The 70,661-nt window shown below is 52.8% G+C and overlaps 2 protein-coding genes across 2 annotated transcripts in view; both read left to right on the top strand.

Annotated features, from left to right (window-relative positions):
- LOC306655559 (kinesin-like protein KIFC1) overlaps positions 1-338 on the top strand; it is a 2,140-nt gene extending 1,802 nt beyond the window's left edge. The window contains exon 1 of the mRNA XM_079130136.1: positions 1-338. This exon is cut by the window's left edge and continues 1,802 nt beyond it. Within this exon, the coding sequence (XP_078986262.1) occupies positions 1-203 (203 nt within the window). The 3' untranslated portion in view covers positions 204-338.
- A 23,853-nt stretch (positions 339-24,191) lies between these two features.
- Positions 24,192-61,499, top strand: LOC306654299 (uncharacterized protein C14orf132). The gene is made up of 2 exons (XM_079127696.1): positions 24,192-24,459; positions 59,784-61,499. The coding sequence occupies exons 1-2, from the start codon at positions 24,433-24,435 to the stop codon at positions 60,006-60,008; spliced, it is 252 nt and encodes an 83-aa protein (XP_078983822.1). The 5' UTR covers positions 24,192-24,432; the 3' UTR covers positions 60,009-61,499.
- Positions 61,500-70,661: the final 9,162 nt, after the last annotated feature.

Below are 70,661 nucleotides of genomic sequence, written 5' to 3'. Positions count from 1 at the left end.
GCAACAAGGAGTCTCATGTGCCTTACCGGAATAGCAAGCTCACGTACCTGCTACAGAACTCTCTGGGCGGCAGCGCTAAGATGCTCATGTTTGTGAACATTTCCCCTCTAGAAGAGAATGTCTCCGAGTCCCTCAACTCTCTACGCTTTGCCTCCAAGGTGAACCAGTGTGTTATTGGTACTGCCCAGGCCAACAAGAAATGAAGATGGATCCAGATCCTATTTGTGTGTGTGCACGTGTATATGTTTTTGCGTGTTGGGAGTGGGGAATACCTTATTGGGTGGAGGGCACTATGTATCCCAGCTTATCAAATAAAGAACAGTTGTTGCTTTTTAAATAAAGGTTTTATTAGCAGTTGGAAAAAAAAAAAAAAAGACTCATCATCCACTTATCAGTGAGATCATTCCTCTTTTGGATTTTTGAGATTGGCTTATCTCACTTAACATGATATTCTCCAATTTCATCCATTTGCCTGCAAATGCCATAATTTTATTATTCTTTATAGCTGAGTAATATTCCATTGTATATATATACATCATGAATGGAGTGGTTTTAAGAATGACAGAGTTTGCAAATTTCCCTTTTGCAACCATGAGAATATCTGAATCAGGCGAGAATCATGGCGGGATGTTAGCACCACTGTGAAGGTTGGGTGAGGATGGTTGTCCAAGGTGTCTCCTCACCATTGTTTATCAATTCAGCTCTGCAGTGGAGAAGTTGTGGGGGTGGGGATACCCCTTAACCAGGTGATCGAGGTTGACATCATCAGCAGTGGGATAGGCTGGCCACCTGTGCTCCTAACTCAACACAGTGAGAAGCACACAGTGCCACTGCTGGACTCTCCTGCCCAAAATGCAGACCTTATGCCCAGCAGTGTGGGAGCACCAGTCAACTCAGTCAAGAGACAGTCCACAAACCACAGTGCCCAGGTCAAGAATGACAAAGATGAAATAATGAACCTTTAGACTAAAGGGGACTAAGGAGCAATGAGAATTGAATGCAATGCCTAATTCCCAAAGTAGGATCATGAATTCAAGTAAAAATGACCCTAAGTGATATTATAGGACAACTCATGAAATTTGAATAATTTCTATAGAATAGCTATTAATAGTATATTAATATTAAATTGTCTGATTTTGATAATTATTTTGTAAAAGGAATATCATTTTTTCAGCATCCACTTACCAGAGAAAACATTTGGGCTTTGTTTTTTTTGGGATTGGCTTATTTCACTTAGCATGATATTCTCTGACTTCATCCCTTTACCTGTAAATGCCATAATTTTATTCTTCTTTATGTCTGAGTAATATTCCATTGCGTAGATACAACACAGTTTCTTTAGTCATTCATTTATTGAAGGGCATCTAGGTTGGTTCCACAATCTAGCTATTGTGGATGATGATACATAACAGGGGCGGGGGGTGGGGTAAGGGAAGAATGGAGACATGTTGGATTGTGCAGAAGGAAATGAGGGGAGGGGAAAGGGAGGGGGAAAGGAAAGATGGTGGAAAGAGACAAACATTATCACCCTAGGTGCACGTACAATTACACCAATGGTGTGACTCTACATCTTGTACAACCAGAGAAATGAAAAGTTGTACTCCATTTGTGTACAATGAATCAAAATGCATTCAGCTGTCATGTATACTAAACAGAACTAACAATTAAAAAAAAAGAAAAAGACGGATATGCTTTTTCACTGTTGTTGTTGTTGATGTTTGTTTTTTGTGGTGCTGCACATTGAACCCAGGGGTGCTCTACCACTGAACTACATCCACAGCCCTTTTTATTTTTCATTCTTTTTTATTTTGAAACAGGATCTCAGTTGCTGAGGCTGACTTTGAACTTGTGATCCTCCTACCTCAGTCTCCTGAGTTCCTGGGCTTACAAGTGTGCATCACCAGACCTGGCAATATCCTTGTTCTTAAAAATATGCAATAACTATAGGTAGAGATGCATGATAGCTGCACTCTTCCTTCCAAATGGTTCACAAAAATAGTAATTTGAATATGTTTATATGAAAAGAATGATAAAATGCAGCAAAATGTTAGTAATTGATGAATCTGGATCAAGAGCTTCTGGAAATTTCTTACACAATTTATGCAAATTTTTGGTGTTGGAAATAGTATCAAAATAAAGAACCACCCAATAAAATCCAAAGATAATTATCCTCACACATACATACCCCATCTGTAAGGGGAAAAGCTAAATTTAGTCAAATGGTACAGAATTCCACACCTCAGTAACTAAGTAGGTCTATGCGTCTGTGGGGTTTACGTAGCTCTGAAAACGGCAGCTGTTGCTGGTGTTTTTACAAGTCATTTTCAGGGAAAAAGAAGAGACACAAATCTTAACCAAGATTCCCTGGGCTCTTCCAGTCCAATAACCCGGAATCAACTCAAGTTCTCATAAATCAAGACTCAACTGCGAATGGCAGAAACGCAACTGGAAATTGCTTAGCCAAAGAGATTTACTGGCTAACTCAGCTGCAAGACCCGGGGCCTCAGGGCATGTTCTCAGAGCTCTGTCTCCCTCAGCCTTCAGCTCAGGTTCCTTCTGCTTTCAGGCAAACTCTCTCTTCAGAAGTGAGAGGCTCCCGGCAGCTCCGACTCGCCTTTTACTAGCTTCATGGCCTCGAGGGAAAGAGAACGGGGTGGCTAATCTTGATGGTCAACTTGATTGGATTGAGACTCCTGGGAAGTTATTAAAGCACACTTCTGGTGTGCCTGTGAGTTACTAAAGCACACTTGTGGGTGTGTCCAGATGGAACAAAAGGCAGAGAAGGAAGAGGCCCGCCAGGCACAGAAGCTCCAGCCTTCTTAAGTGGGCCTTTGGGGGACCCCATAGAGAATCAGGGCAGAGGCCTGAGGACTCTGGAGGAAGGCCCTGCCATCTTCTGCAGATAACCACCCACCCTTTGAGAGACAGCTGTTGACCTGCTACTGGTCTTAGCAGAAACCCAATGCTTGACCACACCACCAGGTTACCACGTGGTCCGAGCTGCCCATGACAAGGGGGCACTGCCTGACCCACCGGGCCATTGAGTTGGCCGTGCACAGCAGCACCCCACCATCAAGTGGGCATGGTGCCTATGTGACTAGCCCAAGCAGGACCTGAAGGCACAAGTAGGGCCCATGAAGAAGTGGCCCAAATGACCACGGTTTCCTCTCCTGCCACCCGCTGACCCCCGCTGTGTGCCCATGGCCTCATGGAGAGCAGCCCGTGACCAGCTGACAGAGGAAGGGAAGGCGAGGGCCTGGTTCACAGATGGCTGTGCATACCCAAAAGTGCTGCGGGCACCACCCCAAAGTGGACAGCCGCAGCATGACAGCCCTCTCTGGGACATCCCCGAAGGACGGTGGTGAAGGGAAACCTTCGCAGAGGGCAGACCCCGAGGAAGTGCCGCCAGTCGTATGCTTTGCCTGTGAAGGTAAAAGGCCAGTCGTGAGACTCCTGCTGACTCTTGAGCTGCAGTCAATGATTTGGCAGATGATCAGGGACTTGGAATGATCATGACCAGCAAATTGGTGACCAGGACATTTGGGGAAGACCTCTCTGAATAGGCAAATATTTGTGTCCCATGTAAATGTTCACCAAAAAGTGACCTCAGAAGAGTGGAATTTTAACCATGGAGTGGACACGATGACCCATTCTTTGAACACCAGCCAGCCTCTTTCCAGTCACCCGTCACGCCCAATGGGCTCATAAACCATGTGACCAAGGTGGCAGGGACGGAGGTTGTGCCTGTGCTTGGCAGCTCGAACTGCCACTCACCAAGGCTGGCCTGGCTACCCTGATAAGTACCCAAGCTGCCAGCATCAGAGGCCAATACCGAGACCATCTGAGCAGCGACTTGGTGGCAGCTGGTTACATGGGGAACTTCATGACAGACGGGGCAGTGTTGTTCTTACTGGAACAGACACATACTGGAGACACAGATGGGGAAAGCTTCTGCCAAAACCGTCTCCCCTGGAGTAAGAGAATGCCTTCTCCTCTAGCACAGGGTTCCACCCAGCACGGCTTCCGACTAAGGGACGCGCGTCATGGCCAAAGAAGTGTGGCGACGTGTCAAGCTCCCGGGATTCACTGGTTTCACCATTTTCTCCACCATCTTGAAGCAGCTGGTTGGACAGAATGATGGAAAGGCCTTTTGAAGGTACAGTGGCAGTGCAGCAAGGTGGCGACACCTTGCAGGGCTGGCCCAAGGTTCTCCAGAGGCTGCGTGTTCTCTGAATCAGCAGCTCCATGAGGTCCTGTTCTCCCACAGGCAGGGTTCGCAGGTCCAGGAATCCAGAGTTGGAAACCACAGTGGAACCACTCACCGTTACCCACGGGGACCCACTGGCAAATTTTCTGCTCCCTGTTCCCGTGACCCTAGGGTCTGAGAGTTTAGAAGCCTTTGTTCCAGAGGGGGCTGCTTCTACAGGAGCACACGCTGATTCCACCCAGCTGGAAGTTAAGACTTCCCCGGCCACTTGGGGTTCCTTAGTCCTCTGTCAACAGGTAAGATGGGAGGTAGGATGCTGGCAGGGGTGACGGATGCAGATCACCAAGGGGGACTGGACTGTCACTCCACAGTGGCAGTGAGGAAGAGTATGCTGGAGCGCAGGAGATCCCCTGGGGCATCTCTTGGTACTACCATACCCTGTTTCCATGGTCATTGAGAAAGTACAACCACCAGTCCAGGCAGGACAACAAATGACCCAGACCCTTCAGGAATGAACGAGTAGGTTACCCCTCCAGGGGAAGAACCAAGACCTGAGGAGGTATACAGAGTGGGTAGCAGAAGAAGGTGGTCATCAACGCCAACTTCGACCACATGACTAGTTACAGAAAGGAGACAGTAACGGTCATGAATATTTCTTTCCTCTTTGGTTAAGAATATGATTGTGTGTGTATACATGAATATTAATGCAAGTATCTTTACTTTCTTCTCTTATTCCTCTGTCATGTAACATGATATTTACTGATTTCATATGAATACATAGTGTTGTTAAATCCACATTGTGGTATTTAAGTTCTGGGATATTGGGGCTGGGGATATGGCTCAGTTGGTAGAGTGCTAGCCTTGCATGCACTAGGCCCTGGGTTCAATGCCCAGCACTATCACAAATATATATATATATATATATATATATATATATATAATGGTATATATAATGGTTCTGGGATATCTGGAGAAGAGTAAGCATCGCTCAGAAACCTTTCCCTCCTCTTCTGGAGAAGGAAGTAGAGCATCCTGGGTTGTGAGCAGGATAATCTACCATGTCAGGTGGAATGAGGACCAATGGCTTAGGAGATGTATTTGGTTGTTAAGTCAACATGGAGTGGATCCGGATGGTTAATCTTGACCATCACCTTGACTGGATCGACAGATGCCTAGGAAATTAGTAATGCACACTTCCGGCTCTGTGGGGGGGGGGGTGCAGAGATGATTATGCAAAGATGATTGGCATGTAGGTCAGCAAACTGAGGGGGGAGACCTGCCCTGACTGGTGCCATCCAATAAGCCCGGGCCTGGACAGAACCAAAGGCGGAAAGAGGAAGCCCGTCAGCACGCACAGCACGCACAGCACGCATGAGCTCGGTTCCTCCAGCAGGCGCATCTGTTGCTGCTACCCTTGCCCTGGACATCGACGGCAGATTCCTCAGCCTTTCAACGTGGGCTCCACCACCCACTGTGCAGGGGGCTTCCAGGCCTCAGCCTCAGGGCTGCATCACGGGTCCTTCTTGTTCTGAGGCTCCAGCCTCCAGTCTGCACACAGCCGCTGTGGATCTCTCCAGCCTCTGACCATCTCACCCCATCTAATAAATTCCCAGTATGATTCCACACGCATCCTACTGGTTGAGTTCTGCTAGAGAATGCTGACCAGTACAGGTGACCTCTCTTCCTGGGAGCTCCAGAGGAAGCATTGATCGACCCCCGTTGGTACCATAGGTCTACCCCAATGGACTGCGAGAAACAACCATTGACCGTCCAGCTGTGCGCCATGGAGTAACATCTGCGGCCAAGACGTTGGGAGGTGGCAGAGCTGTGGGCATGGCCTAAGCACTCCCTGTGGCCATTGGGAAGGTCTCGACCTACCACTGCCCAGGGAGGAGCAGCGTTCTGACAGCAGAGGAGGCCAGGAGGGGTGTCGGGTAGGCAAAAACAGGTGACGCTGCATCCTACCTTCTGATTACCAACCTCCACATACCACAGTCTTCCATGCCCACGAAGAACCTGCGGCTAACAAGGCAGAAAAATCCAACACTGCCCTTTCCTCCCCGAAACAGACACCCCCTAAACTCCTGACCAGATCCAGATCTAGATCCGGATCCACCATCACGGGGTGGATTTCATTAATCTCAATCAGATCCACATGTCATTTCTGGAGGTCCAACAAGATATGTCTGAAAGATAAATTAACTCCTACCTGGCACAACTCTCCTACAATGAAGACGATAGAAAAATGGTTTTAAAAATCCCTTGAAGAAGGAGAAGCAACCCAAGACTGCCACCTCACATGGGTCCACTTACACATAACGGCAGTAGCTAAGTTCCTTAGTCGGCCACGGGGCCACCTCTGCTTCGGTTCTCTGGGAAGATCCCCCATCTGCTGACCTTCCCTGCAGGGTCTTGAAGGATGATCCTGTTAGCCAGCTTTTTTTCACTGTAAAAAACACCTGAGGCAATCAACTTACAGGAAGGAAAGATACATTCTGGCTCATGGTTTTGGAGGTGTCAGCTCCTGACCAAGTGGCCCCACCGCTTCTGGGCTTGCAGGCAGGCAGTGCATGGCAGAGGTGCATGGCAGAGAGAAGATGCCCCCTGGTGGCCAGAAAGCCCAGGCACAGAGAGCAAGGGAGACGGAGCAAGAGGCCTGGACCCCCATGTCCTAGCGCCTCCCATGGGCCTCCCCTTAGAGCTTGCACCGTCTCCCATAGCACCACCCAGGGGACAAGCTTGAGCACGTTCCGGGGGCATTCCAGACCCAGACCAGCGGTCCCTGAGGAGCTGCGAGTCTTTGGCCACCCGCTTCCCATTGGCTCCAGGACAGAGCAACACGGGCTTTTGGTTTTTCAAGGAGGCGATTTCTGCAGAAGTTCGACAACTTGAAAACCCATTACGTTTCTGGTCTATTTGTTTCAGGACAACCGCTTGGACCAGGATCCAAAGCTAGAACTCTCCTTGACGTGTAGCCCTTGCAGCCAGGCCGTGGCCAGAGTCCAGGGTTAGAGTAGAACCTGGGCTCTCCTCTCTCTGGCCACCCAAATTGTCCTTCAACCACGTGGCCTGTGTTTTGGCCAGGTAACCTGTGAACACCTGGGAGGCGAGCATCCCTGTCTGTCCTATGCCCAGGCCAAACGCTAGTGGTGACTCTTCGTATGGGCAGCTCTCAGGCTATGGATGGTTCGTGCAGGACCCAAAGGTGATACACGAGGGGGGCCCTGGGGGAGGTCTGGTGAATGCTGCTCCTTTCCAGGGTCCCTGCTGCTGCGCCCTGTTCCTGTCCCTAACAGCTTGACTCAGGGGCATAGCTGCCATTATCAAGAGGATTATCTGACTCACTGTCAACTTGGATGATTAACCACAGCAGAAAAAGCCTCATTTAGGAAAGCCATATGTTACTCTCTCATCATTGGATGGGCCAGATTCCACAGGTTTCTTTTAAGAATTCATTGAAGTCAACAAGAAGCAACTTAGGTGTCCTTCAACAGATGAATGGATGAGGAAAATGTGAGATACACACACACACACACACACACACACACACATATAATGGAATATTACTCAGCTTTAAAGAAGAATGAAATTATGGCACTTGATAGTAAATGGGTGGAGTTGAAGAATATTATCCTAAGTGAAATAAGTCAATCCCCAAAACCCATAGGCCGAATGTTTTCTCTGCTATGTGGAAGCTAATTCACAATAAGAGGTGGAGGGTGGGGTGCTAGTGAAGAATAGAGTTACTTTATATTAGGTAGAGGGGAGTGAAGGGAGGGGAAAGGGTATGGGGAAGGAATGATAGTAGAGTGAAATAGACAGTATTACCTCATGTTCATGTATGACTGCATGACCAATGTATTGTAAGGCCCCCAAAAAGGAAACCCCAACTCTGTCCCATGGATCCACGGCAACCCCAATCAACCGCAGGAGGCGTCACTTGATGCAAACCGCAAGAGGTGTTTATTCCAGCGCGCTGGGACCCAACTTGAGGAGTCGAGTCCCTAGCAGAAAATCTTGTAGGTTTATAAAGGCAGAAACCACACATCAGGAGGGGTCGCACATGAAAGGGAAAAGGGGGACAAAGCTGCCGGGAAATTTCAAAGGGGGTCTGGGTTTGCTGACAACATGTTTCACAATGTTTTACAACAGGGCGTAGATTCTGGTCAATAGTTTCTGGTAATCCTACTGTTTGAGCACTATCTGGCTATCTGGCTCAATTTACCCTTTTACTCCCTGTTTGGGGCTGATTCCTGGAACAGCTTTAAGGGCTTTGTTCCCGTCACTGGGAGGGAGACCTTAGGGAGTTGAGATAAAACAGACAGCTTAAAAAAATGTCCATTCTTTCAGTATGATCTATCAAAATGTATAAATGCATCCTATTGTCATGGACCACTAATTAGAACAAATTTTTACTTAAAATTAATTTTAAAAACCATAAAAAATAGAAGCAGGCTGCAAGCTTCAGTGTTCTTTTTCCTGCTGGGTCTCTCAAAGCCTAACACACATAGGCACCCAGCGCCAGTGTCAGGACACCAGACAATCTCTGACTTGCCCCCTCATGACAGGGAAGGTCAAATTCCCAGCAGCACTGCCCCACACCTGGTCCCATTCAGCTGACCCCTCCTTTGAGGTCCTGTCACTTGCAACACCCCACTCCTTCTACCAACTTTCACAGTGAGTCAGATCTTCTGGTTGCAGGAGATTAAACTCTAATCCATTTTCTCTGGTGACTGAAAAGGGGTACAACACCTTCAGGCAGCACAGGATCCAGGTGCTCAAATGATGCCTGGAACTTTCTCTCATCATCTCTCAGATCTGCTTCCCCATGGTCTGGCTGACAGGAAGATGGCTACTCACAGCTCCCAGATTACCTTCTACCAGCTTAGCAACTTCGCAGAAAGCCAGCTTCTCTTGTCGGTCAAACTTCTAGGGATACCTCTCATTCAGCCAGCTTGAGACTGTGTCCACCCTGAATCAAATTCCCAGGGTGGCAGGAGATGGGGTCAGCGCCAGCTGAGCCCCATGACAGTTGGGTGCTGTCACCAGAGGAGGGAGAACGGATGCTGGACAGTGGTACCAACAGCTCACAACCACCGCAAGTTTCCAGACCTGAAAGCAATCGTATCTGCAGAGCAGGAAGAAGGAGGGAGTGAACGATTCTGGAACTCCTACGGTGGCTTTCATCTGCTGACTTTTTCAACATAATTTTTTGAGTAACTCTGCTATAAATAACAGCTTCTGCTCATAGCACCTGTTATTTATGGGGCTTCACTCTATTAATCCATTCAATGCTCAGCGACTCTTCGAGGTAAGTATGACTGGCATCTTCTTTGCTAGGAAACCAAAGCACAGGGCAGAGGCCAATCATCCAGATCGCAGGGCATCAACCACAGAAGTGGCATCTGTAGGGACAACGCTGATACCACCGTTTACCGGTGACGAGTTCTGCTCCTTCTAATGTTGATGTTTGAACACTAGAGAAGCACGCCAAGGCAAGCAGATTAAGCAGGTTTTATTTAAAAGTAGTAATAATACAGACTTCTCCCAGGAGGAAGAAGGGGGCCATGGCTGATGTTCTAAAGTCCCAAGAAGTGAGCGCACGCTACATCTTTTATAGGTTAAGGTCTCTTGTTCTCCAGTTCTCTCCCCCCTTATCTCTCTCTCCTTCCTGCCGACGTGACTAGGCCTGGTTTTGCATTAACTGAGAAGCCATGGGCAGGGGGAGGGCCAAGGTGATTCAGGCAGGCAAGGGCCCCGGGGCATTAATTAGCAGCTCCTTGCTTGCAGCCCTTGATAAAGGCAGGTAAATGTGGTGATCAATGGGCTCCGGAGATCCTTGACATTCCATTCTCCCAGGGCAGTCTCCAACTTCCAGAGGCAGATGGCTTCATGGCTTCATTTCCTCCATTTGACCCGATCCCCTATTTCTACGCTAACTACCTATCCTTCCTTAATTCTGGCTTCAACGTGACAAAGTGTCACAACCTGGGTGGCTTAAACTGCAGAAATTTTCTCTTTATGGTTCTGGAGGCTCAGAGTCCAACACTAAGGACTCGGCAAGGCCATGGTCCCCCAGGACCCTGCACAGGACCCTCTCCTTCTCCTCCCAGGCCTTGCTGGCGGCTCCCCATCAGGCCTGTCTTGTAGGTGCTTCTCTCCATCAGGTGTCTGTGTCTCTTCTCTTCCTACAAGGACACCACTCATGTTGGATTCGGGCCCACCCTGGTGGTCCTATTCTAACTAGATTACACCTGCGAGATCCTCCTTCTGGGGAAGGTCGCCGTCACAGGTACTGGGGGTTTAGATTTAGACATATCTTTAGGGGAACGTGATGGCCTCCAAACAGGCCTGGCCCAAAGTCCCTGCTCACCTCCAGCCCCAGGTCTCTTCCATGGTGCTGGCGGCTGAGGTCTGCACAGTGAGCGTGGGTCTCTGTGAGGCAGGCGCAGGCTCTGGAGGAGACCATGTCTTCGCCAAGCCCAGATGGGTGAGGAGGAGGCAGAGGCTGGGAGGGGCAGGGTGCTGCAGGCAGAGCACAGCTCTTTGGAAAAGTTAAATTAGTTCAAAGAGGAGACTAAGAGGGAAGAGCCAAAGAGGAAGCTGAAGGGGCTGGAGGGGTGGGGGAGACAGAACCAGGAGAGGGAGAACCGTGCTCACAAGTGCACGTAGTGACATCAGGCGTGGCATCAGAGAGCTCCCGAGGGGCTCTGAGGAGGTGAAAATTTTAATCAAACCCTCACTGTCCTGTGCGGTTGGTGGCATTAGCTTTGTTTTTACACAACAGAGAAAAAAGTTGAGGCCTCCAGAGACTTCCATCGGTAAAGAATTCGGGCCAGACTGTCACATGGAAGGTCCCCAAGGGCTGCATCATACTCCAGGGAGCCACTGGATACACGGCAATAGCCGTGGGCAGATCTCGGGACCGGGTACTGGGTTTAAGTCCTGCCCTTGCTCTCACTAGTTGTGTGACTTCAAGGGAGCTGCTTCCCCTCTCTGAATGGAGACTGCCTGGGACGTGGGAGATGAGGGGCCGCCTAGCGACCACCAGATCAGATCTGTATCACCGTCATCATTGATTGTGAGATGAGGTAATGTACCTGTCCCAGGCAGCAGGGCTGGGGGGAGAAGTGTCTTCCAACGGCCTCCCGTGTCACCACCGGCCACCCTTCCCAGGAGAGCCACTTGTTCCTTGCCATCTCCTCCAGTGCAATCAGTGCTTTAATTAAAATGACTCCATCAGACTCTTCGGAGAGACGGAGCCAGCAAAGGAGGTAAAGCAGCAGCTGCCTCCTGGGGACAGAAGGCTGGGCCTCTGGAAGCAGGCAAGTGTGGGCAGGAGGGCAGGCAGCTGGGCTGGGAGGAGGGACACTTCCCTGTGTGGGCAGCTGAGGTTAGCCTTCCCCATCCCAGGTCTAGCCTAGGACTCTAGTGGGGAGCTTCCCCAGGGGGCGAGTGACTCTCTGTCTGTCAACCTGGGAAGTGGGGACTGCCCAAGTCTGACCCCTCACTGGAGCCCAGAGTCTGTCCCACTCCCCTTCCCACTCACCTGCCTCGCCCTGCCGTAACTGGAGACCGCGGGAGCCTGCCCAGAGCCCCCCGCCGACCACATCGCAGCCGGGCAAGTGACCTGAACTGTCTACACCAGCCACCTTCAAGGGAAACAGAATACTCACCATGTACACAGGGTAGAATGTTCTAGAAGCCACGTTAAAGCATAAAAAGAAACAGGTGAAGTTGCGTTTGACAGCAGATTTGTTTTAGCCTAATGCATCTAAAACGTTGTCATTTCAATGTGTAATCAATATTTAAAAATCATAAAGTTTTTACACTAATCTCCAACACCTGTGGACATTTTATATTTTTTATCTCCAGACTACCATATTTCAAGCATTCAAGAGCCACGTGTCACCAGTGGCCACCTTACTGGACAGACGGTCTGTACCGTGTGGCCTTGTTTCCATTTGTCAGCTTGGTACCTGGCCCAGTGCCTGGCACTCGGGGGCTCAGTGCCTGTTCTAGAGGGCAGGAGCGGCTGTGGGCGTGGTTCTCTCTGGGTGCGGCCACGCCCCGAGTCCTGCCGCCAGTTCCCCGTTCTTTCCCACGCGGCAGGAGCCCTGCACCAATGAGGGGACAGCGACGCCGACAGGCGAACTCCTGTGCACCGCATCGGCTCCTGGGGAGTATCAGCTCTGACGCGCATGCGTGGGCGAGGAACGCCGGCGAGGCCCACGGGGGATGCTGTGCCTCCTACGGCCTCCTAATCCTGGCGTCCACTCACTCACCCCGGCACGTGCACATGACCTCCTCCCGTGTTCATTCATGAGCCTTTCCCAGAACGCGCAGGCATCTGGTGGGTGTCGCCATGAGCAATGAGGACCGCCCGCGCCTCACTCTGCAGCCTCTAGTGGACCTGTTCCAGCAGGACGTTCATCAAAGCTGGAGAAACACCAGCCGAACAGCGACCCCTCCCTCCGCGCATGCACTTCAACGAGCCTTCCCTCTAGAGAGGGAATACCCAACGGTGCACCCGGGGCAGCACCGGCCCTCGTACCGTCATCTCCTCCGCTCCTCCGCTTTAAACATGGGGACACTTGGCTCACAAAGGTTGGTAGCTTGCCTGACGCATCCGCCAGCCAGGGGCAAAGCTAAGTGCAAACCCAGGTCTTCATTCTCCCCAAAAGGGCAGCTGTGGGTCATAAGACAGCCCCTTGTCACCACGAGGGAACCTGTACAGCACTGGCCACCCCTTCTGGACACAGCCCCTAGCGCACACTAGGTGCTCAGAAAGCTATACTGAATGAATGGATTATTTGTGAATTAAAGAATAAATGGGTGAATGAATGAGTTAATTCTTCCTTGTTTGATAATTATTAGTGTTTTTGCACTGGTCTGACTAAAATACAGTCAGTTCCTATGAGCAGGAACAGATGGTACAGAATACATACGAACTTTGGACACATTTGGGTCTGGATTCAAATCCTAACACTGCCCAGTGTTTACTGAGCAACCTGAGTCAGGTCAACCTCTCTGAGCCTGTGTATTGAGGTTAGAGGCAACCTATGCAAGATGAGTAGGTGCCCAGTAAATAACTGTCAAACAGAATTGAATTGAATTGCAATTTCAGACCAGAGCCCTAGGGAGCCCTTGGGAAGGCTTAATTTGGGTTGGGAGAAAGATGAGCAGGCAGGGGAATCACCTGGGAAACTTGTAAGATCCAGGCTGCTGGATCTGGTTCGGGAGGACTGTGCATTTTAATGAGGTGCCCTGCTGGTCCAAATACCAGCAGCCCCAGAGTCGCTTTTTCCCAAGGCCCTGGGGTGGGGGTGGGAGTGGACAGGACCGGAACCTTCCTGAGTGAGCAGACAAAGGCTGGAGTGTGAGCCAGGCCTCCAGGGACAGCAGGATTTCCTGTGCACTTAGCTGTACCACTGCCTCATTTTTTCCAGCCCATTAAAAAGGGACAGGTCCTAGGCCACGCCCACCCCCTGGACTGCACTGAATAATTTATCAAATCACTCAGCAGAGAAACTCATGAATTCTTAAACACATTTAGGGTTTTCCAGGAAGGACAGGAATCCACCCCAAGGTCTCTGTGGCCCCTGCCTCCTTCATCTGGGTCCCAGATGGGGATGGATGACAAGACCCCTGCTGTGACCTTCAGCACAAGAATCTTTTAAGGAACACAGTGCTCTTTATTTCCAGATCCCCAGTTCTCTGCACCATGAATTATGTATACAGGACTTGGCATAATCCCAGTCTGGGACTGTCTCTGAGGCCCATAGACATGTCCCAGTCGGTCCCCATTCCCAGGTCACACTGTCAGGACCAGGAGCATGGAGGGGCCTCTGGCTTTTGCACTCACCAGGCCTCAGACGGTGACGTCGCCTGGCTGGGGAGGTCAGGTCTCCAAGCACAGAGCTGGCGCCTTTCTCAGGCACATCTGCATGTGGGGGAGCAGGGGTGAGGCCAGGCCCGACGCGGGCATCACACACACACAGAGTGCTGCCTCACAGGAGGCCGGCACGGAACCCCGAGATTCACCGCTCTGAGAGCCAGCAGTGAGCACTACACCGTCTGGGGAGATGTGACTTCATCCTGCGTAGGTCACAGGCCAAAATCACAGTCCCAAGAAATGGCCTTGGGGAAAGAGCCACCACCTCCAGGCCCACAGCAGATTGCCTCTTCCAACCAGTGAAAAATTTAAAAATGGAGAAATGCTATGGGAAAAAAAATTAAGTAAGTGCTATGATAGGGATAGTTAAGTGAGAGTGATCAGGGAGGGCCTCCTGGAAGAGGTGCCTTTTGAACTGAAACATGAGCCTCTGGAAGAAAGATCCATAGCAAGAGTTTCAAGCAGAGAAATAGCAAAGACCAATCTCCTGAGAAAACAGAATTCACCTGGTGTATTCTGGGACAGAAAGAGGCCTCATGTGGCCAGAGTTCAGGGAACCATGGGGTTAGAGGGTTGAGAAGAGGGGTAAGGGAGAGAGAGGATCAAAGGATGATTTCTGGGTCTTTGCTAATTCCCTCTAAGACCCTTAAGGGGAATTAACAAAGGCACCTGCATCTGGGCAGATGGCCTCTCACTGGCCATAGGAGGGGGCATGGCTGAATGATAAACCCCATTCACCTCCCTGCCAGGCACCCTTGTGCAGTGTGCAACCTGCAGAATCCTCCATGGAGAACCCGGGTAGTGTCATTACATGCTTGATCTGGAGCAGGTGGAAGAGAGGACTCATAGCTCAGTGCTGACCAGGTTAAATCTGAGAGACCAGTGGTCACCCATGAATGTCTGCCGAACCAACAGCAGGAGAGAGCTGTGGGTGTCCCTAACTGGTTATTTTACCTACCTGGGCAAGATCACTCTGGCAGGGCACAGGGAAGAGAGTGATCTTTCTACTGTGCATATCTGCCTGGGAGGTGCTGACCAGTCAATGGGTGACCAGCAGGGCACCGGGAATCACAATTAAGGAGGCCCTCGCTGTCAAGGTCCTGCAAAAGCAAGATTGGAATCTAAGAGTGAGGACCACCTTAAATTTCATGTCTCCTTCAATCTAGCCCGTCTTGAGTAATTCAAAGGATGGTCATTACAACAAAGGATTCAGGTTCAAGTGGACTTCCTTTAAGAAGAGAGGGGGAGGGGAAAGGAGGGGAGTGCAGGCAAGGAAAAGAAAGGAACCTCAACCTTTAATTCATGCCATATCTAAAGACAAAAATACATCACGGCCTTAGCATAAAAACTATGCATAAAATTTCAGGAGAATAAAAGTGAAAATCTTCATGACTTCAAGGCAGACAAAAAAGACAAAAAAAAAATCAGTTGGATTTTATCAAAACAAAGAACTTCTCTTTGAAAAACACCATTAAGAAAAAGAAAAAACAAAAACAAAAAATGACAACAGACTGAAATAGATTGGTGTTGGCAAGAAAGTGGAGAAAAAGGAACCTGTGCAGTGGGTGGAACGTAGACTGGGCAGCCATTGTGGAAACCAGCATGGAGGCTGCTAAAGAAATTAAAGACAGAGCGACCACTGGCCTGTCAATCACTCCTTCGGATGCACATACAGGAAGCGAAGTCCCCGCGTTCACAGCCTCATTGTTCCTAACAGCCCAGATGTGGACACAAGTGACCAGCGACTGAAGAAGAGCACGTGGCATGTGCATAACATACAGCAAAAGAATATTTATCATTCAGCCTTAAAAAGAAGGTGATCCTGCCACATGCAACACAGAGAAGGCACACAGAAGAGGTGAAGGGGTGACATGGGAGACGGAGGCCAAGGGTACGCTGTGGCAGGATTGTGGGATGACTAAGTCTAGAGAGCCCACCACAGTACAAGGGCTGCAGTGGATAATACCATGTTGCTCCCTGGGAATCTGCCAAGAGAACAGATTTGAGTATTCTTACCACAAAAAAAGAGAAAAGAAAGAAAGAAAGATAACCATCTGAGATAACGGGCATGTTCGTTGACTGATGATAGTAAACATTTCACTACATGCATGTATATCAAGTTAAATAGGTCAAAATATCATGGACACCTTAAACTAACTAAACAAATGAATATATTAAATTTAAAAAAGAAATAAAAAATGTTACAGACTGAAAAAAATATTTACAATATATACGTTCTGACATAGGACCTGTATCCAAAATACAAAGAACAAATACAAAATGAAGAAATCTTGCAATTCAATAATAAAAAGACAAGCAATTCAATATTTTTTAAATGGGCCAAAGATCTGAACAGACCACTCACAAAAGAAAATGAACAAATGGCCAATAAACATGTAAGTCAATGCCCAACATCTTCTGTCATCAGGGAAGGATAAATTTAAACTGTAATGGCTTTGGGGTTTATATTTTGTCCCTGGTGAGGGAAATCTCTGCCTGCTTCCTGTTTCCATGTCCTGAACTGCTTTCCCCTGCCATGCCCTTCTGCATGAGGTTCTGGCCCACTTTGACCCACAGCTATGGAGTCAGCCATCTATGAGCTGAGACCTCTGAAATCAGGAACCAAAATAGACTTTTCCTCTTCTACAAAAAAATAAGTAAATAAATAAATAAAAAACAAAAAGTAACAAAATACTACTTCATACCCTCTAGAATGGCTAAATTAAAAGCAATGAGAACACCAAGTGCTGGCAAGGAGTGAGGTGACTAGAATTCTCACACACTGGTGGGGCTAATGCAAAATGTGCACGCTCTGGAAAAGAAGCCAGCAGTTCCTAGTAGACACACAGCTAAGAGAGCAAGATGTCTGTACAGAGACCTGCACACAAACCATGGGAGGTTTTGCCATAACAGTGAAAGGCTTATCATCAACACGAAGACCTGCCAACAGGAGAATGGACCCATACACAGACCCATCCATTCATCACAGTCTTCCCGCTCCATAGTAAGGACAGAGCTATCGAGATATACAGCATCATGACCTCAAAAACTTCCTGCTGAATGAAAGAAATCAGACGAGAGAGCATTCCGTATGATTCCATCTACAGAAAAATCTAGAAAAGACAAATCTCATCTGTACTGACAGAAGCCTGACCATGGTTGTCTGAGGCTGGGGACTGACTGTGTGTGCCAGGAGGGGATAGTAGGGGTGATGGAAACGCTCTTCGTCTGGGCTATGGTGCTGGTTATGAAGACTCCCCAGCCTGCATATGCAGAAGGGTACGTTGTGTGAAGGAGACATGGAGAGACTGACTTCAAAGCTACCTCAAGATGCCACCAGGCCGGCAGCCATTCACTCCCTCTGGCCGCCCCTACCCCTCTGCGGGGGGAACAGATGGGAAGGCGCCTCCTTCCTTCAAAGCCTTTGTGATTAAACAGTTGTTTACCACGAGGGCACAGCCAGCAAGAGCACCGGCTCATCGCTAGCGGGCGCATACCTGCCCCTTCTGGAAGAGAGGAAAGAACGTGTCCCCGGGAGAGGACTTGATGTAGGAGGTGAGCTCACCGTGCTGTCAGGGGAGTTGGGGTTTATAAAGTAGGAGCAGAACAAGCAGCATCTTGCCTCTGTTGAGCTCCTCTTTTCCTCCAGAGCTGGGTCCTGGGGGAGGTCTGGGTTCCCAGTGGACAGGGCCAGCCTGCCAGAGGGTACTACAGAAGTACTTCACCCGAGGGCTCCTTCTAGAAAAGGCGCCTCTCAGGGGACTCCTCGTGGGGAGCCAGGCGGGTGTGGGAGCAGACGCTGCCTTCAGCTGGGCCACCTGAGCAGGGGTCCATCTTCACTGCTGCCGGCAGCCCCACCTCCCAGGCCTCTTGAGGAGCAGGTGAAACACGATGTCTGCTCTAAGGTAGGGACAGAAGTCCCAGGCGGCGCAGGAGGACGAAGCATGGAAATAAAGGGCAAAAGACAGGGAGGAAGAAATAGGAGATCCTTGCATGCAAATGGCATGGTTGTCTGTGTAGAAAGTCCCAAGAAATCTGCAAAAACTTTAAAATAAAAACTGCAAGGACTAATAAGTTCTGAGTCACAGGATAAAAAATAAATGTACACAATTGGTGATGGATGCCAAAACTAAAAATGCAACATTGCTAAGGTCAGTGTCCCTGCAAAAGTCGTCTGTTGGAATTTAAACCCTCAGGTGACGGTATCAAGAGGTAATGAGAATTAGGTCATGAACAGGATTCACACCTTTATCAAAGAAGCTTCACACATCTCTGTTCCCTCCAGGACATCTGGGAAGCTGAGCATGCCCTCATCAGACAGTGAATCTGCCAGCGACACCTGCAACTTGAGCTTCCAGTCTCCAGAACTGTGAGGCATACATTTCTCTGTTAATAAATTGCACAGTTTGTGGCATTTTGTTATAGCAATAGAAACAGACTAAGACAAATACCATTTATAATCAAAAGAAGAAAGAAAGACAGGAAGAGAGAGAAAGGAAGGGAGGGAGAAAGAGAAAGAAAGGAGCCAAGGAAGAGGGAAGGAGAATACTTAGGTATATATTTAATAAAATACATCTGGAATGTGTATGCTGAAAACTACACACTGATAAAAAAAAAGAAAAAAACTAACTAAATGGAGACACACGTCGTTGTTGATACATTGGAAGATGTAACCTAACACGGACGTGATCTCCCCCCGCCCGCCCCGTTTGATACATATTATGTAGCATAATTCCATCCCAGCAAGATTTTGTTTCATAGGCATAGACAACAATATTCTCAACTTCATACGGAAAGGCCACAGAAGTGGAATAAAGTAATTTTGGAAAGCAAGGAGAATGTACAAAGAAGCCAACCTCCTGATTTTAAGCCTGCCCTACAGCCACAACAACCAAGGCTATGGATTGACAGGGGTAGACACAAAGACGGACTAACAGAGTGGAGAACCCAGGAACAGACCCTGGCAAACAAGCCCAGTGGGTTTTTAATAAAGGCGTAAGAGCAGTTCAGTGGAGGACAGGGACTTTTTAACACAGGGTGCCGGAGTGAGATGGTATCCATAGTGAAGTGTGACCCTCGCCTGAGTCCACGTACAAACATTAACTCCAAAGTGGCGTGACCCTAAATCTTTCAGGAGAAAGTCCTCACAATAAAGGACCAGTCAATGAATACTCAGACTTGACACCACAAAACTACCATCAAAACAGAAAAAAACTAATAAAGTTGACGTCATCAAAATTTAAAATGTTGACTGTTTAAGATAAAGCTAAAAACTAGGAGAAAATATCTTCAAACCATAGACGGGATGGAAAAGTAGTTTCTAATAAACAAATCTCAAGAGTAGACCAATGGTATAATTAGGAAAGGGTAAAAGACACTGGCAGGCGTTTTATCAGAAAGGATATACAGGTGGCAGATAAGCACTCGGGAAGGTGATCAACGTCATCAGCCCTCGGGAGACACCGGTGAGACCTCAGTGAGCTATCACTACATGCCACCAGAATGGCAGACATAAAAATAAAGACCACGCCTGTGTTAGTCAGGTTCTTCAGAGAAACGGAACTAACAGGACGTATATAGATACATAGGCTTTCTTATGGGAATTGGCTCACACAATAAGCAGGGCTGGAAAGACCCATAATCAGCCACCTTCCCTGGAGGCCCAGGGAAGAGACGGTTCTTCAAATTCCAAAGGCCTGAGAACCAGGGAGCCAATGGTGCAGAAGATGAAAGATGTCCCAGATGAGGCAGGGAGGCTGGGGACAAGAGGCCAAGTCCTACTTCCTCTGCCTCCAGGTTCCACTCAAGCCCTCAGTGATGCCCCCTGTCAAACGGGGGAGCACAGTCTCTACTGAGTCCAACCACTCCAATACTAATCTCATCCAGAAACACCCCCAGACACCCAGGAAGAACGTTTAATTTGGGAACCTGACAAGATGACATAGACAACTAGCCACCACAACATCAAGCATTGGCAAGACTGTGGAGACCACTCGGATGAGTGTCAGATTTACCGCCACTGTGGGAAGCAGTTGCGGGATGAAATTACCAAATTATGCTACGTACATATATGAATAGACCACAATAAATGTCACTTTTATGTATATCTATAAAGCACCAATTGAAAAACAATAAATAAACAGACCAGGAGAATTGTAGAAGAGGAACAGGGGGAGAGAGGAGGGGAGGAAAAGAGGGAGGACTGGGGATTGAAATGGAGCAGATTATATTCCATGCATGTGTGATTGTATAAATGAACCCCACTACTATGTGTAACTATAATGTACCAATAAAAATATTCTAAAAAGAAAAGTGCAACAACCATACGACCCCATCACTGAATTCCTGGGCACGTATCCCGGAGAAAGGAAGACAATATGCATTTAAGAAGGCAGCTTTATTCAGAACATTCAAAGGACAGACACGGTACTGGTGTCCTTCAGCTGACTCAGGGTTAAACCAACTGCGGCACATCCACAAAATAAAATACCCACCAACGAAGAGGAGCAACTTCTGGTACAGCAGGAACCTCCAGAGAACCAGGCTGCCTGAAAAATTACTGGCCAGAAAAGGTCACATGTTCTATGATCCCACAATTCGAATCTATGCCTTATGAATGTCCACATCCTGGTGGTCACACATTATAAGATGTTATAAACTTTTACGATTTCACAAAACGTTAACCATTATGGGAAGCAGGCAAAGTTCACATGAGACCTCTGTATTATTTCTTATGACTACATACGAACCTACAAGCACTCAAGAGAAAAAGTTTAACTTCCGAAAGGCAGAGGGGAATGTTTTCAGCAAAAGATTTGCTAGATCCATGTATAAAAACATTAAAGAAGAGCTAAGTACACATAGAGATATACATATCCAGAAGAGTATAGGGCCAGGAGTAGCCAGGAATCTTCTAGAAAAAGAAAAGACAGGTAGAAAGGAGACGAAAGGAAGGAAAAGGAGATATAACTGTAACCTGAAAGTCTGCACTGAAGATCCGCATGCCTGTCCTCCCAGGGCCAGTTTTATTCGCAGGCACGTCACTCCCGAATTTCCGGGAAATCTACAAATCTTCACTCACAATCTTAAAGCTACTAGAAATTCACTCAGTTACCAAAACTTCCCGGAGCAATGTACCAACACGTGTATTTTTGGAATAGACTCAACAAAGGAAGAGATGATAATTTAAGAAACCTCTACTACCAGGTACATTCCGAATGTTATCCGTTGATCACATAGTGGAGACCACATCCCTCTAAGGTCCTGGGAATAGCGATCACCACACTGAGGTCATCCCCACAGGCCGTCTCATGCCCAACCCTCACAGTTTCCTTTAAAAGAAGACCTCAAGGCCCCCATCGTGCCTCTCACTCCAGAGATATCCTGCACCCTCCCTTTCCTGAACAGGTCTGCTTGTCCTTCTAGCTCATCCTAAAATTCTTTTTTACCAGCCGCTCGCTGTGGTGCACACCTGTAGCCTGTAATCCCAGCAGCTGGGGAGGCTGAGGCAGGAGGATGGAGAGTTCAAAGCCAGCCTCAGCAACTAAGCAAGGCCCTAAGCAACTTAGTGAGATCCTGTCTCTCAATAAAATAGAAAAAGGGTTGGGGATGTGGTTCAGTGATTAAGCATTCCATATCAATCCCTGGTACCAAAAAATAAAATAAAATTCTTTTCTGCCACATTTGTCAAGGACCCAGGTTGAGGTCCCCTTCTCTAGGACCTCTTGGACCCCTCCAGTGATACTACCCTACTCCAATCAGTATAAAGCTGTAGTGACTAAGTCTGTATAGCATTAGCATTGGGATAGATGAGCAGCCCATGGAACAGAACAATCAGAGCCAGACCGGTACCTACAAGAACTCCTGAGAAACGCTGCAGCAGACCAACAGGAAAGGGCTAGTCTGTCAACCCCGGGGCTGGGGATTGATTATGAGTCCGGGAAACTGAAATTTCTTCCTCACCCAATACTAAAAGAGAAAGAAAGAAAGAAAGAAAAAATCATTTATAAAAAGGTTGAAACTTGTAAAGAAAGAAATATTTCATTTTTTTCTAAAAGCTACAGGCTAGCATCTTTATGGTTCCAGGTGGGAAAACACTGTTTTTGATATGCGGGTCTCTCCACATTTTCCAGGCAGGTCCAGAACTCCTGTACTCCAGTAAACCTCCCAGGCCAGCCTTCTGAGTACACGCCCTGAAAAAGATTTCCTAAACAAAGGCTAACTGTAAAATAATAATAATAATAATAATAATAATAATAAAATTTGACTAAACTAAAATTGAATGCTTGTCTATCAAAACATACGACAAAGAGAGTGAAAATAAACCTAAATGCTGAAAGAAGCCATTTGTAACACCAATAACCAACAAGATCAGCACCTAAAATATATAAATACTTTTACAAAGAATCAATAAGAAAAACTGAACAACTGAATTACTAAAAAGAACACAAAAGACTTTATATGAAAGGCATTTCTTATGAGAGGAAATGAGACTGGTCAGTGGATCTACAAAAGATGCTTAATGTCACTGCTAATCAAAGAAACGAGGATTCAATCCAAATGGAACACTACTTCCTCTTAGCACGTTGGCAGAAATTAAATGTCTAAGGAAGCAAAGTGTTGGTGAAAATGTACAACAATGAGAACCCATGCATGCTATAGTTTAGGACAGTCAAATAGGAAAAATCTCCTTGGAAATCAGAAATGGGAAAGTAATGGACATTATTTAGCAAAGATGCAGAGGAACTGAACACGTCACCCCACAATTTCATTTCTAGCCTATTCTCTGAGTGCATCAAGATGCAAGTTCAGGATGTCATAGAAGTATGGCTTGCTCTAGCAGAAAACCTGAAGATGATGTAAATATCCATCAAAGGGCCGATGACAAGCTGACACAGACCATCAGCCACACAGACACTGCTGACTGAAAATGAGGGAGGGGAGTCAGGCAAGGATACATCAAAGAGCATTTTCATTTTTTATAAAGTTGTAAAGCAGGTAAACTCTAAAGAAAATCACAAGAATGATTACAATGAAAATTCAGGATAGAGGAGACCCTGGAGAGTGGGGCAGGTAGGAAACCCATTTGGAAAGATGCACACCAGGGTTCAAGGCTATTGCTTGCCCTTCTATTTGTTAAACTGTGAGGGATGTCCTTATTTTTTAAACTGTACATGTACAGTATGCATGCCCTTTTTTTAGATAGGAGACTTCACAACCAAAGTACATAATGTGTTGACAGTCAGTCGGGAGGCAGGGAAGGTCCTGATCATGCCGACCAGCTGTCAGCTCCAGGAAGGATCTGACCACCCTGGGGTTGGCTGCTGGCATGGACCTGTGGCTCATGGGTGAGACTGGGAGTGAGTAAGCGGGCAACAGGCGCCCTCCCCTCATTTCAGCCACATCTGCCTGGCTTGGGAGACTTGTTTGAGCTCAGAGGAGGACTTAGCCAAGCCATGGAGTACCAGTGGTGCAATTGTGCACCACGTGATCCCAGGAGACGCCATTCACAGCAGCCTGCTTTATGTGAGACTGGCCGGCCGTGGAGCCAGCACCACGTGGAGCCATGTACACCTCATGTAATTCTTAGGTTCTGTTACCCTCATTTTACAGATGCGGAAATCCAGGCTTAGAGACACTAACTTATCCAAGCCGCACCCAGGGCAAAACTAGATTTAAAACTTCATTCTGCCTGTGCCTAGACACACACCAGAGTCTGAATAGAGAATTGGCACACAAAACTCCGTCCCCCTAATCCTGCTCTGAGTGATGCTGACCCTTAGGCTCCGGATCAGCATGCCAGTCCTCAGAAAGCACATCCAGGTTCCCTGGTGGATTGGGGTCAACTAACTGTACAGGACGGGGCGACAACAGCGCTGGGTTTGGGTTGGACGTTGGTTCTTGCACCAATCAGTGTCCTCAACTCAGGCCTCAGTTTCTCCATCTGGCCCACGCAGGTAGATGACAGCTAGCGCTCAAGGGTCCGCCAGGCCCCGCCCCAGAGGGTGGGGCTGAGAGTGATCACGTGGAGGGGTGCAGGGTCCCGGGAGCCCCGCCCCGCCCCCCACGCTAGGGGCCCCGCCCCCTCGCCGTCTGGAGTCGGGAACCCGGAGCCAGCTGAGGGCGCAGGGCTGGCTAGCGACGCGCCGCCACGCCGGGACTGGTGAAGTGCGCGCCGCCGCCGCGGGGACCCGGGGGCGCCTGTTCGCTGCTCCGCCCGCTCCTGGCCTGCGGTGCAGGAGGCTGGATCCGCAGCAGCAGCGGCGACAGCGAAAACTCGAGCGCCGGTGGTAGCAGCAGCAGCAGCAGCAGCAGCAGCAGCAAAGACACCATGGATCTGTCTTTTATGGCCGCACAGGTAACGGGGTACCTTCCCCACGCGCTCCGGGTGGCCAAGTTTGAGGAGGTGCAGGGCCACAGCCACGCCAGCCTCGCCCTCCTCGCAGGGGCTGAGCGCAGCCGGAGCGCTCGGGCTGGGCGGTGGCGCCCGCCTAGGATCCATGCCCTGGTCCTTTGTCCCGAGCCGCGCCGGGCAGCCCCACCTGGTGCTCGCGCGGGGGGATGGAGCGGGGCGGGGTGGGCGGTGCACCTCGCGCACCCGAGGTGGAGCTCTTCCCACTCCCGGCCCCTAGCGGAGGCTGGAAAGCGTCGCGGAACCCGAGGAACCCGAGCAGCCGAGTCGCCCCCTCCCTGCCCAGCCCCCACCTCGGAGCCTTCGGGAGCTGGCGAAGCTCAGACCCGCCGGAACCCGGTGGGCGGACTACCGCGCACTTCCCAGCTCTGTTTTTGCGAGGCGTGGATAGGTGATCGACCACTTGCAGTGACCTCGGGTGCCCCGCTTCTCTCCCCTGTGAGTGGGGACGACAGCCCCTGCCGCCTGGAGGAAGGCAGTGAGACTTTGTGACCTGGCAAGCTTCGAAGCCCAGCGGTCGATTTACTCAATTTTGCTTTGTGCCGAGTCTGATTAGTCCTCAGTGCGGGGCGCGACCATAACTCTTCCCTCCACGCAAACAAGCTCCTCGTGGCAGGGAAAACTAACGACCTTTTCCCGCACCAGCTGATCTGGGCCCCTGGAGAACCCTTTGAGTTCTGAGCGTGGGTGGTCATTATATTTCTGTGCTTTAACCTTCTTGAGCCTGAACAAAGACAACCCCCCCCCCCCATCTGTAGCTGCAGTGGCCCTTGGGAAGACCCATGCTGCCCCGTCTAGCTGTAGGGGAGGGCCACGTTTGTCCCGGGAGAATGAGCCCCGTCCACCCCTTAGACCCCGCATCTGCCACAGCTGCGTTGGCTGAGCTGAGAGCCAGGGCAGGGGGGCCACCCGGGCTCCCCTCTGTCTCCTGGGTGTGTGGCAGGGGACCTTGTCTGCTGATGTTTTCTTTTACCAGAACGAAGTTTGAGGGGACACTTTCTTTTCCCCAAACTTTAAGCTTAAAATCTAACAGCAAAATCCAGACTGTGGAGGGTGAGTCCCCAGTCCAGGGCGTCAGAGGGCACAGTCCACAGGTCAGCTAGGGGGAATCCAGAGCCCAGCCTTTTAGCAGCCTCTTAACAAGTTTTCCATGATGCCAATTGCTCTTAGGAGCAGAGCTGGCCCTTTTTGCCTGGTTGTCCATTTCCTGTTCCTAAGTCCGTTCTCATAGATATTGTCATGTCACAAACAGTCATCACTGGTGTAGATAGAAGTGTCTTTAGCTGCCCAAGGAGGTTTTCTGGGATTTATTTCGAGGTGGAGGAGGAACTCACACAAGTCTGTGGCTGCCTTCCCCTCTGGATCCCTTGAAACCACTGGCGTTTCCATGGTTACAAGATAAATTGATCATTGCTAGCCCTGGGGCTGGCTGGAGCATCAACCGTTGCTATGGTGACTTAACAAAATAAACATACGGCTTTTCAGCAACTATGGGCAGAACCTACAGAGGTTGGGTTTTTCTTTTCCTTTTTCTGTTTTTGTTTTTATTTTTAATTCACATTTCGCATGGTCAATTTATTTCTGCCAAAGTGTTTCACAATGATTTCTTGCTCCGTGCTATGGTAGCTGCAAGGAACAGGACTATGAAGTATCACACAAATGGAAGGCATGTTAAAGGGTTGCTGAGCACCTACTGTGTGCCAGATGCCAAGCATTTGGCGCATTGTATTACAATAAACCCTGACAAATCTGTGATGTAGGCCCTGTTTTTATGGATCTGGATACCAAACTTTATTTATAACTTTATATCAGATTAAATAATTTACCCAAGGACACATCGTTATAAGGAAGAGAACTGAGCTTCAAATTGACACCTGAGAATCTGCAAGACTGTTGGGTGTTCCACCTTATTGCTTCACCCCAAAAAAGGCACAGTGAAGGGAACAGACAAATGCATTTCAAGAGGGCTTGCTCTTCCCCTCCCCAGGAAGTGTTCTCACTGTGGCACTTTTCTCAGAGCCCCTATGGGGCTTCCTCCATGGCTGCATCCTGGTGTGGGTCTTCCCTGCTATCTCCATCCGGGTGGGGACTGTTACTTCTTTATCTGCATCACTTGACTGTGCTTGGCTAGAGTGAGTGCTCAGCGCCTGGCCTGGCGTGTACAGCAGCCACCAGGTGTGTGTGACTGTGTCTGTCCCCATGCAGCCAGCTGTCAACAGTGGGTAGCCCACAGAGAAATGCTAGTGCATCATTCACTTCTTCAGCAGACGTTGGTCACCTGCCTGGTGCCAAACTCTGTGCCAGGCACCAGGACAGGGGTGCTGGTGAATGGCATGTGGTTTTCTTTCTGGGTGCTTGTAGACTGTTGGACAAACAATGGGCAGGCAAAACCTAGCAAGGGAACAGGTCAAGTGCTCGACTGATTAGCATACCTAACACATAGCAGGCCCTCAACAAGTATTTCTGAGGAGATTGGATGAGGACAAGATGTGTATTCCTGAAAAGACACGGGAAGACAGTGAGTGAGAGATGTCAGAGGTGAACACCTGTCATCCCCAGGACGTTGAGAATAGATCTCTAGGAAGATTAGATCTGTGGGCAGATTCTGACCTGGGAGCAAATGCATCCTGGGAGGAGAGGCATGAGGAGCAGAGAGTCCAGGAGACATTCAGAGTCTTCCGGGGGGTGGGGGACACAGTAGGGCCAGGAGAAAGGGGCTAGGGCCAAGTTCAGAGGGTGCTGACTGGTGGACAGTTCATCGGTCAGTGGTGGAAGCCATTGTGGGTTCTGGACAGGGGAGTGGCACGTCACTGAATAGTGTCTTGGGAAAATCTCTGCCCTGCGGCAGCTGGAGGCTGGCGGACTGGCGGGTCCAGGACTGCATGTTGGCCTCGTTTACTGATGAAGTGAACGAACCATGTCCATATGACCCCAAGCCCAAGCTTCCTCTCCTTGCGTGTTACTAAATATGATTCCTGTTTGTGGGTTAGGAAAACCCAGAGCACACACACCTCCTTGGGAAGATGCCCTCTCCAAAGCCGAGCTTCCGAAAGACTTCCTTTTGGATGTGCTGAGTGGACCTCAGCTACCCTGGCAATCCTTCGGCCAGGTGCCCTCCTGGTGTGACTGGGGCTGCTCCCCAGGCCGAGGACACTGAAGGTCTGAAAGCTCAGCTCAAGGACCACACCCCAGCCTGCAGCCTGCTTCTCCTGCCCCAGGGTGCACCGGACGGACTCCAGGGACAAGGAGCATGTCCTGCACGGAGCCGCATGCCTCTGGCATGGGTGCTCAAACTCAGTTTTGCCTCGAACTTTGGTGACTAGTCTCAACCCAGTAGTTCTCAAACATGGCTGCCATTCAAATCACCTGGTGCTTTCAGGGTCCCCTGACCCTAGCCCAGGCCCCACCCCATGCCCCTGACCCTAGCCCAGGCCCCACCCGATGATGCCCCATGAGAATCTAGGTGGGTCTTGGGAGCTGGGTGTTGATACTTCCATGGTTTGGTCAAGACCAAGACCTGGAGTAGGGCTCAGCCCTCAACCCTCCCGGGTAGAACAAGTCTTTGGCTCTCTGATAAAAGGTCGTGGAAGGTCATGTGGTCACTGAAAATCACCAGATACAATATTGATTCAGCAATTTGAACTATTTAGGCCCATAATAGTATAACCTGTAAAATTACTCCAAAATTGAGATGCCCCCTCCCTCCAGACCGGGGCAGGTCGGGTAGGTACTTTTATTGTGCCCACTGTCCAGACTGAGAGGAAGTGGAAAGCCAGGGTGACTCTGAGGACCCTCCTCCCCTGCAATCCCACCTCGTATGGCAGTTCAAGAACTGGGGGGCCCGGGGCCCTCCGGAGCCAGCTCCTTGTCTGGTGTGCAGGTGTTGTGCCTGGACACTTTAAGCACATTCTTAAAGTAGTCCCTGTTTCCTGGGGCTGCTGGAGTCAATGAAGTGACTTAAAACAGCAGGGGTTTATTCTCACAATCTGGAGGCCGGGCCATGGTCTCTGAAGGCCCTGGGAGAGAACCCGTCCCCGGCCTCTGTCTGGGATTGTGGCGTTGCCTGCAGTCCTTGGCATTCCTTGGCCTGAGGACCCGTCATTCCGGTCCCTGCCTCCAGCGTCACACTGTGTTCCTGTGTGTCTGTCTTCTTAAGAGCACTGATCTCATTGGCTAAGGCCCACCTTTATGACCTTATCGTGACTACATCTGCAGAGACTTTGTTTCCGAATGAGGTCACATTCAAAGGTACTGGGGTTAGGGCTTTACTCTATCTTTGGAGGGACATAATCAACCCATAACAGGACCTGAAGACACAGAAAGGATGAGAATCTTGCTTCTGGTGTCATTGGCCGCTGGTCTTAGAGAGGCAGTGAACGGATCGCTTCCCTGAGCCTCTGTTTCATTCTGTGAAATGGGGACAAAACACCATTTATTTTAGTCCCCCACGACTGTTTCCCCTCCCACACGGAGTGCTGGGGGAGGCAGGGTGTGACACCCAGCAGGCTGGAGGTGGACAGTGGACAGTCAGGGAAGGCGTGAGGTTGGCTTGAGCTGTGTAGCTGTTCAGTGCGCAGGAGCGAGGGCCTTGCAGGCGAAGGGAGCCGTGTGCAGAGGCAGGGGGGCCTGAGCCAGTGTCTGCTGTTGAACGGGGGTCTCAAGGAGCCATTTGGCAAAAGAAGAGGCTGCAGGTGGTGAGGGTTGGAGAGGGAGCCAATGAACCTGGTGCCAGCCCAGTGACCTCATGGAGTGGGGCAGCATGGGGAGAGGCTGTAGTGCCCTGGAGAGAGGGTCCTGGCCTCTGGGGAGCCCAGGCAGTGACTCCTGAGCTCCGGCTTGCTCTCTGTGCTGTGTGGACACACAGGCCTAGGGCTGCAGTGCTTCTGGGCTTTGGGGAAAACTGAAATTATGATTATCACGTGCGGGCTGGGTTTTTTAATGTTGGCATCTAATCAGAAATTTTTAACCAACCAGCCTGGATGAGGACTGCTTCAGTTACTTATGCTTATTATTTCAGTTGCTTTAAGTGGCTTAGCAGTGGTTTATTTTGCTCACTGTTTTGTGGGGTCAGAATTCTAGAAGGCCTCTGCTAGTCGGTTTGTTTCTGCTTTAGTGGCATCAGCAGGGGCGGCTGGGGCTGAGTCCAGACCCAGCAAGTGGCTTCCTCCCGCACATGCCTGGCACCTCCAGGCAGCCTGGCCACTCCCTCCACCTGGCCTCTCATCCTGCAGGGGCCCTTCAGGTGGCGTAGCTTCCTCTGGCATGGAGGTCTCAGTCACTGCACTTCCTGCTTGGCCCCAGCTTCCCCCAGTTCCAACAGTCCCCGGTGAAACCTGCAGGCTTCTGAAAACCTCACTCTGAAAGTACCAGAGTGTCACTAACATGCATACCCTTGGCAAGAAAGTCCTAGGGCCTGGGGGTGAGATCCAGCTTCCGCTGCAAAGCACTGTGCATGTCCAGGAACGACAGGGAAGTGGAGGTGGCTCTCTGGGGACTGAACGGATCAGACAGAATGTGTGTGGGCTGGATCCATCCCGGGGCCACCAGTGGCTTATCTCTAGGCCGGGCAGGTCTGTACGGAGCTTGGCAAACCCTGTACTCTGCCAAGCCCTGAAGAGAGGCCAGTTACCATTAAGGAAATAGGCCATTATGTACTAGGCACAAACATGGGCAATTGCAATTATTTGACCATTTCTGACCTATGGAATGACAATTTCATATGGTTCAGCCTCACGTTGGACAGGTCTGGAAAGGCGTTCTGGGTTTGAGGAGCTCGAAGTCCCCCCATGTCAGTCCTCAGTCTGCCTGCTGGAACCTTGGTCCTGGCAAGTGGCGGGCAGGGTCACAGAGGGAGCATCATGTCACATGCAGGATGCCTCGTGAGCCAGACCAGAGCTGAGATGCAGGTGTGTGTTCCCTGCAGTCCCCTATGCCTCACACCCAGAATCTCAGGAGACTTACAGTTAATTTGCATTTTAATTATTTTTCATGGAGGAGAAAAACACAAAAGATGTCAGGCAGTATTGGAGAGGCGATTCTCTTATCTCTTGAATAGTTATTAGCTACACTCAAGGGCCTGTGGGATCATTCTGACAGATCCGCAAGAAACCAGCAGAAGTTTCCTGTCCCCGGAGAAACAGGCCTCTGCCCAGAAAAATAGAATTCTGGGGAGCTTGGCAATCTGCTGCTTAGATGATGTTTTCTCAAAGCAAGAATTATCATTAAAATATAAATTGTCTATTATCGCAAATGTTTTTAGCTGGAGGGCCTGTCTTCTTTAAATTCCCATCAAAAAGATTTAAATATTTTATCGTTCTAATTAGAGCTACCTCAGAAGAGGGTATAAAGCTGTGTTTTTGCAGGGGCATAATGAGCAGATAAGGAAGAAGTAAAAAAAGTCTTGCTTTTGACAGCACTGGGATTGAACCCAGGGCCTCGCACATACCAGGCAAGTGCTCTACCCCTGAACTATGTCCCCAGCCCACAGAAACTTTTTTTAGACTGAATTTCCAGATAGCATTTAAAGACTGCCGACATTTGACCTGAGCCCTGGGCTCTCGGGAGCTGAGAGCGGGGAGCGGGGGTGCCTGGAGGTGGATGGCGAGTCTCTAGGGGATGCCTGAGTGCCTGGGCTGCCGGTCTGTGTATGCTGCCCTACTGCGGGGTTGGGCCCCAGTGTCCTGACCCCGAGAGGGTGGAGGCTCATCTCTGGCACTCCCTGCTCTGTGCCTTCCTGTCATAGCCGCTTTTACGGAGTAGCCAGCACTCCCTGTTTTGAACAGCACACCCCGTCTCCCTAAATCCTCACAACAGCTTAAGGAATAAGCACTTTTTGGAGATTCATTTTACAAAAAACTGAGGTCGAGTTATTTGCCCAGAGTCTACAGCTGGGATTCAAACACAGGTCTCTGTGCCACTTGGCCAATTTTTTTTTTTTTTACTTAAAGTTTATTTCAAGTTTTTTTCTTTTTAAAAGTTGTAGGTTCACAGAGAATTTGAAATCACCATGTTTTTCCATATACTCTGCCCATTTGCACCCCAGCAACCCCCACCAGAGTGTACACGTGCTGCAACTGATGAACGGACACGTGGGTGTGGCCCAGAGTCCCCGGCTCACAGGGGGCTCCCTCCTGGTGTAGGACAGTCTGTGGTTTGGACAAATGTATAATGCCTTGTTTCCACCATCACAGGACCATACAGATACTTTCACTGCCCTAAAACCCCTCTGTTCCCTGCCTGTTGGTCTTTCCTTCCCCACTAGTACCTGGCAAAAGCTCCTATTCATCTTTTTACCGTCCCCATAGTTGTGCCTCTTCCGGAATGTTGTATGATTGGAACCACAGTGTGCAGTCTTGTCAGGTCAGCTTCTCTCACTAGGTGTGGTGCACTTACGTTTCCTCCATGTCTTTTTTGGCCGAAAAACTCATTCTTTTTAATACTAAATAATATACCACTTTCTTAATGTACCAGTTCACTTATCCTTTTGCCTATTGAAGGATGTCTTCATTGCCTCTAAATTCTGGCATCTGTGAGTAAAGCTGCTGTAAACATCCACCAGCAGGTTTTTGTGTGAACAAATGTTTTCAAGAGCCTGTTTTAAAAATCCAGTCTGATGATCTCTGCCCCTTAATTGAAGTGTTTAAACCATTTACGTTTAATGTGATTGTCAGTGTCGTTGGGTTTTGGTGTATTATCTATCATCGAATTTTGTTTTTTTCATCTGTTCTTTATTTCTTGTTTCCTCTTTCTTCCTTCTTGTAGGTTGGGAAAGTTTTTTATTTTCCCTGTTATCTCCTCTGATAGCTTATTAGCTGCAACTCTCCCATTATTTTACAGGTGGTTTTAGCATTTGTAGTATAGATCTTTAACTTTTATTCAGGGTCCCTCTGCAAGTGATATTACATATCACTTCACATATAGTAAGAAATTTACAGCAAAATATTTCTATTTCTCCACTCTCATTTTTTGTGCTACTATTGTTACACATATATTTGTGCACAAGTTAAAAGCCTCTGGCTACATCGTTACTATCTTTGTTAAAAGTCAATTTCCTTTTAAATGATTTCAATAATAAGGGGGAAACCTAATCTATTTTCCCATGGGGCTGATATTTCCATGCCCTTCATTCTTTTGTGTAGATCCACATTTCTCTGTGGTATCATTTTCCTTGCCTGCAGGACCTCAATGCATGCTGCAGAAGTGCAGAAGGTGAGTTCTTTCAGCTTTTGTATGCCTGAAAAAAAATGTAATTTCTTGTTTGCTTTCATGTTGGAAAGATACTTTTAACTGGACAGAGTTCCAAGTTAGCCCTTTGTTAAAGATTCTGCTCTACCTTCTTGCGCGGGTTGTCTCCAGTGCAAAAGCTGCTACTATCCTTACCTTTTTTCCCTCTGAATGTGATGTGTCTCCCCTCGGCCCCTGATTGCCTTCTTATTACTGACTTTGAGCACTTTGATTTTGAGGCACCTCCATGCCATTTTCTTCATGTTTCTTGTGCTGGGGTTTGGAGAGGCATTTCGGAGTTTATGCTTTGTATCACATTTGGGGATTTTTCTGCTTATCATTTTTTTTTCTGTTGAAGATTTTTTATGTCTGAGGGAGGCTGCCCGAGCTTGCCTCCCTGCTCAGGATGCATTTTTGCATTTCGTTTGGGTGGTTACTATTGATACATCCTCAGGTTCACTGGCATTTTCTCCTGCAACGTCTAATGGCTGTTAATCCCACCCAGCATATTCCTGATCTCAGACCCTGGAGTTGTCATCTCTGGAAACTTCATTTGTGTCTTTTTAAAAAAAGTATCTTCCATTCTCTTCTTAACATGTTCCATATTTCCTGTAGCTTTTTATAGCACGTGGAATATGGTTAGAACCATCGTTTTAATGCCCTTGTCTATCAATTCTAAATTTGCATCAGGTTTGGATTGGTTTTGATGGATTACCTTTCCTCCAAATATGGCTCATCTTTCCTTGCTGCTTGGCATGCCTGATCCCTCTTGAGTGGAGGCCAAGCACTGTGAATTTTACCTAGTTGCATGCTAGATATTTATGATTGCCTATAAATATTCGTGAGCTTTGTTCTGGGATGCGCTTCTTTCTTGGGAACAGTTTGATCCTTTTAGGAGTTGCTTTTAAGGTTCCTTGGGCAGGACCAGAGCCGTTATTCCTCACTCCTGAGGCAAGGTCATTTGGAATGTTCTACCCAGTGCCCTGTGAACTTGGAGATCTGCCCTATGGCTGGTGGAAAGGTACTGTTTCTGGCTTTGTACATGCAGCAGGCACCGACTGCTATCGTCTTTGGGGCGAGTCTTTCCCTGGCCCTTTCCGCACACACCCACACTTATCAGTTGTCATCTGCTAAGACTCAGCGGACTCCGCAGACCTCTGGGTTCTCACTGTACAGCTGGCCCCTCTCCATACTCGGCCCCGGGGCCTCAGTTCCATTCCGTCAACTCAGGAAGCCCACCGGGCCCCCTTTGCTCCCGACCCCATGCCTGAGACCTTTGCCAGGCAGAGAGCGGGGCCCTGGGAGAGCTCATCTTGTTTATGCCTCACCTCTCAAGGGTCTTTCCTAAAGTTCAGTGTCCTGAAAACCACTTTCCTGAGTTTTATCTGCTTTTCCAGTTGTTTCATTTGAAGGGTAAACTCAGTCCCTGTTACTTGTCGGGATTTTCTGAGACCCATGGTTTTAGCAGCTCTGTCCCAGCCCTCCTCTCTCTCCTGTCATGGAAAGGGATGTCACTCTGCTCTGGGTTGGGGCCTCTGTTCCTCCTCCCAGCTGTGGCACCTTGCCCCAGCCCTGGCCCCTGATTTCTGAACCATTCGGGGTCTGTGCTCCTCACCTCACCATACAGATCAAGTGAGCTGACCCCAGAGGTGAGCCTGGGACCTGGTGGCAAGCCCGGCTGCACACAGTCTGACCAGGTGCCTTTCCAGCCTCCATTGCCACTTGGGGGCTTCCTGTGTGTCCTGTAGCAGGACATTCATGAGGCATCTAGGGAGCCTGTCCATCATCCGGGTGTTGGGTCTGCATGCTGGCGGCCAGAGGTGGGCCACCTGGTGACCTGGCTGGGTCTCTTCAACCTCTGTCCCAACACCTGGATCCTGGGAAGCCTTATTCCCCAGAAGGAAGAAGGGGAGGGGTGGGGGCATGTTGCTGCAGCCCGAGGCCCACCCAGGGTGACCACTAATCTTTCAGCCAACAGCTGGAACTCTGCCTGTCCCCTGCAGACAGCAGGAGGACCCCCTCTGTCTCCCCAGCATGGACCTCTGGGAGCTGATTAGAAATGCTTTGAGACTTGGCTTCTGGCTGCTTTGAGGAAGACCCCAGGGGTGACGAACGCACTCTCCAGGCCCCATGCACCCCGTCAGTCTTGGCTGAGCCACGGCAGTGCTGACGTCCCCTCCCTGCTCCTGGCTTCCTGCCAGGCTCTGCCCTCCTGTGGAGGCTGCACCTGGCCCCGCTGTGTCTCCCAGTCACCAAGTCAATCAGGCAGGGTCGGCCGTACAGATGTGTGGGGTGTTAGGAAGCCACCGCCAGCCTTGGTGGTCTTTGACATCCCTCACCAACATGGTGGAACACATGGAACATGCAGAACATCATTCTTGGGTAGCAGGTGAGCAGAGCCCCACCCGCAGGTGGAAGAAGGAGCAGATGGTGACCATGACCCCAAGTGCCTGCCCAGGCCAGGGTGCTGTGTGGCCACCCTGTGGGCACAGTTCTGTCAGCACACCCGTCTTAGCGATGAAGACACTGAGGCTCACAGAGCCCAGGGGTCTTGCCTGAAGTCTCCCAGGTAGGAAGGGGCTGACCCTGGAGCCCAGGAACCCACTGAGGAACAGCTGATGGATTGCCACGAGTCGAGGTAGAAGGCCAGAGCAGGCCAGGTCACGTGGCTCTGTGTGGCAGCCCTCTCCGGGTGGGGTGCAAGGTCGTCTGTGGCTGGGCGGGTTGCTGCAGACCCAGGCTGGGGGGAGGCGGGGGTCTTGCCCGGGTCTCCAGCTTCCACTGCCCATTTTGCCTCCCACCTCGTGCAGCAGCCCTCCGAGGACACAGGTGGCCCTCACGTGTGCCAGCATTGCTGTCCCCCAGCCAGGGCCGACCCCGTGACTGCCTCACCAGGGAGTGGCAGAGCCGGGGAGTCCCCGGAAGCGGGTGGAACCCTGGAGGGGAAGGACACGTGGGCCGGCTGCAGATGCCACCTCTGGAGCCTCGCCTTCCCCAGGGCCACCAGTTCCCACCAACACCCTGTCCCCATGCTGTCCCTCAGGCTCCCCAGCATCCCCAGCCCCTTGCAGAGAGTGCTGCATGCCAGGCCCAGCTAAGCCGCCATCTCACTTCCTCCTCTGCAGAGTCCCCTTGAGTGACCCTGTGGCCTTGCTCACTTTACTCATGAGAGTGGAGCCCGGGGAGGTGGACGCGTGCAGGTCCCTGTGGCGGTCAGCAGTCAGACTGGGACTTGGAGTGGGAGCAACCTTGCTAACCCCGGGCAACGCTGTCAAGGGTGACTCCGAGGTCCGGAGACCAGCCATCGTGGTTTGCCCAGGACGGAGGGCTTCCAAGACTGGGGACTCTCGGTGCCGACCTGGGACAGTCTCAGGCAAAGTGGGACCTGGCCACCCGCGTGGGGCCCTCTGAAGGCTGGAGGGCGTCCCCGGGTCCTGACCTCACTGTGCACGCCTCTGGCATCTTGCTCTTTCCAAGCGAGCGGGGAATGTTGGAGCCGTTTCCAGAGCCCGCGCTCCCCGGCCCTGGTCATTCTGCCAGCGTCTGACAAGCACTGTGCGTGGGACAGTGACACTAGCTCTGGGCACTGGTGACACTCGAGAACAGGCTCTGAAGCCCCTGCCCTCCCTGATGATTGCTTGTCCCAACACTTGGTCACCTTCCAGGAAGGCGGCCAAGGACAGGGGACACCATACAGCCCCACTCACCCCTGTGACCCAGACGCCACCCAGAGGGGTGTCCAGTCAGCACTGGCTTTGGATCTTCTGGGGAGGAGGCAGAGGGTGAGCAGACCCCAGCTCTCCCAGGCCCAGGACGCTGCTCCCTTGGGCCCGTAGGCCACAGCCTGGAGCCGGCACCCCTGCACCTGCGGACTAACAGGGCCCCGAAGCCCGGGCTGCCCCAGCAGCGGCTGGTGGTCCCCTGCGTGGCCCTGGCCCCTTTCGCCTGCACCTAGGAGCCTCGCAGTGCGTGGAGCATAGGCGTAGCAGCGCCGGTCTTCACGGAGGGCTGTCACCTCGCAGAAAGGGACGCATGTGGGAGGCAGTGGCTTTGGACTCAAGTGTCCCTGCTGCTGTGCGACCACGGAAGTCACCCTTGGCTCCACGCCTGGGCACGCTCAGCGGTGCCATGGACGCTGCCAGTGCGTAAGCTGTGGTAGGCGCCAGGGCTGGAGGCCTGAGTGCCCCAGGGGGCTCCTCTGAGTGGCTGTGAGTTGGAAGGATTCACTGCCACCCTCCTGTCTTGAGCCAAGGCAGTGAGTCTGATCCTCCGGCCCTTGGCAGTCTGTCCTGTGACCCAGGGCAGCACCTGAGGTGGGAAGCAGGGGGACCGAGTTCCAGGCCTGGCTCTGTGCTTGTGACTGGCAGCGAGATGCTTCATTTCTTGGGGCCTCAGTTTCTCTGTTAAGTGGGAGCTGCTCCGGGGCGGGCAGAAGACCCAGGGAGGATGGATATGGGAGCACAGACGGGCCCAGAGCGCTGGCCTCACCTGCAGGAGGCCCCGGGTCCGTCGCCTTCAGCACACGGGCACACCCCCACGGGCACAGTGTACAGCACTGCACACATGCCAGTGTACTGTGTTTGAATGTCATCCTGTATCCTCCGTCTGTATCATCCCTTCTTTTGGACTAAATGTGGGAATTTCCCTCAACTCTTTTCCCAACTGAGTATTCTCTTTGGAATCTTCATTGGGTCAGGCTCTGGTCTGGACATGATATGCTAGGAAAATCTACCACCTCCTTGAATCTGGCCCAAATACACTCTTTAATGTGGTCAGTGAGAGCCAAATCATGTCCTGTGTAATGCTGAACCTTCAACCTAATCTCCTGAGTGGTCTGTATTTCCTGAGTGCTGCTGTTCAGCCAGGTCTCCCGTCTGGAATTTGTGCAGCTGATATTTTTGAGCCTTTGCACAGAAATGTCAAGAACGGAGAAAGATCTGAAATTTCACACTGCTTGCAGGTTAGTCTGCCACAATTCCAACTCTGACAAAAAAGACTCTGCCTTAGACTCAGAGGACTTCCTTACTCACCCTGGAGCCAGCAACAGAGCTCTGTGTTCACATGAATGTCTTCTACACCACAAGTCCCTGGGGGTGCACAGAGCCCCAGGTGGGTCCTGCACACATGGTGGGTTTAAGTAGCAGCTGGGGCTTCTCAAGCTCAGGAAACCCGTCTTCTAAGGAGGCAGCCAGCAAGCCTGCCCAGCCTTTGCCTGCGAGCGAGAGAGATCATCTTTGTATCCTCCTCAGGAAAGGAATGTGCAGCCGGCCCCGGAGGGGACACCAGCTCTTCTGCAAGGCTATTGAGCATACAGACATCTTTGAAAAGAGTCCAGAGCAAAAGCTATGGATGCTTCCACTTAAAAGGGATGCAGAATTGAAAGACTGTGGAGAACTATCTCCTCATAATTTATTGATATTTACCCTTCAAAAATGCAGCAGCTCAGATCTGAGCCTGCCTCAGCCTGGCTGCTCCTGAGCTACGCACCCTGAGCAAACTCCTTGACCTCCGGATCCTTCTTCAGCTGTGGAGGGAGGCATGATTCCTATCTTCCAGGGGCGCCGCGAGGGCGTCCTGAAGCCTCAGCGTGCCTGGAGTAGACTGGGCCATGCAGAGAAGGCAGGAGTACCCCGTGCCACTGTGACTTGGGGCCCGTCCTTCCGGCCACTTGAGTCTCCCCTCTCCCTTCCCCTGACTTGGTCTAGGGGTTCTGGCCCTGCCCGTCACACAGGGCCTCTGGCCAACGGTGAGCATCTGGGCTCTGGGGCCCGAGTGTTCGGAGCCTCAGTTTCCTCATCTGCCACACAGAGCGTGCCTCCTGGATTTGAGGAAGAGTGAAGGAGGGAATAGGGAATGTTTAGAACAGTCCAGCACGTGACAGGTCTCAGGGAAGCCACCGGTGCCGTCCTGGTGGTGGCAGGTGTGCAGCAGTTGCTTAGCCTGCTGAGTGAAGTGCCCGTCTAGGTGCTCACGAGCTGAGCAGGGGCAGCGCGGGGAAGCAGGGGCTTGCAGGCCCCTCGCAGACGGCTCTGCAGGCTCGGGGCACTCGGCAGCCAGGTGTCAGGCACACACATACAGGGCTCCGCGTCGGGAGCACAGCACTGCCCCGGGCACCCAGCAGGGCTCGAGAAGCGGGGACCCTGAGCCGCCCCTCTTGGTCTTGACCATGCTGCTCACATGCCGAGTGACCTTTGGGACCAGTACCCTCTCTGAGCTGCAGCCAGGGCTTCCATGTAGCAGCAGGCAGGGGTGTGACATGCATAGTTGGAAAGACCCGGGTTCAGTCCTGAGTTTGAAACCGCTCCGCCCAGGCCCAGCTTCCTCACCTGTGAGGTGGGGACCTGACCTTCCTGCCGGGCGGAGTTGGGAGGAGGAGACAAGGCCCGTGCGTGCACAGCCAGGCGGGGGAACGGGGCCTGGTAGTGTTGCATTGTCTGTTTCTTGGCCTGCGAAATGAGGGTTGCGGGAGGAGCCACCTGTCGCCACCTGGGGAGGGGGAGAAGTCCTGGAATCAAGGTCAGAAATCGTGTTCCAGGTTCTCTGTAGCAGGTTGTGCGGGCTTTGGGCAAGTCACATGATTTCTCTGCATCTCGTTTGCCAGTGGGACCAGCTCACTGTGTCCCCTGTGATGTTTGGCAAAAACACTGCTCGTCATGCCTGGCATGGGACCTGGTGGGTGCTCAGGTCCCACTTGCTGCAAGGCTGTGGGTCCGCAGGGCTGCTGGCCTCAAAAGAATGGCCGCACACAGGGCAGGGCCTGCTGTGGCTGCAGCGTGTGACCCTCGTCATTCACGCCGAGACTGAACCCCCACGCCCAGGACAGAGACTGGCCTTTCAGAGGTGATGAGGCCATGTGGCCAGCACCCTCGGGAAGGGGTCAGTGTTTCATCAAAGGGCTCGGAGGGAGGGTTCGTCCCTCTGTCCCTTCTCCATGCGAGGACACAGCATCCCCTATGCAGGATTCAGGCACGGGTGCCCTCAGAAGCTGAGCAGCCCTCACTGGACTCCGAGCCTGCCAGCACCTGGATCCGGACTGGACTTCCTGGCCTCCAGAACTGTAAGACATAACGTTCTGTAATTTATAAATCACCAGCCTCTGCCGTTTTGTTGCAGCAGCGCCCACAGATGGACGGCGCCCATGACTAAAGCTGCGGTAGCTCTCTTCTGATGCCAAGCCCAGGACTTGGGACCTCCAGTGAGTGTTTTAGGCAGACGGAGCCCAGTTCACCCAGCGTCTCACTTGCAGCATTGACTGTGCCCTCTGCAGACCTCTTTTGCCAGGCAACCCAGAAGGAGCAGTGTCTTCTGCAAGGGGGCCTCTCAGCCGCCTCCTGACCAGCTGCATCTCCCGGGCCTTTGTGGGTCAAATCCACTTTGGGTACCTCAGAGCAGGACCCGTGAGCAGAGCCAGTGGACGCCTGCTCGCCCCCATGCCCGGACCCACCCAGGTGCCTTCCTCCTCTCTGCGTGGGTTCACCTTTCACATGCCGTGGGCCCCTGAGGACCCTAGGGCTGTGGCCTGGTGACACCTGCCTCTTGCCACAGGCCAGATTCTGCCGAGGGCTTTCACAGACCCACACCCAGAATTAACCTTTTGTCCCCGTGGGTCGATCGTCTGGGGTGCGTGTTACAGTGGCCGCCCCTGGCTAGCACAGCAGTCAAGCAAGGTTTTCAGTGAAGCCACAGGGGCCCCACAAGGGGAAGGGACCCTGAGCCGTGGAACGGGGGTGTGGCCTGCGCCCCTCCCCCCACTGTGGCCCACCTGCTTCTCTGCTCCCACCAACCGTGGTTCCGGGCCATATCCCCCTCACGCGTCACTCAGCATCTGGAGGAATGGCTTGCCTTTTTGCACAATGCTTACCCACAAATGCGTCTTTTGGCTCCTGGAGGTGACCATCTGCTGCCCCGCCATTCCTCAATGACCCCACGGGCTCCTCCCCGCTTCCGGGCTCCCAGCATCCAGCCACTGGCTCGTGAGCATCTTTCAGCATTGGCCTATTTAAAACCTTGGCCCTCCCTGGCCTCCCAGGGGGCTCGCTGTCTGCCGCCACACTGGAGACCTTGAAAGGCCCGATCCCTCACCTGCGCCGGGAGCGTCTGCAGGCAGCGCGGCTGCGTGGCCTCGGCTCTGTCTGAAGTGAACGGGAGATTGGCCCACGCGGCCCACGCCCGGCCATGTGGAGAGGATTAGCAGGCGGCGCTGGGAAGGGCCTCCCTCCGTGAGTCTGTGCTTTTAGACAGAAAGCTCGGGACAGGATTCAGCAGCCACCTGGCTCTGCTCACTCCGGATCCGTCCAGAGAGGATGGGGGGCTGGAAGGGTCTTCACAGAGTTCTGAGTTGTGGCCCAGCCTTCCATGGGCTGCGGCCAACTTTCCCTGTGGGGAGGCCACGGGTTGCCTTGGGGGGCTTCCCCAGCCCAGGCTCCTCCATGTCCAGACAGGGTGTCCTGAGAAAGGCAGGACCTGTATCTGTTTGCATGTCTCAAGTGGGACTTGGTGAGACCTGCCCTCCAGTGTGCTTCGCAGATATGCAAATATGTGGAGGCAGCTTTGCAAACACGGTGCAGGGTCAGGTCATCACGAGGCCACTCTCACTGAGAGCCAGGCGCGGGGAAGTGCTCCTCGTTCCCATTCTCCTGATGAGGAGACTGAGGCCCAGCGCACCTTCCTGCCCCCACTCCCGAGTGCTGAGATGCATGCAGCTCTCTTGGGTTGTCTGCGCCCACGCTCTCAGGGCTCTGTCCTCAGGATGCCCCTGTGGGAGGTAGCTCAGAGCTCCCTCCCGTGAGGCCTGGTGCCCGCACCCTCACGAGGACGCGCCCTTCCTCCCAGTGACCGCTGCCCTGCCCTGCAGCACCGTGTGCTTGTCACTGCCTGTCTGCTGGGTGGCCTGACGTTCCTGACTTTGCCGGCTCTTGCGTGTCTCCTCCAGCAGGGGCGGGGGCTGGGGTGAAGCAGCTCTGCATCACCATAGGGGAAGGGGGCTCGCAGCCGCTACCTTTGCCATGGGACCTGTGGCAGGTCCTGGTCCCCCAGAGCCACCGTCTCACTTTCCGTAGGAGTGATAGTGGTGCCCGATCTTGTGCAAGCACAGACTCCGCGGAGCGTGCCCGGCTGGCCCGTCCGTGTGTGGGGAGCCCGGTGCTGTGGTGCTTGGCGGCCAGTGGAGGGGCAGACAGTGGGGGCTGTGCAGCAGCGGGGTTCCACCCCTGCGCCCCGTCCTGCTGCGGCTGGGTCAGGGCCGCAGTCAAGGGCAGCATCCTGTGGCACCGTTTCTCTCCTCCTGCCTCGCTACCCACTGGATTTCCTCCCAGCATCCCCAGGGGCCCCGCTGCCTGTCTGAACCCCACGGAGGCAGGCGCTCCAGAGGGCCGAGCCTCCCACTCCTCCCTTCAGACACCCGAGGCTCCGAGGCTCCGGGGCGTGAGGGGCGGGCCAAGTGTGCACTTTCCCACGCTGCCCGGCAGCTCCCTCGGCCTGGGCACGCTCACTGCAGACGCTCGGTGTAGAAGGATGATAGTCAGCTTGTCGTTCTTGAACTTGAAGAAGTTCTTTCCAGAACGTGCACCTTCTTCAAAGAGTAAAAAGAAAGTGATGGCCCCCACGCCCCCTGCTACTGATAGTGCCAACACTAAAATCACGGTGGCCTAGGAAATCATCGCCCGCCTGTGCGGGGCTTTGCTCAGTGCCCGGATTTTCACTGTGCCCAGATCCTTAAATCATCTCACGGCACCTGGGCGAGGCAGGTGTTCTCATCCCCATTTTACAGACAACAAAAGGAAGGCCCAGAGAGGGTGAAGGGTTGGTCCACAGACACACAGCTCCTTGGTGGCCAAGTTGGATATGGAAGGCAGGTGGCCCAGCCCTTTGTCCCCACATGTCCCCTCTTGGAGGGCTGGGGTTGGTGTTGTCTGAAGCCACAGGGCATGCATGTTATCACCACATTATTCCACTTATAAATTCACCTAAGGAGCTACTTGTTTGAGTGTGTGACAGATAGCAGGTGGCAATAGCAGATAGCAGAGGCCTGTGATGGACATCTGGCGACTGGAGTAGGCATGATGCCCTGGAGGCTCAGCTAGTGTGTGTGTGAAGCTGACCTCCCCTTCTCTCCCGGCACTTCTTACCCCCAGCCTCGCCTCCACGCTACAGATGCTGCTGTGGGCGGGACGAGATTTAAGGAACATAAATCCACAGCTTTCCCTCTAGTGCTCAAGGGAACAATTACTCCAACTCTCCTGGGTCACCATACTCCTCCTTAATGAGGAGTTAATCCAACTCCCCAGGCTGGCCTCCCTCCGGCCTCCAGCGGTTAGAAGTCAGAGCACTGGCGGGCGGTTCCTGTCTACCCACACATGCCTCCAGCAAGTGGCTCCCTTCCTCCAGTCCCTGCCGTCTGGCACTGTCCCTCATTCTGGCAGCTGAGACAGTGTCCCACAAGTCAGGAAAAGAAAATGGGGCTCCAAGCAGCACAGCTGTGGCTCTGCCACCCGTGGGGGACAGAGCCGGAATTTGCCCCCTGGAATGAGTCCCCAGTCCCCCTTCCTGCCTCAACCCTAACATGAACATCACCCTCTCGACTCGCTCCCTGTCAGGCAAGGCAGCAAGCTGGCAGCGAGGGCGGAGCGACCTGGTGTCCTCTTTCCTTAATTACTCCTCTGCCCTCTCCGCCGGTTGCAGAAGCGGCTGTGGAGATCGTGGCCACCCCACGTCCCCACGCCTGTCACTGCACTGTCTTCCTCAGCTGAAAGGGAAGTACGTCCGCCTCTGGTGGGATCCACCTGCCTGGCTGCCCCAAGCTGCCAGAAACGCTCCTGTGCTCGGAGAGCCGCTTGGCGGGAGCCTCCTTGCCAACCCTGCAGGGGCGGGCACAGGTCCCTTTGCACACGGCAGCTGGGGCCGGACCAGGGCGTCTCACCCACGAGTCTTGATGTGGCTGTCTTCTCTCCTGGGCTGGCAGACGCCCCCTTTCCTGGGTGCCCCGTGCCTCGTTAGCCCTTGGGTGCCCTAAATGCTCTCGGAAAAACAAGATCTTGTGTCTGAGATGATTTTCTCTCTAACAGGTAGGTTCCTGACGGAGCATAACATCAGCTTACAGTGAGCCTTTATTGAGTGCCCGCTGCATGCACCTCATGTAGTACCGTGGCCTGGTCCTTCCCTGTCCACAGCCTCACGAGGGGTAGAGCCGTACACAGAACAGATAGGACCTTTGCCATCTGCAAACATCCGGGAGGCGGGTGAGGCAGGGAGCGCCCCGCGTCTGGGGATGGAGCTGTCTCAGTGCAGTGTTAATTTGCTGCTGTGGGACAAGGGCTCTGCTCCCCGTGGTCCTGGCTTCAGATTCTTCCCAGGCCAAGCCTGCACCCCAGCAGGCCACCCCACATGGACAGCTATCCTCAGGAGCAGGGTGGAAAGGATTGGGGACAGCAAAGCCACATTTCCTTCTGGGCTTCCCTTCTGGGCTTCCTTTCCTGGCTGGGATTCAGGTGGGGGCCACCCTGCTGAGCAGCCTGCCCTGGCACTGATCGGCCGGGGCGCCACCCGCTTCCTTGATCTTCTGGGCCCTGGTCTCTCTCAGGGGCTCTTTCCCACCCTGCACAGGACTCTACGTGGCTTCCTGAACTGCATCTTCTCCGGCTGCCCATCTGGGTGGGCTTACAGAATAACTCAGTGTCCTGGGCCAGCTTGGGTCAGCAAGGGACGGCCGCCTCCGCTCCTTCCTCTTGCTGCTCGTGCAGGTGGCCCCGTGGACAGAGAGCACAGTGGTCTGTGGAAGCGCCTGGTGTTTAGAAGAGCACTCTGCAGAATGATGGGCAGCTCTGTGGGCGTGAGCCTCTTATTGCTGTCTGAGGCCGATTCCTACTGGAAATAATTCTGGCCAATAGGGGAGGGAGGCCACTGCCCTGGGTGCCCCTGCCCCTCCTCTGCGCCCAGGACCTGCGTGCCCTCTGACGGACAAGGGCTCAGCGTTGGTTTCTCTTGTCCTCTCGCTCCTTTCTCCTGCTTTCCAAAACAGGGATCTTGTGCTTTTCTCTCTGTACCCTGGCCTCCAGCCTGCAGCCTTGGAGTACAGTGGACGTTCAGTCCACCATCTGCTCCATCCCTGAGCTAACCAGCTACTGACCAGTCGAGCTTCCCACTGTCACCCTGTGGCCCTGAGCCTTCTGCACCGGGAGAGGAAATCCAATGGGATTAGAGGACATCCCCAGCACAGGGACACCTGTCTCACCCCAGGGGTGCTGTTGAGCCACCCCAGAGATGCTCGGGACCTCACTGGGGCACAACGGGTGCCGATTTATGACAGCCTGCCCCAACTGTTCCCTTAGAGGAGGCCGAAGCTCCCTGCTGTCCTGTGTTTGCCCCACCCTTGACACCCAGTGAGTCCAGCAGGAATCTGTCCTCCCTGGCAGCCAAGCCACCCATAGGAGGCCATGTGCAGCCAGGTCGCGCCAGCTGTTCCTGGCTCTTTCTCCATGAGGTTCCCAACTACCTAAAGCAAGCTGTGGTCCTGAGTCCCTGGAGCCTGCTGAGCTCTCACTGTGGACCGTGGGCTGGACCATGGGCTGGACCGTGGAGGACAGGTCCCACCCAGCATTTCTGTGTCCCCAGGGCAAATCTTCCCTTCCTCATTGGTAATCAGAGATGACGTGCTCTGGAGACAGCATCTTCTCCTGCTGCGTCCTGCTAAGTTACTATGGCAACAGACTCAAAAGGAGTGAATTTGCTTTTTCCTCTTAATTCTATAATGCTCTCAGGTTTTCCAAAAATACCCTTATTTTTCTGGGTCTTCTGTGGGTCTAGGCATGTTGGGTGCACAGCTGATAGTCACCTCCTCCTCCAAGTATGTGCTGCATGCAAAACTCAATTCACAGCAACTAATCAAACCAGCATTTTAATAGCAATGCTTGCTGCACTTACTTTATGTAAGTAGATGTGCTAGGCACTGAAATTAAGGAGAAGTTAGACTCACTGTGTATCCTTAAGAGTTCACGGTCTGAGAAAGACGAGTGCACAACTTTAGGTGACATAACAATGTAATGTGATGTGATTAATGTAGCATAATATAATAAATAATTTGTCAGTTGTAGGAGTAAATTAGGGTGGACCCCTATTAATTCAGCGTGAAGTGGCGAGGATTAGGAGTTGTCAGCCTGGAGTTGGGTTCCTGATTGGTCACTTATGAGCTGTGCAAGCTCAAGGAAGTGCCTATATCTCTCTGAGCCTCGATTCCCCATCTTACACTGGGCTGTTGTGCAGTGAATATGTGATACAGCAACCAGACCCAGAAAGGTTCTTACTCAGGAGGGGATGCTCAGCAGAGGCTCAGGAGGGACGTGAGCCTTGGTGGAGGGCCCGCGGGTAGTGGAGGGAGGGCAGTGGAGCACCCTGGGTGGCGGCAGCTCCACCGGCCACAAGGTAGCCATGTGAACACACTGGCATGCTGGGCTCAGGGCAGTAGGAGAGCCAGTGAGGTCAGCAGAGGCCAGATCTGCACCCACCGCCTCCCTGGGCTCCCAATGGGACCTGCCTTGAGAGTCCCAGCCGAAGGAGAGCTGGCCTGGTGGCCGCCCTGTGCTCCTGGTGGGCTCTGAACCAACACCCACGCTGCGCTTCGAGCTCTTGGTGTGCTGGCAGGCGCCCGACGTCTGGGGTCCTGCGGCGTGGTTTCCGCACTGTCAGCCTCGATGCTCCTTGAGGGAAGGAAGCACCTCGGGTCCTCTGAGAGGCGGGCACAGAGCCCGCTGCCCGCGGGCCCAGAGGGGCTGTGGCGCCCTGCTCCCTGAGTGCACAGGGAAGGGACTGTGCCCTCTGGGCTGAGCGCCCACCTCAGTTTCTTTCCATCTGTGCCTCCAGGTCCTTGCCTGGTAAACGAGGACCGTGTCTGTACCCACGTCTGGGGCTTCTGATGACGAATGCCATTGTGCCATGAGGTGGCCGCCACACGCCTGGCACGGAGCAGCCTCTAGGAATTGCCGCTTCGGTCCTTATCGCGCGCGCCTTGGCTTTGAAAGCCCCTGGCTGGGCATCCAGCCGGCAGTGTTGGGGATTGGTGTTGGGTGGCAAGAGCCAGTGATGGGGGTGACCGTCCCCAGGGAAGTCTCCAGAGGTGCGTTCCTTACCATTTCTTCCAGCACTTTGCACAGGTCCCGGGGGAGGAGGTTAACTTCACTATCTGCCCTGAGCCACCTTCAGCCTTGCTCCTTTATCTCATGCCAGGCAGACGTGCCGGGTGCCTGCCCCCAACTCCACCAGCACATGTGGCTGGAGCCAGGCCGGGAGCTGGGAGGTGGGGGCCCTTCGGTTCTCCACCAGGGGCTGCTGTGTGGTCCTGGGGGGCCCTTCGGGTTCCCAGGTGATTAACTCCAGGTGTGATCGGCACCTGCTTGTTACTTTTTCAATAGGTGGTTGGTAACTGGAGTGTCCCCCAAGCCCAGGCACTGGCCCTGTCCAGGATCCACTGGAGCTGACAGCGCCCAGCCTTCCCTCTCCAGAGCAGGCTGTGCGTCTCCTGCTCCGTCTTCCTCCTCACCCTGGAACCCTCTCCTTTCTCTCCCCGGGAAGCCTGTGGAAGACAAAGCCCACACTGTGTTTGCAGAAATTCAAGGAAACGCCCAGGCACGTCCCCGCCAGGCCTAGATTCCGAGTTTGAAGTGCCGAGTGGATTGCAGAGTGCCCGTGCATGCCCAGGGATGCTCCACTTCACGTCGTGCCCCGTCGGCCCTCCCAGGCTCTCCTGGCCCCCGGGGCACCGACCACAGTCCTCTCTGAAGGCAGTTTCTGTGCCCACTTTTGTCAAGCACCCCCTCCCAGTGGTGGGCAGTCCTGGAGATCCACGCCCAAGGTGTGGGGAGCCAGCTGCACACCTGGGTCCCCTTCTCTGACCTGTGCCCGCAGGGCCACCCTGCATCATCACTGTCTCTGTCCTTAGGGCCATAGGTGCTGTGACCATCAGTGTGCTGCTCACAGGGACAGCTGAGCTGGCTCTGAGCCTTCCCAGAGGGGGAGGCAGCAACTGGAGGGCTCGAGGCCCCTGACCAGAGGCTCATCTCCAAAGTCATTGTGCCAAATCCAGGGTACTGAGCGAATGTCCCGTGGCCCTCATCTTCTTAAAGGACATCTGTGTATAAGGAGCAGTATAGTGGACCCACAAAAGCACCAGGCTGGGCACGTCCCCCAGGTGAACGTGCCACCCGCCCCTCTGCCTCCTCAGAGACTTCACCCTCCAGAGCAGCCCAGGCTGACGCCAGAGATTTGTTGTGCTGGATCTTAACCTTTGTGAAAGTCACGGTCCCTAACCCTGCACCCTTGACCCTGGGGCTGGGTCAGTCCAAGTTGTCAGGGGCTGCTCGTGCATTGCAGGGTGTTTGGCAGCACCTGGACCTCAGCTCGCTGGCTGCCAGGTCCCCAGTCGTCCTGACAATCAAATGTCTCCAGACACTGCCACGCTGCCCCGGGGGTCAGATCGGACCTGCCGGCAGCCGCTGATGTGAACGGACTTGCAGAGTGTGCTCTTTTTGGCGCCTGGGGATGTCAATGAGATTCAGCCGCATTGTCGTGTGTAACTGTTGCCCACAGCGTGCATCTGTGCACAGGTCTCTGGTGGGAATGGACCACCGCTTACTTAGCACATCCGCAGGACAGGATCCTGAGTCCCAGCAGACCTGTGGGAATGCCCAGGGACTTCCGTGGTGGGCCTCGGGCCTTGGGCCTCGTTCCCAAAGCACCTTGGCCAGAGATGCAGTAAAATCTGAGCATGTAGAGAGAGCCTGAGCTGCAGATGCTGGTTCCTCAGCTGCGCCCTGGACGATGGCATGTTGCCACCGTCTCTCGGGGGCCCTGCGGTCTGCATGTGTATCAGTCAGCTTTCCATTACTATAATGGAATGCCAGAGGCAGGCGACTGTATAGAGAGACTTGTTTGACTCATGGTTTGGGACACTGAATGCCCAAAGAGCTTGGTGCAGGCTCTGAAGACCCCGCCCTGTGTCCTCGTGCCCTCTCGCACCCTTAGCTGCAGCATCTACTGAGCGTGTGCTTGACTTTATAGAAGCCGCCAAACCGTTTTCCGAAATGGTTGTGTCGCCATGCGGCACCTGAGAGGTCTGGTTGCTCCACGTTCTTGCCAGAACTTAACAGCGTCACTATAAAAAGAGAAAAGACACTTGCCATTTGCAGGGCGTGCAGTGGCTTTCCCTGACAATCAGGGCGTGGAGCATCTTTCCGTTCACCCCTCTGCCTCCTGGGCGTCTCCTGACTGGCGATATCGCTGCAAAGGTTTTTTGTTGTTGACTTTCTGAGTTTTTCAGTGGTCTGCTCACAAGCCCTTTGTTAGATGTGATCTGTGTTTTCTGCTCGTCAGTGGCTGGTCATTTCCTTCCCTTAAGAGTCAGAGAAAAGCTTAATCTTGATGAAGTAAGTCCAGCTTGCTCATGTCTTGTATGGATTGTGCTTTGGTGTTGGATCTAAGAACTTAGATCCGACTCGGGCTTACGGACGTTTTTCTCCTGTATTTTTTTTCCTAAAGGGATTGTAGCTTTATGTCAGCTTTTGGCATTCAGATCTAAGATCCATTTGAGATTTCTTTTCACACAGCATGAGTTTCGCCGTTTGTTGCTCTGTCATTTTTGTGTAAGATTCCAGATTCACATGTCCGTGTTTCTAGATCTGGACAGACGTACGTACCTTGCATCCTGGAATCTGCTTGTTCTTTTGTTGAAAAGACCACCCTCTCCCATTGAATCGTCTTTGCAATTTTTTTCTAAAGTCAACTGACCACATTACTGTGGATTTATTCTGTATTCCTTTCACCACCTCTGTGCTGTCTTAATAGCTGTGATTTTATAATAAGTCTTGAAATAAGTCAGTGTGAGCTCACCCACTGTGTTATTTTTCAAATTGCCCTGACTATGACTGATCCCTTACCTTGGTATGTGAATGTTGGAATCAGCTTGGAGACATCTAGAAAAATGCCTGCTGGGATTTTCACTGGGATGGCTCCGAATCTGCACGTTGATTGGGAAGAATCAGAACATTGGCTCTTCCGGTTCATGCCGTAGTATTTCCGTCTGTTTATTTGGATTCTCCTTGCTTTATTTCACCAGTATGCTGATGTTTCCACCAGTTAGATCATGCACATATTTTGTTAGAAGTATACTAAGTATATTATTCTGTGGAGTTATTGTAAGTAGTAGTTTTTTAATTTTAAATTCCAATTGTTTATTGCTTGAATATAGAAATATAATTGATCTTTAATGTTGACCTCAGTGTGACCTTTTTAAACTCATTTGTTAAGTATGTGATCTTTTTGTAAATTCCTTGGGATTTTCTTTGTAGACTAGCATGTCTAATACAATTAGAGTTTTATAGCTCCTTTGTATATAAGGAAAGTATGTGCCACCTATTTCTTTTTCTTGCCTTATCGTAATTTCTGGAACCTCCAGTATGATATTGAACAGGAGTAGTAGGATCAGACATCCTTGCCTGTTCCCTAGATCTCGGGGAAAGCATTCGATCTTTTACCAGGAAGTATGACGTCAACTCTGAGTTATTTTGTAGATGCTCTGTCAGATTCAGGACATTTCCCTCTATTTTTAGTCTGCTGAGAGTTTTTATTATAAATGAATGTTTAATTTTGTCAAATGCTTTTCCTGCATCTGTTGAGATGACCGTTTTCTTTTTGACTTGTTAGTGTGATATCAGTTATATTCATTGCCCCTTGAGTGTTGATTCAGCCTTGACTGCATGAATCACATTGATTGATTTTTAAATGTCATGTGCATCTGCATCGATTGATATTTATATGTCCACTCAGTATTTCTGTCAGCCGTATCCTCTGTGTACATCCTTTGTATATATTACCGGATTCAACTTGCTAATATCTGGTTTACTGCTTTTTCTCTATGTTCAATTGGGATATTGATCTGCAGTTTTCTTTTCTTAGAATAGCTTTCATTTTAGAGCACAGTAATGCTGGCCTCATTGACGCGATTTGGCAGATGTCTCATAAAATGAGTTGGAAAGTGTCCCCTCCTCTTGCTTTCTGAACAGAGTGTGGAGAGTTGGTATTATTATTGATTCGTCAGTTAATCCACTTGGAAACTCTTTCCAGAAACTTTTTACCTATGAACTTAACTTCTTTAATAAAATAAAAACTGTTCAGTGTGTCTTTTCTTCCTGAGTAAGTTTTGGTAGTTTGTGTTTTTCAAGGACTTGATCCATTCTGTTCACATTGTTGGACATATGGACATGTGGTCATTTTTAATAATTCTGGTAATCCTTTATCATCCCTTTAATATTAGCAAAGTCTTGTAACTTCCCAACTCTTTCATTCTTGATATTAGTACTTTGTGTTTTCCCTCTTCTTGTTAGGTCTAGTGAGAGGTTTATAAATTTTATTGATCCTTTCAAAAAGTCAGATTGTGAATTATGGACTTTTCTCTGTTGTTCCTGCTACTAATTTTATTGATGTTTGCTCATCTCTTTTATTCCATTACTTCTATTTATTTATGTTTAACTTGATGTCCACCTTCCCTTTCATTTCTGAAGGGGACGCTTTGATTATGGATATCTTTCTTCTTTTCTATTATAATTATTTAATACTATGAATTCTTCTCTAAGCACTGCTTTGGTTGCATCAACAAATTTTGAAAGCTTGTATTTTAACTTTTATTCAGTTCACAATATTTTTACTTTCTCTTGAGACTTTCCCTTTGACCATGGATAATTTAGAAATGTGACATTTCACTTCCAAGTATTGGGAGATTTTCCCAATGTGTCTGTGTTACCAATTTCTAGTTTAATTCCATTGTAGTCAGGGGACATACTTCACATAATTTTAATTGTTTTAAACTTGTAAAGGTTTGTTTTATGGCCCAGGATATGGCCTGTCTTCGTCAATGTTCCAGGCGATCTTGAGAAAAATGCAAATTCTTAAAAATGCCATTCAGATCCTGTTGACTGTTGGTGGTGTTCAGTTCTCTGTGTCCAAGCTGATTTTCTATTTCTATTACTAGGAGAAGAGCCCTGAAGTATGAGAACTTTGGATTTTAGCCTGAGTATTTTTAATTTTACACTGTGATATGCCAGATGTTATTGGTTAAGCCATGTCCCTCCCTCCCCAAATTCATATGTTGAAGTCTTAAGCCCTCGTACCTCAGAATGTGACTGCATTTGTAGATAGTGTTTAAAGTTAAGTTAAAATGGGGTCTCTAGGGTGGGTCCCAATCCAGTATGACTGGCGTCTTTGTAAGGAGGGGAAATTTGAACACAGACACACACAGAGGGAGGATGATATAGAGAGATGCGGGGTAAGATGGATGTCTACCAGCCAGTAGGGGTCCTGAAACATTCTCCCTCCCAGCCTTCAGAAGACACAACCCCACCAACACCTTGATCTGGGACTTTGCCTCTGCAAAACTGTAAGGAATTAACCCTGTTTTTCCAGGCCCCCGTCTGCAGTGCTTGGTGGTGGCTCTGGGAAACCCTGGCCCTGCTGAAGTTCTTTGGAGAGTGTTCGTTTTGCCATAGCTGCTCCGGTTGGTCTGCTTGGCTCTCGTAAGCAGAGGGTGCGTGCCGGAGCACACTGAATTTTGCAGGCCTGTCTGGGGCTGTCCTGAGGGGCACCCTTGTGGGCTGTCTCCGTGTACGTGGGGGCTTGTGTCGTAGTTTGACCCTCAGAGCTTCACTGTGCTTCTTGGGGTCATGAGTGCAGGTTCACACACATCTTAGGGGGTGCTTCCTCCACCTGCCCTGGGATTGCCCTGAAGCCCTGTGGCTCCAGGGGGTCCTTCTTCTCTAACCTCTAACCAGAAGGTCAGTGTGTGTCAGTCACCTGTGTCGCTCAGCTTCCCTCACTGTGTACCCCTGGATGACCCTCTGACAGGGAGGACGGGCTGATTCTGGGTCACTGATCTGGAGGTTTCGGTGCATGGTCAGTCGGCCCCGTTGCTCTGGGGCCTGTGGCCAGGCAGCAGGTCAGGGCAGGGAGCACAGGGTGGAGAAGAGCTGCTCATCTCATGGTGGCTAGGAAGCAAAGAAGAGAGGAAGTAACTGGTTCCCCCAGCCCCCATTGAGGGCACATTGCTGAGGACCTTGACCTCCCATCAGGCCCCACCTCTTAGAGGCCCCACCACCTTCTAGTAGCTCCAAGCTGGGGACCAAGCCTTCAACAATGGGCTTCTGCCTAGTGTCTGTTCAGCACCTCTTAGTACAAAGAGTAAGCCATGGTGTTTGTTGAATGACTAATGGATGGATGAATGGATGTCACTCTGAATCAGTCCAGCCTCGTGTTGAGGCCATAGGGACCCCGTGAGATTTTAGCAATGAGAGAAATTGTTTTTATATAATGTTTGTACACCAGATGGAGGCTTCTCCATGATGAACTAGGTCACTCAGAGACCACTGGGGCTGCACTCCAAAGAGACAAAACTGAGGGTGTGTCCCTTGGTACAGATTCTGAAACTGCAGACATTTCTCAAATTGGCTAAGCACAGAGCTATCAGATATGGCAGATTCAAATACAGGACTCCCAGTTGAATTCGAATGTCAGATAAATAATAATTCAGCATAAGTATGTCCAGGGCAACATCAGGAAAGTACTTATACTTAAAAAAAAAAAAAAAAAAAACAGGTCTTCTTGTTATTCATCTTTCACATTGAACTGGGTGTTCTGCATTTCATCCGAGGTTTTGATGGGGTGATTTCTCTGACAAGCCTGGCCCCACGGCTTCTCACTTTAGGCCCATCGACCTCTGATGTATTCAATAGCCTTCCAGGTATTTGGTGAGGACTTCTGAGCTGAGGCTTGGCCTTAGCCACCACTCCATCTGAGCTGCTCCCAGGTCTCCGGGCCCAGAGTCTGATGGGAGCACCACAGCCACTGGGATCAAGAGACAGCACAAATGTTTTGACCCCTAGATGAATTTAACACTAAGGTCCACAGCCAGGAGCACCACATTCTGGTTATGGCCAGACCATGAGGCTGCTGGGCAGGCCAGACCACGCTGGGCACTGGGAATGGCTGCCTACCAGTGGGGTCTGGTGGGGTCCAGGGTTCACCGGCAAGACCCACGTCCCAGAGGCGCTTGCTGTTCAGGACGTCTGCCTGGTCCCCTCTCAAGCTCGGCTCTGAAGATTTCCTTCTGAAAGCAGTTTGTCCTCCTCTGGAGAGGCCCAGGAGGGACGTCTGCATGACACGCTCCTTGGCAGGAACAGACAGGGCCTGAGGCCACCCCACTCCTCAGACAGTTCCACTCCTGGGGCAGGATGGAGACTGGGGGACCCCCAGGACCCTGGAGTGGACACGCTGCCCCAATGTCCACTCTTCTGAGACCCCTCCATTCCACACTCAGCCACCACCTGCCACACAGTGACCCTAACACTGGGGGACGGGGAAGCATTGCTCTTCATTTTATGAAGTTCAAAACCACCAAAGTAGCAGAGGCCTGTCTGCCCACTGACTGGCTTGACCACCTCACCGCATTGCCATCTGTCTTCGTCTCCTTTTGCAATGAGCTGGAGGCAAATCCGCCTCCATCATGCCACAGGCCACATGGTACCTTCCTTTCAGAGATGTGGATCGAAGTGCGGCACTATAGGGAGCATGTGTGGTCTGACCTTCAGGGGCGTGGTCTGACCTTCAGGGGCGGAGTCTCATCTGGGCTGCGGCTTCCCTTTCCTCTCCCCCCAAAAACTGCTTTCACCTGGTGGAGAGCCTCATGACGACCCGTTTCTACACAGCAGACCTGATTATTTTCCATGTTTTCATGAGCTGCTTGAGCCTCGGGGAGATGAAGAAGTGGGGCTAGGTCACACAGCAAGGAGACGTTGGCTCTGGGACCACGTCTGATGCCTTCAGGGTTCTTAACTGATGGTGCTAGGATCCAGTCGTTCATTGCATATTTTGGGGGTGTCTGCTCTAGGCAGAGGGGATACTGGGAAGAGAGTGGGTCCAGAGTGGCCAGGAAGCACAACCTTCAGCGGTCACGTTGGCTGAGTTTCTGGTCCACTCTGACCTGCTGAACTCTGTTCAACAAACCCTGAGCATCTCCTCTGACAGGGAAACCACCCCCGAGTCCTGTCTCCCACCCACCCTCTGGTCAGATCGTCCATGTCCAGCTCAGCCGGAGGAAGCTTGTTGGCAGTTCTGTGCCCTTGGGCCACATTCCTGTCTGTGCAATAGCCCTTCTGGTGTTTCAGGCTAGTGGCTGTACCCCAAATCTGCTCCAAGCTGAAAGCTCACCAAGGATTCTGTTCTCAGGGCTGCTCCTGACCTCTGGTCTGAGAGACCCTAGTCACTACCACCAACAAAGTCATGCCACCAGAAAGGTGTCTCAAAAAGTGACAAAATAAACCTGGTTAGCCAGGTGCAGTGGCGCACACCTGGAATCCCAGTGGCTCAGGAGGCTGAGGCAGGAGGATTATGAGTTCAAAGCCAGCCTCAGCAGAAGCGAGGTGCTAAGCAACTCAGTGAGACCCTGTCTCTAAATAAATACAGAATAGGGCTGGGGTGCGGCTCAGTGGTTGGGTGACCCTGAGTTCAATCCCCAGAACCAAAAAATAAAAGTAGACGTGGCTGGCCGAGTGGCCTTTGAAAGCCACCCTCTTGCTCTGCCTGCTTCCAAGGTGACTTCAGTCAGCACCCCTCTGGCCATGAGCCAGCTCCTCGTCAGCCTTCCCATCCTCCAGTGACGGAATCAGCACCAACCACTTGTTGCAGTCCCATTGTGAGATTTTTACCGAACGTCATTTTCATAGCCAGCCCATCACTTTGAATTTAGAATCTATTTTACAAAGAAAAAAAAAAAGAAGAACATCAACACAAAACAAAATCAATGAACCTGAGGCGGATGGATTTGGAGCATCTCTTAGCAGCCTACCTCAGCATACTTTGGAGGCGTGGGGGACCTTCTGTCCACAACCGCCAATGAATATCTGATTAATTTATCACACAAAAAAACACATGGCTAGCAATGCCTGGCTCCTGATTTCTTCATTTTAGCTTCAGCATAGTAATGTTCTCAGTGTTCAGTTACTACAGGCACAATAGAAGGGAAGAGTATTAGTAATTATCAAGTGACTATAGTAGTCTGTTTTCTGTTACTGTAATGAAATAACTGAAGCTGGACACTTTATAAAGAAAAGAGGTTTATTTAGTTCACAATTTGGGAGGCAGAAAGTCTAAATAGCATGGGGCCAGCTCTGGGGATGCCCTCTTGACGGCATCACATCTTGGCAGATGGCATCTTGGTTGGAACACAGGCAAGAGGGAGAGATCACATGGTGGGACAGGAAGCCAGAGAATGAGGAGGGGTCTTCCAAGCTCTTTTAGGACAGCTTCTTGCAGGAACTTACTGGTGTCCCATAAGAACCACCTACTCCCTTCAGGGGGCAGTGCCCAGTGACCTCCCACAGGCTCCACCTCTTAAAGGCCCATCACCTGTTAACATGGCCGCCTGAGGACGGGGCTTCCACCACATGAACCCCTGGAGGTTAGCCACGTCGAACCCCAGCAGAGGCTGGCAGGTCCGTGTCATCCTGGATCTCACGTGCCCCCGCAACAATCTCACCCGTTCATCTGTCTTATCTTCAGAACTTACGGGAGGAAGTTAAGCCCAGTGTGTAAGGGACACACCCGCCATCTGCTCACAGGGGACTCGCCCAGGTCTTTCTGAACCCCTCTCCCCTGGCCCCAGGCTCTGAGGTGAAGGGATCAACCTGACACTAGCCATACCCTCTGGCGGTTCTGAGCTCACTCCGCAGGTGCAGGTCGAGCGCGTCTGGGCCTGGGGCTGTCCCATCCCTGGGGAGCGCTGGGATGGCCTGCAGGGAGCCCTCCTGCTGCTTTCACCCCCCTTGGTGCCAGATGCTCCTCCTCGTTACCTTTGTTGTGTTAAGAAGGAGGCTGAGTGGTCACCCAGCCAGCGCTGACCCTCAAGGTCAGCCTTGCCTGCTTAACCGCCCTTTGGAAGAGCCCTCTGTGTGCATGAGGCCTCTAGAAGGTTAAGAGGCCAGAAGACCACGTTGCCCTGCGCCTCCAGGAGGCCGGCCTTGCTGACACCTTGACTGTGGCCCAGCGAGGCCTCCAGCTCTAGAAGATAAGAACCTGTGTCGTCTAAGCCGCTGACGTGGTGGCAATTTGTCACTGCAGCTACAGGAAACTAGCACATGGAGATATTGAAATCCCACAGGGAAGCAGAGAGAGAGGGGTGGAGGTTGAGGCACCCTGCTGAGGCTGGCGGGGGGGGGGGGGGGGGGTCCTCTGTGGCCCACAAGTCTCTGCTTAGGTCCCCAGTTTCTTCCCCAGCGATTTCGGTGAATTTTCCCAAACTCATGTTTGCTCCAGAGAGAGGCAGACAGCAGGCTCGGCCAGGGATCTCCGCAGGGTGGAGGGACCTCGGATCTTGCATGCGGAGCCGGGGTCACCTGTCTAGAAACCCACACAGACGGCCCTAGAGGAGGGGGGGAGCACCAAGCCACCTGCATTCTGCAGAGGGCCAAGCGCATCCAAGAGGACAAACATGCAGCTTCCCCTGCTGGACCCCACTTCCCAAGAGGCCTCCTGCCGAGAGTGGCCTCCCGTGGCCTAGGAGGCCTTGTCCACAAGGGTGGGTCCTGTAGAGTCCCCAGGTCGTGACCTAGGGGCAGAACCAGCCAAGTGGGAGTAACAGTTGTTTGTGCAAAGGAGACAGTGGCCGTCTTTATCAGCCTGCGGACATTAGGTACCACTGTGTGCAAGGTTCTAAGAGTCCCCCAGTAAGAACAATAAATCTAGTGCTCCCTCACGGAGCCTCCAGCTACTGGGGTACAGTGTTCTGGGACGGGCCCCAAGAAGTGGTCACCCAGGGAGTGCTGTAGGGGACAGCATTGTTGCTCTGAGACCGGAAGCATGCTGGGCTTAGCTGGAAATCCCAGGCCGCCTCCCAGTGGCTGTGCCCAGAGGCACCAGGCCCTCTGCGCAGCCTCCCTGTCCCCAGTTCTGTTGGCCCACATGTGCCAGGTCCCCTGCAGCCCGTCCGACCTGCTTCACCCGCGGGGGCAAGACAAGTCCTAGTTCTTTTATTTCAGAGTGTCAAGGCTTTGTGAACAGACGGTCTCCAGCCTACAGTAGTTCAAGTGGGACTTTAACTCTGCCGTGGCGTGGAAACGAGGCACGTTTAGTAGGAACTGCCCTCTGCAGTTTGAGTCAGGGTGTTTCCCGGGCTGGATATGAAGCCCGATCCTCTCTGTGGACGCTGGGCAGTGTCGGTGGCCACAGCTCCAGCCGCCCCGCCCGCTCGAGGGGAAGCCACCGAGGCTGCAGCTGGCCATTGCCGAGCTCTGGTGCCTGTCGGGACAGGCGTAGTCCATGTGCTTTCTACCTACAGTGTCTTCCACTTACCATGGGTCTGCAGGGACGCAACCCCGTCCTGTGTCAAGGAGCTCTGCCATCCGTTGTCTGCCCCATTTCCATTTGTCATTGTTTATTGAGATAATAAAACATGTACGTTAGTGTAGCATGCTCTCACATACACAGAAGCCGTGCATGTATGTAGCCCCTCTGGAGCTGGCTCACTCCAGGTCCAACAGCCCCCATCTGGGAGGAGCCTGGCCTGAACGCCCCCTGGTGGCCCTTTTCCGTCACTAAACCCCAGGTTCGCTGTCATATCTCCACCTAAGGGCAGCGCTTGGTCAGCAATTAAATGCAAGCTCCTCAGCTCCAGAGCCCCTCAGAGATTGCCCAGCTCAGTCAAAGCAGTGCCCAGCTTCTTGCTCAGTAATGGTCATGCTTTATAAGGAGGCCGAGATCCGCCACTCACCAGTACGAGTCAGACAGCCCTGGCTCCAAACCCTGACAGATTGGACTGTCTGTAAAATGGGGTGCAATACTACCCTCAACCAGGAGAAGTGAGTGAGTATTTTAATATCTCTGGCACAGTCCCTGACTCTCGCAGAGGCTGTAAACATGCATCCAAGAAGGTGTAGCTGTTTTCTGTTGGTCCATTCAGGTCCCACTCAAGGGAAACATTTATCAGAAGCTGAATCGGTGCCAGAACCAACCCCAGGGATTAATTCCTATCCACGCTGCCTCTGGGGAGGGCCTGGCAGGGCCTGGGACAGCCTGGACATTGGTCTCCTGGGCTAGAGCCATCTTCCCTCTTAGGTCCAGGGCCACCCTCTCCTTGTGAGCAACTGACCGTCCCCCGCCTCCACCCTGCAGATTGAACAGATGGGAGACTTTCAGCCTAGAGATTGCAGTTCCCGTCCCTGGAGACAAGTGCCCAGCATCCTCACGTCAGCAACATGCAGCCCGGACAGGGGGAGCTAGCAGTGCTGTCCTGGGGGGAGTTTGTCCCTGTGGACCAGAAATTTCAAAAAGTTCATCACCCTGGACTCAGAAATTGTGCATGTGGCATCTGCCCTCTTAAATAAAAATGCGCGTGCAGGGAGGTATCCCTGGGTGAAGAGCACTTACCAGTGCATCGTACACAAAAGACAAAAATGGAGACTCCTGCCTCCAACTCGAGGGGATGGGTTAGATTAGAGTTTATTTTTATGATGGAATATTACACAACTGTTGGAATGGGATTTGGATGGACTTTATAATACAGAGGTGAATCCTTCTGCCTGTCTCCCTGGCCTCCAGTACACGCACGTACAGAAAACATTGAGAAGAAAAAAATCGAAATGTTAAACAACGATTGTGTGGGTATCCTGGTTCTCCTTTTTGTCTTTATCTTCTGTTTTCTTAGTGTTCTGCGCGGATCGGTCCCCGCTGGCGGTCGGATGTGCTCCTTGGAGCTCTTGTGTTTGGAGTGGGCACAAGGGCACCCGCCACACACCTTGCCACCAGTGCTCATTTTCGTGCACTGAAAAACGCTGTCCAGTACACGCGGGGAAAGCAAGGCCTGCTGTCGCAGCAGGTGGCTTCCCCTGGAAGGGCTCCCCGCGCCCCGCACCCCACCCCCGCTCCGCACTCCACCCCCGCCTGGAGGCCCCTCCCCCACCCCACCCCCGCCTGGAGGCCCCTCCCCCGCCCGCTGCCTGTTAATTCTCTCTCCTTCCTCGCAGCTGCCCATGATGGGAGGAGCCTTCATGGACTCGCCCAACGAGGACTTCAGCACCGAGTACTCCCTGTTCAACTCCTCAGCCAACGTCCACTCGGCCTCCAACGGCCAGGGCCAGCTGGAGGAGCCTCCTCGGTCCTCCAACGACGCCGTCTTGCTGTGGATCGCCATCATAGCGACGCTGGGGAACATCGTGGTGGTCGGGGTGGTGTACGCCTTCACCTTCTGAAGGCACGGGTGCCGCCGGCCACTCAGGACGGCCCCTCTGCACCGCGCCGCCATGGGCCGGGCTTTCCGCGTGGCCCCCTGTTGCCCCTGTTCAGAACCAGGAGCTCTGACCACTTGAACGACCCGACGGGCACCAAGTCCGTGCACCTGGAATATCCCCGGGCAGCCAGGAGGGCAGATGTTCCTGGCTGGGGTCAGGCTGCTCCAGACGGAGTACGAGCTTCCTGCTCCTGGGGGCCGGGCAGTGTGGCCTGCGAGGAGCCAGCTGGGGGTCATTGGAACTGTGCTTCCAGAGCAGGAACAGGCGGAACAGGCGGTCAGGTTTGAACGTCGTCGCGGCCTGGTGATCCTGCTGCTGGTAAATGACTGAGGCTGTGTCATGTTTTATACAGATTTATTAAACCCCGTGTGGGGGCTGGGGCAGGGGCAGCCCTCCAGCCCAGCTCGGTTTCCTGTTCAGCCCCTGGTAATGCTGGTGATTATCACCCAGGGCCACAGGGCTGCCCTGATCTGACTTGGAAATGGCCTTTGTCACCAGGCACTTGGCTCCTGATGGGTCCCGGGCACATCAGGAAACCCAGGGATGGGAGATGACTGGCCACATGGTGGGGTTTCGGGGGCCTTGGTGTTCACTGCTGGATGGACTTCCTGATCTTTTCAAGAAGAGGAAAGGGGACACCTTCCGAAACCACTTCTGCGGGGCAGCTAACTTTTCAGCTGCCCAAAGTCACTCTTTCTTCTCTGAGGAGCCCTGGAATTAGAGAAGGGAGAGTCGCAGGTCCACCTAATCGCTGGACGGATGGGACGGGGAGGGCTGTGGTCTGCCTGTGGTCCCTGGGCCGGTTACTCAGCCAGCTCTGAAAAGTGTTTAATTCTTCCCGACCTGCTATGCGTGGTGGTGAGAGTAGGGGAGACGCCGCCCTCTGCGGTGTGAACATCCGGGGTCTTGAGGCAGGTGGGAGACAGCAGGTCGTTCTTAGCCTGTATCTTAAGCCAGTCTGGGTACTGTGTGCTCTTGTGCAGGTCCGAATCTGCTTCCACCAGCCAGTTTCCCTGGGGGTCCTGCCAAACAAGGAAGCTCCAAGTAAAGAGGGGGGCAGGTGGGGCACGCAGGGCACAGCACGCCCTCTGCCACCCCTTCCAGAAGGCACTCCCCCTGCAGAGGAGCGGAAAGCATCTCGGGACCCGCTCGCCAAAGGCCTGGGGTGTCTTTCCCCTCACTTTCTCCCGCCACCACAGAAAAGAAAGTCAGTGCATGAATCTCTCCTCTGGTGGAGAAACTTTAAAGGCTAGTAAAGAAGCCCCTGTGTGTGTCACTGCTGTCCAGGGGACATGAGTGTTCTCATGACAGGCAAAGGGCGTCTCTGTTGTCCAGACGCGGCCACTCGTCTCTGGGAGCTGCCTGATAACAGGATTGCCAGTCTGGCCTCCAGACAGGGGCGTGGGCAGCCGCCAGCTCTGACTGGCCATGCAGCCATCTGCAAATGCGTCTGCTCAGTGGAGCAAATGCATCATGGCCTCAGTGGAGGCCATGAATGGAGAGCCAGCCTGACCCTTACAGCCAGGGAGACGCGACCAGGGACCATCTGCCTGGACTCCTTCCGGACTCACTGACACACAGCAGGCTGGACGGGGTAGTTAGCTTCACACACCGGGGCTCCTGGGTGTCCGCCCCGCCTCTCCTCCTCATCGGCCCAGGTCTGCCTCCCAGCAAGACTTTCTTAGATTTCTCCCTGAGAACCTGAAGAGAGACTGCAGAGCCAGGGCAGGGGCCAGCCGCCCGTTAAGAAGCAGGAAGCAGCCCCGGGCTCCCTGTGTCTGCCATGACCGGGGGAGAGAGGCAGGAGGAGCAGTGGCCTTGGAAAGGGCGCCCGCATCCCAGTCCCCGGGGGCTTGTGACTGCAGGGGTCTCCTCCGTGACACACCCCCAGGCACGCATCAATGCCAGTTATCAGTATTAAAGTCTCTGCCCTCCAATCAGAGCCAGTCAGCCGGGTGCCTGGGCTGCCTGTCCACCTGCAGTGTGTGGATCCCACTCTTCCTCGTCTGTTTTTGACCCATCGTCACAGGTAACAGTGAGGAGCAAGGGATGGATTCCTGCCGGAGAGTGAGCCGCGCTCTCCCTCCGCCTCTGTGGGTCCTGTCTTGGTCAGGTAGGGGGAAAATTGGCTCCTGTGCCCGAGTGTCATGTGCAGGCACAGCTCCACATTCACACACACTACCCAATCCTTGCAGTTACTTTACATCATCATTTCTCTAATACACAGTGAGGAGCTAGAGGCTCAGAGGAGTGAAGTAACTCTCCTGAGGCCACACAGCATGCAAATGAGGAGCTGTGACTGGAACTGGGAATCCGGATCTACAGAGGCCCTGGGTCTGCAGAGTTTGTCTTTCAAGGAAATGAAAGACATGGAATGGCCTGGGCCAACTCTGGCTCTCACAGGTCCCTGACCATCCCCAGAACCAGGTATCCTCAACCCCTGCCCATGCCGTCCCTGCCTGACTCGAGAGTTGGTGGTCCCTGATGCTGTCCCCAGCCATCTAAGATTGTCCACAGGTCTCCTCGCAAGGCTCCAGTGGGGTTCCCAAAGACAGCCTTTCTCAGGATGCTACAGAAGAGGACCCCTGACTGGGAGCCCTCGGGTGGTGCCCCCTGGGAAAGCTGCTCCCCCAAGCCAGAACCACCAGGTCAGGGTCGTGGGCTCAGCCTGTGTTGCACGTTGACCTCAGCTTAGACGCAGGCCTTTCTCTGAGCCCCAGGGCTCTCCAGAGGAGGGGAATGGACGTTCTTCATTCAGACCCCAGCTGGGGCCTCCGTCTGGCCTTTGCCCAAGAGAGATGGAACCCAGCTCCCACTTGGTTTGACGGGTCAGTGCTGAGGAAGGAGGCGCTTGCCTCTCGAGTAGCTGGTCCTCAGAGAAGGACTGCATTTGCTGGAATATTCTCTGTGCTCCTGGAGATCAAGGTCAAGAGGCAGATGAGACCCCTTCCCGACTCCTTGCAGGAGTCCCCAGGGTCCCAGGGAGCAGGAGGAAGGACAGGCTGGCTCCACAAAGCTGCAGAGGCAGCAGGCCAGCCTCCAGCCCCATTCTAAGTGGGAGCTCGGGAGCCTGCCAGACCACGTTAGCGTGTATCAGGATCCGTCTCTGGACGGGCCCCACGTAGTCGTCAGCACGTCAGCACCACCGTCTGACTCAGGCAAATGGCCCTCTCCCCGCAGCCGGTGGCTCCCTTCACCATGAGCAGGGATGTCCCTAGTCACTCTCCCTCCGCAGTTCCGCAGTCTCCCCTGTGGTGCGCTGTGTCTGTACTTCCCAAATTACCCCTGGGGTGTAGAGGGGTGCACATTGCCACCCCACTTTTCTGTTGAAGAAACGGGCAAGCCATACGCCTGAGCCACAGCGGGGTGGGCCTCTGAGGCCGGGGCCCGGGAGAGGAGCTGGGAACCTTAGCTGGATGTCACAAGTGAAGAGGGGCCGGCACGGCCACGCGCACCGAGGCTTTCGCGTGCAGTGAGCAGGGCCAGAGCTTCAGGGAGAGCCGCTGAGGCCGCCCAGAAAACGAGTGCAGAGCTGGGGAGTCCCTGGGCGCCTGGTGCTCAGCACGTTCACCAGGAAGCACAGGGTTTCCCGGGTGGGCAGCAGCAGACCGAGGGGGGCCGCCAGGCAGATCACGTGGAGTGTCCCCAGAGCAAGCCTCAGGGGGGTTGCTGTGACAGGGAAGCCCAGGAGCTCTGTTGAGGGACCCGAAGGGAACAGATGGAGCCCAACGGTCCAGACTCCTCTGTCCCAACCTCTCCAGCCCCAGTGGCCCATGGGCCCCGACCATTCTGCCCAAGGAGAGGGACAGAGGAGAGGGCAGGCGAACTGGGTATGGAGAGCCCAGAGGCACAAGTCCACCATCACCAAGCAGAAAAAGGCGCCTCTCCCCAAAACCCAGAGAAGCAGAACCATAACAACCACAGGTATTCCCAGTGCCACCTCCTGAGATCAGAGCTGGAGCAATGACTGTCTTCTTGGGGGAGGGGACAAAGCCACACGGACCATGGTGACTGGTGGAGATGCAGGTATTCCCAGGGTGAGGGAGCGTGTCCACCAGGAACAGCAAGGGCCACCCGGAGGACTGAGGCTGGTGGCTTGCACGCTGGAGTCCAGGTCTGCCTTGTCTGTCGAGTCACCGTGAGTTCCAGAAACACAAGCAGGGGAGGAGCCCTGGGCCTGCAGGTCTGCACCAGCCGGCCCTGCACCCGCCCAGGCAGCCCCGTCCCAGCCTTGATGAGGGTCATGCTCCGCCTCTGGGTCTTCTAGCCGACTTCCGCCTCCCCAGAGGAGGTCGGAGCCCTGTTTTGCCCTAGGAATAAGTCCCAGCAGATGCACAGGACACACCTAAGGAGAATGTGCCCACCTTGGCTGTGGGGGTCCCAGATCCCCCTCTACACCCAGCCCCTGGCCCGAGTCTCTCACTGCGGTCTGGACATCTTAATGCAGAAGAACCTGCAGCACTTCCAGCACAGCAGTCCCCTCGGTCCCGATGGTCCTGGGTGCCAGGGAAGCTGACCAGAAGGCAGCCAGAGCCATCAGGAGCCGGTTGCAGGAGAGAGGGTCCCAGGCACCCGGCTGCAGAGTGCAGACTCCACCAGGTCTGGGCTGCGGGCACTTTCACCCCCAAGGGGACATTTGACCATGTCTAGAGACAGTTTTGGTTTTCACAACTTGATGCATGTGGGGTGGGGGTGGCGATGACATCTGGTGGGTGGGGGTCGGGGTTGCTGCCTAAGGTTCTACAGTGCACAGGACAGACCCACGTGACGAAGGGTTAGCAGCCCCTGAAGGCCAGCTGGGCCCGAGGTGGGGGACCCACTCTAGGCCGATTGCTCTGATTCCAAAACCACGAGGGTGTTTCCAAAGCACTGCTTTTGCTCATCCGTGAGACTCTGAATAAGTAGAAGCCCTTCCCAGCAACAGCAGAGGGGTCATGGCCACTGGCCGAGCTCAGAGAATTCTGGCGGGGACCACCATGGAACCCCTGGCAAGTCAGATGGGACTTCTGGAATCCCAAGCCACTCTGTCTCCACGGCGCGGCTTTTGTGAGGACCCTGGCCTAAATGGAGAAGACCCCACCAGTCGCTTGTGTCTCTGGCAACTCCAGGGACTGGCCCCACCAGCGCCTCTCTGAGGCACAGCCTGGGGAGGAGCTTGGGCGTGGGGTGGCATGGGAGGCCGGTGATCAGCAGGGCCACCTGCACCTCCTCTGTTTCTGATCCTTTTCTCTCCCTCCTGCTGAAGGCCTTCGTGTGCTCTTCCTACCAGTTAAACTTTTACAGAATCCCTAATTCTTGTAACTTGCCATCTGCAGACATCACGCCGACAGAATCAGAAATGTTTGCGTCTTGCTAACGTTTTCACGGTCGACCTGCGGCTTCCCTGATACAGAGTTATTTCAGCTACTCCTGCACCTGGTTTCGCCATGAGACCACCCGGGGACTGGGGTGGTGGAAAGGCTCTCTTAATGTAAGATTCCAGTGTGTCCTTTTGATGAAAAATATGTAACTTTCAAGGGTGTAAAACCAGTGGTGAACTCTCCCCCTTTGTTAGCATTATTGCTGTTGTCGTTTTCTATTATGATAATTAAAAATTAAAAACCAGAAAGCTTTAGCTCTTCCCTGTCTGATTTCCACAGCACTCATCTTTGAAAGTCTCTGCTGCAGGGTCCCCACCATGCTGGGGCCCCCACAGCTCCCCTCCCAAAGCAGAACTCTAGCAGATCCCCGAGGCTGCCTGCACTCCCCGATCAGTTTCCCCTGCCACCTGTGTCCTCCAGCAGCAAGGTTTCTGCCTCTCGACTTTCTGTCCCCACCACCTGGTGCATCACCTGGCTTACCGCACACCCGGCAGATACTCAGGATAAACGAGGGATGCGTGGACGACCAGGCCAGGTCGTCTCAACAGGACAGGAGCTTCGAGGATGCAGTTGTACTGTGTTCATTCCTTCACTGATAATGGTGAACATTCATACAGCACTGGCTCCATGTCCCGTGCAGATCCGAGCTCTCTGTGAGCTGTTACAATGTAACTACTGCTGTTATCCTCATTTTACAGAGGAGGAAACCGGGGCATAGAGAGCTTGCCTGACCAAGGCCACGTAACTAGTGACCAAGACAGGAAACCTGATTCTGGTCAGTCGTGGGCTCAGGCCTCAGGAAGGCTGGTAGCTTCCTCTCGGCTGACTCTGGAGCCCTGAGGTTGGCCTGTAGGTGAGGGAGAGGACAGCCTGGCTGTTCTCAGCCTGCCTACTGCCCGGCAGGTGAGTGAGCCAACAGGGAGGAGGTGAAGACACAGAAGGTGCTTCCCGGTATCAGGCCCTGCCTGGGCTCCCTAGGCACCAAAAAGACCAATCTCTGAGGACTTCCTGGGGGAGGCGGACTGCGTGTGCAGAGCCAGGTGGGTTGGGGCTGGAGGGTGTGTGGCCAACTGGGGCAGCTGACCAAGGGATTAGTGGGGATGAGGCAGCAAGAGGGGCCTGGAACGTCAGGGTCAGGAGCCCGGAGGCCATGGGCCTCCGTCGACTCTCCCCAAGCACAGCTGGCACCCGCAGCAGAGGGTGCAGTGTCTGGAGAAGGGGCAGACGGGGAACTGGAAAGCGACTCCCGATTCTTCCTCTCAAGGCTGGCCCCGCCCCGCCAGCTTTCTGCTCCTTAAAGGTCCCCAGCCCCAGCACTGTGGTGGCCAGCACCTGGGCCTCGCCATCCCAGGCCCTGGAAGCTGGTGGCAGCATTCACACTGCCGCGGGGTCCATGTTCTCAAGGCTGAGGCACGGGGTTTAGAAGCGAGAGAGGAGGCCGTTGGCACCATTTACAAGAGAAGGGAGTCTGTGCATCAAACACAAACCTAAAATCCGTGTTTTAAGAGGCTAGGGCGGATCCAGCCCCACCAGGCTCTCCACTCCCCAGGTGCATCCGCCCTGCTAGCGTTTGTACTGAACTTTCAGTTCTGCGAATTTGGTTTGTGGGCACAGTTGTATGCTGTGCCTGTTCCCAGGTGATCTTGACTTTGGCATGGGAGGCCATGGGTTTCCTGGGGCAGACCATGGGTGCATGGAGCCTGGGAGAAGCAAGTGACCAGCTTCTGCAGCTCCCCCTCTGTCCTGAAGCCAGGACTGCTGTGAGCTGCTGGCGTGCTCCCTCTCCTGGGGACAGGCTGTGCATGCTTGAGGACAAAGGCCCCCCAGGCTCACCCTCTGGGCCCCCAGTGCCCGGCCCTGGGGAGCATAACATCAGACTTCCACATCTGTGAGCCAGTAAAGGAAGAAATGGGAGCTGGGGTGAGGAGACCAGGGAGGGAGGACGATCCTCCACACTCCCGCTGCCCTGAGCTGCCAAGCCTGTGAGGCTGGAGGAGGTGGGGGTGGGCAAGGGAAAGGACAGAGTCCTAGGACCATGATGGGCCCCCTAGCGGCCCTGGCCAGGCCGCCTGGCAACAAGGCTGCCCACTATGTGGTCTCCAAAGCCCACACTCCTGGGGATTTTCCACTTGGGCTCTAATTGCTCTGGTTCCTGCAGAGTGCTGGGCTGAGCAGGGCAGGGAGAGGACCCCATGATTAATACACTTACATGAGCCAGGCCTTTTCTGCAAGCAACACAAATAACATTAGCTACCATGGCAACCATCAACAAGCATGCTGAGGATGCTGGGGATGCTGGGGATGCTGGGGATGCTGGACATGCTGGGGATGCTGGGGATGATGGAGTTGCTGGGGATGCTGAGGATGCTGGGGATGCTGGGGATGCTGGGGATGCTGGGGATGCTGGAGATGCTGGGGATGCTGGGGATGATGGAGTTTCTGGGGATGCTGGGGATGATGGAGTTGCTGGGGATGCTGGCACAGGCTCTGCAAGCGCATTCCAATCCCGCCTCTCAGCCTCAGGACAGGTGCTCCCACCAGGCACCAAGCCCTTCTTTGTCTTTGGGGAGGGAAAAAAGGATCAGCTGAAGACCACAGGATGTAAGGTGTGACAGTGAGCAGGAGCCTGAGGTGCGAGAAGTCTGAGGAGGGCCACCTCACCAGGCTGGCACCCCGTGACAGGATGTGTGTGTCAGCTTCATTACTATAATGAAATACTTGAGCAATTAACTTATCAACTAAAAAGGTTATTTAGCTCACAGTTCTGGAGGTTCCAGTCCAAGACTGGGTGGCCCCTTGTTTTGGCCTCTGGAAAGGCCAGTCCATCATGACAGGAGCATATGGTGGAAGAAGCAGTGAGCATCAGAGCCAGGAAGCAGAAGGACAAAGAGGATGCCCTGGGGTCCTGCCGCCTCTTCAGGACACTGGCCCACGACCCACGGACCTCCTACAAGGCTCTGCCTCACAAGGGTCAGCCTGGACCAGGCCTTTAATACATGGACCCGGGTGGGGCAGGTCGCTCATCCAGGTCATAGCAAAGGACAGCACGTTTTGGGGCACCTGCCCCCGCTGCAGTGTGCTCTGTGCCTCCAACTGCCGGCTGCCTGGGCAAGAGGGCAGCAGTTTCCCACCTGGAGGAAGAGGCCGCGGGCCTCCCACCCCAGCCCCTGTCCACCCACTGCCGGGTGCCGAGTCCGAAAGCCCAGGTTCTTCACAGCCAACAGGATGTCACAACCAACACTACTGCTCCCTGCAGGTCAAGCTGAGGCTGTCCCCTGCAAGGCTTCTCTGAAACTGCTCCCTTGCTCTGTTCCCACACTTCTAGCCTGTTCCCAATGCCCCTCCCCATGTCCCCAGAAGCACTTCTTAATAAATCACCCAACCGTGCGCCACTGTCCCAGGTCTGTTTCTGGGGAACACATCTAAAGCCATCACCACAGCTCCCCTGAGAGCTGGACACAGGCATTGCCACTTTGAGATGGGGAAAACAAAGCTCAGAGAGGCTAAGCGACCTGTCCAGTGTCACACAGCCAGTGAATAACAGGGTGGGCTTCAAACACAGTTCTTCTACACCCTGAGGGTGTCACCAGCAATACATCTTCACCAGCCAGACACCAGAGCAGAGTCTAAGGGAGCTCTGTGCCCGAGAGAGCTGACGGTAGCCACAGCAGACTCCTACCTCCCTCTCACCTTAACCTTGTCCGTTCAGTTTCTTGCTGTGTGAACCAAAAGTGTAGGTCCCAGGATGAAGGCTGCCTGTCCCAGAGCCACGAAGAGGGTGAACTCGCTGCAGGAACCCGTCTCCTCCCACGGTTCCCTCCCACCATGCTGCGCATGCCCACCGTTCCCTTCTTGGCTCTCTGGACGCACTTTCAAAACCCTGCCTCACTTGGGGAACTGCAGGCCTATAATTCACTCCCCCAGACTGTCCCCTGGGCCCATGGTGAGTTGTCAGTTGTCCCAGCAGGGGGCAGTGTGGCGTCAGGAACGGGAGGAGACCCGGGGAGCAGCGGGTTTCTGGCGCATGGACTGCAAGGAGCTGAGGCCCACCGGGCCCCTTCCCCACCATGTGGCTGGCGGCTACAGGATGGACCCGTCGGAACTCTGAGCTGCCCTGTACCTTTCAGGAGGTCACGTCCCCACACAGGGAGTGGCCCCGAACCACGGTGGTCTAGAAAAGAAAGTCAGCCACAGCTCCTTGGGACGCCCTGACCCCACAGGAAACCTTCTGAACCAGGGGCCCAAACACCCCACAGGCCCACCCAGGCCTCAGTCGTCTTCCATGGGCCTGGCTCTGGCCCTGGCCCTGTCCCTGGTTGGTTTTAATAAAGCTTTTTATTGAAGTGTGACATAGAGACAGAAAAGTGCACACGTCACCTGTAACCGTTTAACAAATTTCCACAAAGTCATGCGGCCCCGGAGCCCAGGAATCAGGTCGGCAAGCCCAGCATCCCCAGGACACCCACCAGCATCCCCACCTCCAGCCGCACAGTGCAAAATTCACGTATGGCTGCCCCAGGACGGCGCTGGGAACCGTCCTGCTGACTTCTAGTTCTCTTGACAAAACGGAGGGATCGCTGGTGGCTGCCAGCCACAGGGTGGGGAGGTGGGCTGGAGCTGAGGTCAGCCCCACTGTAGACGCACGCGCACACATGGGGCCAGGCCAGGACCCTGGCTCTGCCCTGGGCCTTGCTTCAAAAGTCCCTCTCTTTCTTTCTCACGTGCTCCTTCCTATAAGGCCAGGGGCTCCAGGGGACAAGGGACATGTCCACCCAGCTCTGCCATCTAGACCACGGGCCTTCCTCTAGACCTGTGGCTCTTCTGCACCATGCCCTCCGGCACCAGGATGGCACAGGAAGCCAGTGAAGGGAGCTGAGATGAGGAAACCAAGGGCGGGAAAGGCAGGAAGGAAAGGGGCAGACCTGGGACCAGGGCCCACTGCCTGGCACCAGGTCCAGCACGGAGCCCCCAGTGTCTGCATCAAGTGCACTAGAGGTGCAGAGCTGCTAGTGCACATCTGTACACACACACTCACGCTCACACTCACAGGAGGCCCTCTGTATCTGCAGGTTTCACATTGAGGATTTAGCCAACCACGGACAGAAAATATTTCCCCCCAAAATTGCACCTGTACTGAACATATACAGACTTTTCTTGTCATCATTCCCTAAACAAAAAACAACTATTTACATCACATTTTCATTGTATCCGGCATTATTAGCAATCTAGAGATGGTTTAAAGTAAATGTGAGAA

This window comes from Sciurus vulgaris, assembly GCF_902686455.1.
Source record: "Sciurus vulgaris genome assembly, chromosome: 2".
Taxonomy (NCBI): Eukaryota; Metazoa; Chordata; class Mammalia; order Rodentia; family Sciuridae; genus Sciurus; species Sciurus vulgaris.
This window is presented reverse-complemented; position numbering and strand designations above follow the sequence as displayed.

Coding starts and splice junctions, on each gene's coding strand:
- LOC306654299 (XM_079127696.1), top strand. CDS start 24,433: ATGGATCTGTCTTTTATGGCCGCACAG. Junction 24,460..59,783: donor TGTCTTTTATGGCCGCACAG/GTAACGGGGTAC, acceptor CCTTCCTCGCAG/CTGCCCATGATGGGAGGAGC.